The sequence below is a fragment of the Carettochelys insculpta genome, chromosome 30, assembly GCF_033958435.1.
Source record: "Carettochelys insculpta isolate YL-2023 chromosome 30, ASM3395843v1, whole genome shotgun sequence".
Classification (NCBI taxonomy): domain Eukaryota; kingdom Metazoa; phylum Chordata; order Testudines; family Carettochelyidae; genus Carettochelys; species Carettochelys insculpta.
This window is the reverse complement of record NC_134166.1, coordinates 15,330,329-15,387,500: the sequence shown is the minus strand read 5'-3', so window position 1 is coordinate 15,387,500 and position 57,172 is coordinate 15,330,329. Positions and strand designations below refer to the sequence as shown.

At 63.4% G+C, this 57,172-nt stretch overlaps 2 protein-coding genes across 2 annotated transcripts; both read left to right on the top strand.

Moving 5' to 3' along the window:
• The first annotated feature begins 17,011 nt into the window (after positions 1-17,011).
• On the top strand, positions 17,012-42,587 carry NECTIN2 (nectin cell adhesion molecule 2). Its single transcript, XM_074980624.1, has 9 exons — positions 17,012-17,159; positions 26,255-26,605; positions 27,720-28,013; positions 28,421-28,538; positions 29,647-29,795; positions 39,097-39,238; positions 39,762-39,825; positions 39,966-40,049; positions 40,416-42,587. Exons 1-9 carry the CDS (start codon positions 17,117-17,119, stop codon positions 40,596-40,598), a joined length of 1,428 nt encoding a protein of 475 aa, XP_074836725.1. The 5' UTR covers positions 17,012-17,116; the 3' UTR covers positions 40,599-42,587.
• A 3,009-nt stretch (positions 42,588-45,596) lies between these two features.
• Positions 45,597-50,738, top strand: TOMM40 (translocase of outer mitochondrial membrane 40). The gene is made up of 10 exons (XM_074980625.1): positions 45,597-45,611; positions 46,025-46,234; positions 46,948-47,015; positions 47,441-47,533; positions 47,773-47,874; positions 48,200-48,305; positions 48,464-48,586; positions 48,854-48,930; positions 49,165-49,267; positions 49,350-50,738. The coding sequence occupies exons 2-10, from the start codon at positions 46,033-46,035 to the stop codon at positions 49,487-49,489; spliced, it is 1,014 nt and encodes a 337-aa protein (XP_074836726.1). The 5' UTR covers positions 45,597-45,611; positions 46,025-46,032; the 3' UTR covers positions 49,490-50,738.
• The last annotated feature ends 6,434 nt before the right edge of the window (positions 50,739-57,172 follow it).

Sequence of the window (57,172 nt, the reverse complement as noted above, 5' to 3'; positions counted from 1 at the left end):
CTACATGTGCCCTACTTCGACGTTCAACTTCGAAGTAGGGCGCTATTCCCATCCCCTCATGGGGTTAGCAACTTCGACGTCTCGCCGCCTAACGTCGATGTTAACGTTGAAATAGCGCCCGACGCGTGTAGCCGTGGCGGGTGCTATTTCAAAGTTAGTGCCGCTACTTCGAAGTAGCGTGCACGTGTAGACATGGCTTCTGTGTGCAGCCTGGCCAAGCTGCCCCCGCCCCCTGTTAACCCTGCAGTCATGCAGACGCACACAGCCGCCTCCGTCACTGTACCTGCTAACCCTGTAGGACAGCACCTCCGGGCTTGCACTGGGGCTGAGCCACTGCAGGCCATTGGGGCTGACTGGAGCAGCAGGTGCCGGGAGAAACAGTAGTGATATTCAGTAAAGTTGGGGGGGGAGCCCCGCTTTCCAAGTCCCCCCACCTCCCTGGCACAGGCGCTGTCACCTCCCAGCTGTGCTGGGGCCTTTACTGTCAGTCTAGTTCTGCTGCACGACTTCCCCGCCGTGAGGGCGCTGGGGCTGCTCTCCGGCCGACCCAGCTGCTCTGCTCCTTCTGCTGGAGCTTGGGGATGGATTCATTGCATCTTCACTGGCACAATAGACCGATGCCCGGTGGGTCCCTCCCTCCCCGCGTGGTCGATCCCTGGCGAAGCGTGGGAGACCCGTGGGCTATTGAGCTGGGGAGACGCTGAGGGGTGCGTCTGTGAGGACCAGCAGGGGAGGGATTCTGGGAGCAGAAGCTCGGGAATGTCAGAGGCCATGGTGGAGCTGGGACCTGCAGCTAGAGAAGGTCAGGCTGGGAGTAAGGGGCTGCCCCTCCGTGAGAGGGGAAGAGCTTCCCCAAGGTGCAGCGATGAGGACCAAGGGACCAGCCTGCAACCTGGTGGTCTAGCAGGGACTGGAGCCTGCCAGGTTCCTGCACCAGGGGCACAAGAGGGGACCCAGAGTGTTGGGATCCGGCCCTGTCCAAATCCCTGAGAACAGAGGCGCTCCCCTGCTGCCCCACAGGAACCCCATGCCCTGCGGAGACCTGACCCCCAGCCTGCCTCTATCTCACTCTCCACTGACTGTGCTAGCGTGGAAGCAAACCAGATGGCGCCTCTCCAAGGTATCCACCTTTGTCTCGGGCTTGTCCGTCCCAGAACATCAGACTTCGGCCAGGTCCGCGCTAGGCTGGCGTGACGCTCTCAGATGCACCATTCCAGCTGGGATGGCGGTGTGGCCGGAGTTGGCGCAGCCTAGATCAGTTGTTCTGGCCATCCCCACAGTGGGAGCTCGATGGGAGAACCTCCCTTACTCCTCGGCACAGTGAGGAGCACCAGGCCGACGGCAGAGCCCTGAGGGTCCCGGTTAGCGTGTTGCCACTGGGGATGTGAAATCAAACCCTGGAAGGGCACCGTGAAGGAGCCGCTCTTCCGGTAAGCGCAGACAGACTGCAAGGCCGGGCGAGGGTTTAACGTGCTGCGGCTGTTCTGGAGTCACTGTGTGGTGGGAGCCGCTCAGAGCAGTCCTGGCGCAGTGGGAAATCCCGTCACACCTGGGTTCAGCTCCGGGGGTGGCCAGCAGTGAGGAGAGCAGCTCTGGGTGCGTGGCCCAGGACATGGTGGAAGCCACAGAGCGAGGGCAACCCAAGACTACAGTGCAATCCCTGGCTCTGCCCCTCCCTGCAGGCACAGAGCCTGCAGTGACCCAGTGCGGTTTGCTCACGTGAGTTTTACTGTCCTACACACTGCCACAGCGTGTGCCTCAGTTTCCCTGGGCACTGCACCAAGGCTGAGATGGCGATGGGAGGTGAGGGTGCGACTTCTGCTGAGGGAGGCTGCTCAGCTGCTGGTACCCTTCCTAACCTGAGCCCAGCCTGGGAAGGATCAGGGACATCTTTTGCCTGGGAAAGCAGACAAAGGTTGGGGCTGGAGCGTGGGACGGGGCTGGGCAGGGAGCTGGAAGGTGTGGCTGGCAGGTTTGAGACATGAGAAGTCATTCTTCTGCTCTAATCTGCTGGTTAGGCCTCAGCTGGAGTATTGTGTCCAGTTCTGGGCACCCCATTTCAAGAAAGTTGTGGAGAAATTGGAAAGGGTCCAGAAAAGAGCAACAAGAATGATCAAAGGTCTAGAGAACATGAGCTATGAAGAAAGGCTGAAAGAACTGGGCTTGTTTAGCTTGGAAAAAAGAAGATTAAGGGAGGGACATGATAACCGTTTTCAGGTATCTAAAAGGGCGTCATCAGGAGGAGGAAGAAAACTTGTTCTTCTTGGCCTCTGAGGATAGAACAAGAGGCAATGGGCTTAAACTGCTGCACGGGAGGTTCAGGTTGGACATTAGGAAAAAGTTCCCAACTGTCAGGGGTCAAACGCTGGAATGAGTTGCCAGGGGAGGTTGTGGAATCTCCATCGCTGGAGATATTTAAGAACAGGTTAGATGAATGTCTGTCAGGGATGGTCTAGACAGTACTTGGTCCTGCCATGAGGGCAGGGGGCTGGACTCAGGGACCTCTCGAGGTCCCTTCCCATCCTAGTGTTCTATGATTCTGTGGTTGGACGGGCTGGGGAAGGAAGAGGAGCCTGCGGGGCCCTGGCTCAGGGCTCCCCTCGACTTTACTGAATATTGCTACCAAGCTGTCTTCTCACTGCGCCCCCCCTCCACTAACGCATCGTTCACCCCTCTGGCCGAGCTCCTGCTGACTGCAGGGGACACTGATCCCCATCACCTCCCAGCACACACCCTTCCTGGGGGGTCCCCTCAGTTGTCCCCCCAACCCCCTCCCACGCCCCGGCAGCCTGCACCTGCCGCGTTCCCAGCACGGGTTCATCAAACGCCGGTGGGCCGCTCCGTTGCCGAAGCAGGGCCCTCCGCTGGGGAAACTGGTGCCACCTTCTCGGGTGAGATGGCACCTACGGCCGCTTTCCAGCAGCTGGGCTGCGGCGCTGGCCCTGTGCGACCACCCAGGGGAGAGGCTGGAGCCGCCCAGCTGCCGGGCAGAGGGGCCCCGGCCGGGCCGTGTGTTCCCACTGGTGGGGTGCGCGTTGTTCCCCGTGCGGCTGGAACGGCTCGGAGGGAGCTGGGCGGCCGGCACAGGCTGCACCAGGGCCACCGGCGATTCGGGCAGGAATGGAGCAGGGGGAGGGGGCCCAGCAACCCTCCCACGCAGGGTGGGGGATGGGAACTGCAGGTTCTTCTCCAGTCCTGCCGCTCCCCTGGCGCTGGGGCCCTCCAGGGAGAGAGTCCCAGGCATGCGGGGAATGCGCCATTGGAGCCTCCTCCACACGCGCCGCCCGCTGGGCAGTGGGCCCCGCTCTTGGCGGCCGTACGCCAGGTGCTGCACGTGCCCGGCTCTGGGCTGAGAGGGGACTCCCGCCGGGGGGCGCTGCACAGACACTCCCACACCCGAAGATCAGGGACCTCTCGTACCAGGTGCTGCACAAACCCCCGGGGGAAAGCCCCTCCCCCGCAGGGCCAGGTGCTGCAGACGCCCTGGTCAGTTGGGCCCATTTTCCCCCAAGCTGCAGAATCTGGCCCAGGGCCAGGGCTGCTGGCCAGCTCAGGGGTGTTAGGGAAGGACATGGGGTTCCCCCTGCCCAGTTCCTGAGCTGCCTCCCTGGAAGCAGGAATGGGCCAGTCTTCCTGAGACAAGCAGGGGCCAAGAACAGGTGAGACACAACCTGCCCCCTCCTACAACCCTCCCACACGCACACAGCTCCGGGCGCCCAGGTCCCCTTGTGCCTACAGCTGCCCCTGCCTGGGGGTGAGCCAGCGCCCCAGCTCCAGTCCCACGGAGGGGCACCCGGCTCAGAGACAGGCCATGGGGCTGGGACACAAGCCCGACTGACCCTGTTGCAGGGGGGAGCCCAGAGCCAGGGGTGGGGGCTGGGTCCAGTGTATGGGGAGCCCAGAGTCGGGGGTGGGGGCTGGGTCCAATGCAGGGGGAGCCCAGAGCTGAGGGGGGCTGGGTCCAGCGTAGGGGGGAGCCCAGAGCCAGGGTGGGGGCTGGGTCCAGCGCACGGGGAGCCCAGAGCTGTGGGGGGGGGGGCTGGGTCCAGTGTAGGGGGAGCCCAGAGTCGGGGGTGGGGGCTGGGTCCAATGCAGGGGGAGCCCAGAGCTGAGGGGGGCTGGGTCCAGTGTAGGGGGAGCCCAGAGCCGGGGTGGGGGCTGGGTCCAGTGTGGGGGGGAGCCCAGAGCTGGGGTGGGGGCTGGGTCCAGTGTAGGGGGAGCCCAGAGCTGGGGTGGGGGCTGGGTCCAGGATAGGGGGAGCCCAGAGTGGAGGTGGGGGCTGGGCCCAGTGTAGGGGGAGCCCAGAGCTGGGGTGGGGGCTGGGTCCAGGATAGGGGGAGCCCAGAGTGGGGGTGGGGGCTGGGTCCAGTGTAGGGGGGAGCCCAGAGTGGAAGTGGGGGCTGGGTCCAACACAGGGGAAACCCAGAGCCGGGGTGGGAGCTGGGTCCAGTGTAGGGGGAGCCCAGAGCTGGGGGGGGACTGGGTCCAGTGTAGGGGGAACCCAGAGCCAGGGTGGGGCCTGGACCTAGTTTAGGGGGAGCCCAGAGCCAGGTTGGGGGCTCGGTCCACTGTGGGGGGGAGCCCAGAGCTGGGGGGGGCTGGGTCCAGTTTAGGGGGAGCCCAGAGGGGGGGTGACGGCTGGGTCCGGTGTAGGGGGAGTCCAGAGCCGGGGGGGGTGCTGGGTTCAGTGTAGGGGGGAGCCCAGAGCCGGGGTGGGGGCTGGGTCCAGTGTAGGGGGAGCCCAGAGCCAGGGTGGGGGCTGGGTCCAGTGTAGGGGGGAGCCCAGAGCCGGGGTCGGGGCTGGGTCCAGTGTAGGGGGGAGCCCAGAGCCGGGGTGGGGGCTGCATCCAGTGTAGGGGGAGCCCAGAGTGGGGATGGGGGCTGGGTCCAGTGTATGGGGAGCCCAGAGCTGGGAGTGGGGGCTGGGTCCAGTGTAGAGGGGGGAGCCCAGAGCTGGGGTGGGGGCTGGGTCCAGTGTAGGGGGAGCCCATAGTGGGGGTGGGGGCTGGGTCGAGGGTAGGGGGAGCCCATAGTGGGGGTGGGGGCTGGGTCCAGTGCAGGGGGAGCCCAGAGCCCCAGGCATGGTGCTGGAGGCAGCTGGGGCCCCGTATGCAGAACCCCAGGTCTGGTGCACGTGGGGCCGGGATCAGAGCCAGAGGTGTAGGTAAATCTCTGCATTCAGCATCTTGACAGAACTTTGTAACATTTTCCTATAACTTTGTATTGAGTCTTTTCAGATAGACGCTGCCGTTCGCCGTGGATTGGATCTTTACGCCTTCTTTATAGGCCTGACCAAGGCCTCTGACACCACCAGCAGAGAAGCCCTGTGGATCATCCTGTCAAAATGCAGCTGCCCGGGAAGATTCGTTAACCTCATACGCCTGCTCCACGATGACACGACTGGCTTTGCCCTTTGGCATGGCGAGTCCTCAGATCCCTCAAGAAACCCACTGGCGTGAAGCAATGGGGAGTGCTGGTGTGATGGGGTTCAGGGGTCCCCCTGCACTGCACCCCGTCCGCTGGCAGGAGTGACTCTCACTCAGCAGGTATAACACAAGGTTTATTAGGCAACAGATGCCCAGTTTCTCACAGAAGCAACAGTACAGCAGCCAGAGACAGTCCTTCCAACCTGTCCTGGGGAGAGGAGCCCGAGGGGTGCCCCTCTGGGGTGTAGCTTTCCCCTCCTCCGGCTGGCTGCCTTCCAGATCTCCCTTTTCCTAGCCTCTAACTGCCGCCCCCGATTCAAAACCCAGCTCAGCTCCTCCCTCCTCTTTGTTCAGGCAGAGGTGTCACCTGCCAGTTGTAGCCACAGGGTCATCCTTAGCCACTGGGAGCTGCTGCTTGCCTCAGACATCCAGCCTGACTCACACATGCACTCCCCCCACTCCATCACATCTGGCCCCAGTGCCATTCAGCTTCTTGCTCACGTGCCTCCTCAGCCTCGCAGTCAGGGACCCGGACCGTGGAGTCTACGCAAAGTACAGGCTCGATGGGTCACTTTTAGACCTTCGTCGTCTGAATGCTAAAACCAAGACACTTGAGGGGCTCGTCCTTGAAGGCATTTTTCCTGATGACTGTGCACTTACGGCACACAAGGGATCTGATCTCCAGCTCATCGTCACAAGTTTGCTGAAGCCGCACGCCTCTTTGGTTTGAGCATCAGCCTAGGAAAGCCCGAGGCACTGTCTCAGCCTGCTCCAGCATCTGCTGCTCTCCCTGCTTCCATCTCTGTTCAAGTACCTCGGCAGCGTGATAGCCAACAATGGCTCCTTTGACAAAGAAATCAAGGCCAGGATCTGCCAGGCCAAATAGGCACGAGGACGTCTGAGAGCACGAGCGATGAATCAGCACAATAGCCGACAGTGCACTAAACTGAAAGTGTACAAGGCTGAGTGATGGAGTGGGGGATACCTGTGTGTGTGTGTGAGTGGCTCACAGAGGGTGGGGGCTCCTGCTGAGGGAACCTGGTCACCAGGTGACACCTTTGTACTGGAGACAAAGGGGGAGGTGGAGCCTGAGGGGTTTGAATTGGAACTGGGAGTTGGAAGCAGTGAGGCTGAGCTGGGAGAGAGCAAGAACAAGGAGGGGACAAGGCCCCGGCTCCGGGGGCCCTCGGGGCCTCCTCTCCCCAATATGGATGGGACTGGCTGTCTCTGCCGGCTGCACTGACTCCTCTGTACGATGCTGTGTCCTGTCGGCTAATAAACCCGCTGTTCTCCTGCTGAGTGAGAGTCACTCCTGCCTGCAGACGGGTGCAGAGCTTGGGGACCCCTGAACCCCATCACACTGGTGTCAAGAGTGGGATGTTCTGCACCCCAATGATGGAGCATACAGCAGTTAGTGATGGGGGCCCCGGAAGAAGAAGGGGGGCCAGCGACACCCAGGTGTGCTGACGGGCAGTGAGGTGCAGTTTCCCAAGGCAGAGGGGCCTGTGGCTGAACCCAAGCAACTGCGGTTGTGGTCCTCAAGAGGGGATGTCATGTCTGAGGAGGGGTTACTCCTGGGAGTCAGTTGGAGTCAGTCCCAGAAGGTGGAGGGGCCAAGGGCCCAACCCCCAGGAACAAGTGACCCATGAGGAGGCTGACACGCTGAATGAGTCCATCCCAAGACAGTGTGGTCGTGGTCCTTGAGAGCAGGTGTCCCAGGGAAGAAGGGGTTCCTCTGGGAGTCTGTTGGAGTTGGTCCCAGAGAGCGGAGGGGCCTACGGCCTCACCCTGGGGAGCTTGTGACCTGCAAGGAGTCTGGCACACTGAAGGGATTCTTCCAGGCATCGTGGGGTGTACAGGACATCAGCCTGAGAGCCTGCAACCACGCTCAGCAACTCTGCTGTGAAGTGGCAGCTCCTGGAAACCGAATCAAGATTAAAGGAGCTGGACAAGGCAGCGTGGATGTGCAGTGGCAGAGCTGGGGGTTAAGGAAACTCCTGCAGGGGTGAGCCCAGATCGGAGCAGGGAGCCCTGGCCTGCATGGAGCTCTGAACCGAGTGGCCTGCCACAGCTCAAGGAGGGAAGGAGCGATTCCAACCCATTGTCTACTAGTAGCCAAGACAGATCTGCGAAGAATTTCCTAGGCCTGGGCTGAGGAAGGTGCCTGTGTGTCTGTGCAGGAAAGTGGCTTGTCCACTGGGAATGGCAAGTTGTCTGTGAAAGAAGCTGCTTCCCCTTCTGGGTGTGTGTCCCAGGCCTGGGACAAAGGAGAGAGTGTCTCCCGTTGTCTGTCTGTGTTGAACAGCAGCAGCAGCCTGGGGAGAGAACAGAGCCTGCATTTAAAAAACAGCCACAGTCTATACCCCAGGAACACCAGTCCTGGAACCTTTCCCTGCAACAAAGCCCACTGCCAGCTTTGTCCACATATCTTCTCTGGAAATACCATCACTGGACCTAACCAGGTTACTCACAGAATCACAGGCACTTTCTCATGCTCCTCTACTAACATCATATATGCCATCATGTGCCAACAATGCCCAGATGCTTTGTATATTGGACAGACTTCTAACTCCCTTAGACAAAAGGTCAATGGGCACAAAACAGGCATCAAAACACTCCAGATCCACAAACCAGTTAGTCAACATTTTAATGGAATGGGGCATTCTGTCAATGACCTCAAGGTATGTGTGTTACTGAAAAGCAATGATTGCTCCTTTTTAGAAAGGGAAATGGACGAACTGACTTTTATATTCAAATTTGGCACATTAACACATGGTTTAAATAGTGATGGAAACTTTCTGAGTCACTACAGGGGCTCATCTGCATACTTGGCTCAATCTAATTCTTGATCTTCCCCCCCACCCCTCCACTCTCTGATTTGCTCACCTTGATTGTCTTTTTCTGATTTGTCCTCCTTGCTTACTGTTTTTGGTTCTCTGTGTCTTAAATATTGAGTCTGTTCTCGTCTGGCTACAGTCTGAAGCAGTGGGTCTGTCCCACGAAAGCTCACCTAATAAACTATTTTGCTAGTCTTTAAAGTGCTACTTGACTGCTTTTTGTTTTGCACTTAAAAAAGGTGCCAACGAGGAAACTAGCCCATTGTCTGAGGAAGACTCCCCCAGCCTGGGGTGGCTGGAGATGGAACCACCAGGAAAGAGCATTCCAGGTGTGACTCTGAACCCAGCCAGGGGGGCTGGAGCAGAGGGAATGGCTCTGGGATGGGCAGTGGTATCCCTGATAAGGACGCTGGTCCTTGGTGCAAGAAAGGGGCTTCTGTTTCTGGGGAACTGAATCCTTTGTCTGAGCCTGTGGGGGCTTAAGATGGGGCCAAGATCCCAGAGCTGGATGTGAGTGCAGCTGAAGCCCATATGGGAAGTGGGCCTACCTCTGTGTCTCTCAGGCCGTGTCTACACTAGCCCAAACTTCAAAATGGCTACGCAAATGGCCATTTCGAAGTTTACTAATGAAGCACTGAAATGCATATTCAGCGCTTCATTAGCATGCGGGCAGCCGCGGCACTTCAAAATTGACGCACCTCACCACTGCGCGTCTCATCCCAACGGGGCTCCTTTTTGAAAGGACCCCGCCTACTTCGAAGCTGATGGGAATAAGGGGACTTCAAAGTAGGTGGGGTCCTTTCGAAAAGGAGCACCGTTGGGACGAGATGCGCGGCTGCGAGGCGCGTCAATTTCGAAGTGCCACAGCCACCCGCATGCTAATGAAGTGCTGAATATGCATTTCAGCGCTTCATTAGTAAACTTCGAAATGGCCATTTGCGTGGCCATTTCGAAGTTTGGGGATAGTGTAGACGTAGCCTCAGGGAGGATGATGCTGTAACTCGGTCTGATCCAGTTAGTATCATTAGGGAATCCCAGAGACCAGATGATTCTGGTACTTGTTCTTTGCCCGATGCTGAGGTGTTACTGAGAGGGGTGAGAGGACTCTGTCCTACCAGAGTCATCCTTTAGCCAGGACACAGGAAGAGCAGACTGGCAATGGAGTTATGCTGGTTGATGAAGATAAAGAAGCTGGTGGCAGAAGGGAGGAAAGTGATCCTAACCTTCTGTCTGGTGATACTAGCTGTCTGCCTGGAGGGGGATTATGTAGGAATCTGCCTGATGCTCCAGAAGTGATCCTGGGCATAGATGAAACCCAGGAGCTGGTTGTGATTCAAGGGAGCAGTGCCCCTGTGGAGCCAAACAGGGGTGAGTTGTTGTTTGGTGGAGCTATTGAGGAAGAAAATTTCCCTGAAACTTTTCCTGACACGTCTGTGGGTACTGCAGAAAATGGGAGTGAGGTGAAGGAGAGTGAACAGGAAAGGTGCTTGTCTGTAAGAGCCAGAGCAGCCCTTTGCCTGTGGAGAAGTTTGTTTCAGCTCCTGATGGCCAGGACCTGCCTGAGAGTGAAACCACTGGCTGTGCTCTGCAAGGGTCCAGAGCAGGCAGGGCAAAGGTTTCTCAGGAACTGGAAGTTGGTCCAAGTAAAGTGAAGACTCTCAGGGAATGTGAGCAGCCCTGTGAGAACCAAGTAAAACAGCTGCACAGCCAGTCTCTGTAGGATGCAGGAGAGCACCAGCAATTTCCCATCTCCAGATGGTGGAAACACTTATATTCTCATACTGGACTCCACTTCTGATTCCATGGGGAAGCAGTAGTTGGAGGTGGAAGGACAGAGGAGCTTTGGGCTTGGTGGGCCAGTAAGGGATAAACAGGGATTCCTCCATGTGGATTCTGAGTCTGGGACTCACAAAACAACTTGTCTTAAATATTGAGTCTGTTCAGGTCTGGCTATGGTCTGAAGAAGTGGGTGTGTCCCACGAAAGCTCACCTAATAAACTATTTTGCTAGTCTTTAAGGTGCTACTGGACTGCTTTTTGTTTTGATAGTGTATAGACTAGCAGGGGTCCCTCTCTGTTACTTTTAGAAACCAGTTTGGTTTGCAAATTTCCAGACTGGCTGGGAGGGGGCCGTCTCCCTGAGATGGCCCAGCTCTTGTTAGAAGGGAGGGAACACCCAGAGAGATCAGATTTCCATCCCAGGGGACAAGAGAAGAGATTAGAACTTGATGGCGCAAAGAAAGGCCTCAGCCATTTAGCCTCAAAATACCAGATTCTCAAGGAGGTTACAGAAAGGTTGTGGTCTACCAAAGAGCAACGTAAATGTACAGTTGCAATGGGTTTTGTTCTTGTTACTCACGCTGACTGCTGTAACCAGTGGGTGCTGCTACCCAAAGCTGTAGAATTGTTTTGACATGCACTGAATGTTTGGAAAGAGCCATGTAACATGATGACATGGATGTATAAGCATGACTTGTATGTGGGAGGAGTTTGTAATTCTGAAATGTCACCGTTGTTCCCTGTAACTAGTCTTGCAACCTCTTACATAAGAAGGAACATTCCAAACCTATTGTGTGGCATGGAAGGGGAAACTGAGGCACAACCATTGTGGTGGTCTGGCTAAATGCCAAGGGGGGGAAACATTTGTACCTTCCTTTACTGGACTGTAACTGAACTCCAAACATTTGCTGGAGCAGCTGTATGGGCAGGTGGGCAGATGGGGCAGGGCCCAGACTAGAGATGAGCTCTTTGATCTGCTGGTGCTGCAGCAGCTGTATGGGCTCTGCCTGCCCAAGTTGAGAACGTGGCTGATGGACTGGAGACCAAAGCAGGGAGACCGACCAGCCTGAGGGAACCAACGGGACTTGCCCGGCTGCATCTCATAAAAGGGGCCAATGCCAAGCTCCTGAGTTGGAGCCTTCCCCAGCAGGATTATGACATAGAGGAGGTGCACATCAAGGGGAGCACCGTGGGTACAGCCAATGCCCTGTCATGAGGGGAGGGCCCCGAACTTCCCCAGGTCACCAGCTGAGTGACCCCGCTCAGTTCTGTCTGGAAGGGGGGAGAGATGTGATGGAGTGGGAGATACCTGTGTGTGTGTGAGTGGCTCACAGAAGGTGTGGATCTCCTGCTGAGGGTAACCTGGCAACCATGTGGCACCTTTGTACTGGAGACAAAGGGGTGGTGGAGCCTGAGGGGTTTGAATTGGAACTGGGAGTTGGAAGCAGTGAGTTTGGGCTGGGAGAGAGCAAGACCAAGGAGGGGGCCAGGCCCCGGCTCTGGGGGCCCCTTGGGGCCTCCTCTCCCCAACATGGATGGGACTGGCTGTCTCTTCCTGCTGCACTGACTTCTCTGTACAATGTTGTGCCCTGTCGGCTAATAAACCCGCTGTTCTCCTGCTGAGTGAGAGTCACTCCTGCGTGCAGATGGGGTGCAGAGCTTGGGGGATCCCAAACCCCATCACAGGCTGTGTCCTGGCCAGTGTCCTGTATGGCTGTGAAACCTGGACCTCGTGCAGAAAACATGCGAATCTGCTGGAGCACTTCCACACACGCAGCCTGAGGTCAGTACTGCACATTGGATGGCAGGACAGAGTTACAAACCTGGAAGTCCTGGACGGAGCAGGAACCACGAGCGTCGAAGCCATGGTTCCGAAAGCCCAGCTTCACTGGACAGGGCACGTCATACGATTGGAGGAGTCGAGAATCCCTAAGCAACTCCTCCATGGTGAGCTCTCCGAGGGCAAAAGGAATCAAGGCAGGCCTTGCAAGATCTGCCAGAGCAGCCTGCAGAAGGCCGAACAGGCTGGTGCGCTCTCGTACGACACACGTAGGACAACTTCGAAGAGCAGCGATGCGCACGGCTGGTTGATGCTCATTAGAGGAGAGAAACAGCAGGGGCGGCTGCAGCGACAGAGCCAGGACACTTCCCAGGCCCCCACTGCGAACGCCCAGGCCGTTCATGGCTTGGACTCCTCAGCCACAGGCGAGTTCACAACCGATGAGCCTGGGCAAACTCAAGACGTCATCGTCAGACACGACGGACCACTAGGAGACCACGAAGAATGGGACAGCCCCTAGGAAGAGTTGAGGCGAAGGAGCATGTCTTTGTACTCGACTGGATCTCTGCCGTTCGGCTCCATTGCCCCATTGAATGCCGGAGGTGTGAAGGGGAGGTGTGGAAGGGTAACACTTGGAACAGCTGCAATAGCTGGAGCCAAAGCCCAGGGCAGACACTGAAACCTGTCGTTAAGATCAGACCTGCTGACGGCCTCAGGAACCAGAGGCCAGAGCCTTCTTTAGCGGCCAATCCAAAGGCTCCCTCTAAAGCGGAGTGTGGCAGTGTGATGCGGTTCGGGGTCCCCAAGCTCTGCACCCCGGCCGCAGGCAGGAGTGACTCTCACTCAGCAGGTAGAACGGGAAGTTCATTCATTGACAGAGGCCCAGCTCAGTACAGAGGTGTCAGTGCAGCCGGCAGAGACAGTCACTCCAACCCCTGCTGGGGAGAGGAGCTGGAGGGGTGCCCCAGGTGGAGTCTAACCTCCCCTCTGCCCAGGCTGGCTGCCTTCCAGCTCTCTCTCTCCCAGCTTCTAACTTCCACCTCAAATTCAAAACCCAGCTCCACTCCTCCCTGCTCTTTGTTCAGGGCAGAGGTGTTACCTGCCCGCCCATGTTACAGCCCCAGGGGGTCAGCCCCAGCTGCTGGGAGCTGCTCTGCCTGACACATACATCCAGCCTGACTCTCACACACCCATCCCGCACTCCATCACAGCACTCAGACGCTAGCACGCAGAAGAGGCTGCCCAGATGACTGACTGCGGGTGCATGAGTGAAATCTGCTGAAGTGGGTCTTACCCACATAAGCACATCACCTGAGAAAGACGCTGCAGGACTGCTTGTCTTGTTTTGCACATGCATGTGGCGACACAGATTGTGCTTATGCCTGCGGTGGCTGCAGTAGATTTGTACGGGGGGGAAGCGGCTTTAAATCTACAGGGTCTTGCAGGACAACCCCAGGTTTTTTGTCAAGATGGGAGCATCCGTACGGACTGGCAGCTGCTCAGCTCCCTCCTCCCCTGCCCAGCTAACTCACCTGACCAGTGAACTTAAGCGGGAGCAACCAGTGGGTACCTGCAAAAGGAACTCGCAGGACACTCAGGCTACGTCTATACGTGCAGCCAACATCGAAATAGCTTATTTCGATGTTGCGACATCAAAATAGTCTATTTCGATGCATAACGTCTACACGTCCTCCAGGGCCAGCAACGTCGATGTTCAACTTCGACGTTGCTCAGCCCAACATCGAAATAGGCGCAGCGAGGGAACGTCTACACGTCAAAGTAGCACACATCGAAATAGGGATGCCAGGCACAGCTGCAGACAGGGTCACAGGGCGGACTCACAGCAAGCCGCTCCCTTAAAGGGCCCCTCCCAGACACAGTTGCACTAAACAACACAAGATCCACAGAGCTGACAACTGGTTGTAGACCGTGTGCCTGCAGCATAGATCCCCAGCTGCCGCAGAAGCAGCCAGAAGCCCTGGGCTAAGGGCTGCTGCCCACGGTGACCATAGAGCCCCGCAGGGGCTGGAGAAAGAGCATCTCTCAACCCCCCAGCTGATGGCCACCATGGAGGACCCGGCAATTTCGACGTTGCGGGACGCGGACCGTCTACACGGTCCCTACTTCGACGTTGAACGTCGAAGTAGGGCGCTATTCCTATCTCCTCATGAGGTTAGCGACTTCGACGTCTCGCTGCCTAACATCGAAGTTAACTTCGAAATAGCGCCTGACGCGTGTAGACGCGACGGACGCTATTTCGAAGTTGGTGCCGCTACTTCGAAGTAGCGTGCACGTGTAGACGCAGCTTCAGTAGCAGATTTAAAAGTAGCCGTCCTGCAACAAAAACACCTTCACAAACAGACTCCAAAGAGAAACCGCAGAGCTGTAATTCAGATGCAAGTTTGACATCATCAACCAACGATTGAACAGAGACAGGGAGCAGCTGGCCAACTACAAACACAGCTTCTCCTCTCTTGGGCTACGTCTACACTAGCCAAAAACTTCTAAATGGGCATGCAAATGGCCATTTCGAAGTTTACTAATGAAGCGCTGAAATACATATTCAGCGCCTCATTAGCATGTGGGCGGCCGTGGCACTTCGAAATTGATGCGGCTCACCGCCGCGCAGCTCGTCCAGACGGGGCTCCTTTTCGAAAGGACCCCGCCTACTTCAAAGTCCCCTTATTCCTATGAGCAGATGGGAATAAGGGGACTTTGAAGTAGGCAGGGTCCTTTCGAAAAGGAGCCCCGTCTGGACGAGCCGTGTGGCGGTGAGGTGCGTCAATTTTGAAGTGCCGCGGCTGCCCGCATGCTAATGAGGCGCTGAATATGTATTTCAGCCCTTCATTAGTAAACTTCGAAATGGCCATTTGCATGCCCATTTCGAAGTTTTTGGCTAGTGTAGACACGGCCTGGGTGTTCACCCCTCCACATCAGCTGCTGGAAATGTGACACATCCTGCCTCACTGAACTGACCCCGTCAACTCTGCCCTTCCTCTTGACTGGGACTCCCTCCTTTTCATGGGCCTGTATGTTTAGACCTGCTTCCAGTATCTCCACTACATGCAGCTGATGAGGTGGGTCTCTGCTCACGAAAGCTCCAAAATATCTGTTAGCCTATAAGGTGTGTGATGGGGTTCAGGGGTCCCCATGCACTGCACCCCGTCCGCAGGCAGGAGTGACTCTCACTTAGCAGGTAGAACCGGAAGTTTATTAGGTGACAGCGGCCCAGTTTCTCACAGACGCGTCAGTACAGCAGTCAGAGACAGTCATTCCAACCTGTCCTGGGGAGAGGAGCCCAAGGGGTGCCCCACTGGGGTGTAGTTGCCCCCCTCGCCAGGCTGGCTGCCTTCCAGCTCTCTCCCCCCGCTACACTGCATCTGACTGCTGCCTCTGATTCAAAAACCCCCACTTTGGCTCCTCCCTCCTCTTTGTTCAGGGCAGAGGTGTTACCTGCCAGCCTAGGTTATAGCCCCAGGGTCATCCTTAGCTGCTGGGAGCTGCTCTGCTTGTCTCAGGCATCCAGCCTGAGTCTCACACATGCACTCCCCCTCCCCCCCGCCCAACACAAGGTGCCACAGGACTTCCCATTGTTTTTGCAGATACTGATTAACACGGTTCCCCCTCTAATACAAAAAGAGTGTGTGTGTGTGTGTAATTACATCCTGTGCAAACGATACAGGGTTGATTGGTATCTGTGTTAGCAGCAAAGGTGGTGCTTTGCCTTATCCCTGGCTCCCAGCAGTACAGAGGTGGGTATGGCGGGTGCAGGGTGCACGTCCAGTGGTGGGTCCCTAGGAAGGCAGAGCCAGGACCCTGGGCACAGGGTGGCAGATGGGACCTGCAGTATCTCCCCTTCTTGTATCCACACCTATGGCCCTGAACAGCAGGGCGGGGGGTCAGGCCAGGGGTGGTAGGAAAACCTCTCCGGCAAAGGCCCAGAAGAGGGCTGGATGTTGTCCCAGGTGCTGGGGGCTGCCAGCTGCCAGGAGGATGGTGAGGGAAGTCAGGGCAGAGGCCCTGCAGGACCACGCTGTGGCACAAGGGGGCGTGCTGGGCACGGTGCCGTGTCACCCGCCGGGCGGGGGGGGGGGGGGGGGGGGCTCGTGTTGGCCAGTCACGGCACACGCCCCCGTGGAGCTGTGCCCCTTGTGCCCCTGGGGTTTGTACAGACCCCTGGGGAGCAGCACAGCTCAGACCCTGGCCCAGCTCAGGGCCCTGTTGGCCTGGGGGCTGTATGGACACCCAGGGAGCTGGTCCCAGCGTGGCAGAGCTCACAGGCACAGCCACCCTCCCCGGGAGATGGGCCTGTCCCAGCTGAGCTCCTGCCGTTCGATTCAGCGCCTAGTGGGGACGCAGGACTCCCACCCCCTCTGCTGGGGATGCCCAGCAGGCGCCCTGCGCCCAGACCTGCAGGGAGCCGAGTGGCCTTTAGCTGCACAGTTAACACAGCAGCAAGTGCAAACCTGGCCTGGCCTGGCCTGGCCTCCCCCTCTAGGGCAGCCCTGCCTGCTCTGCTGCCCCCGCAGACAGCTGGGTCCCAGGGCCTGGGGGGAATCGAACCCTTGGCTCAGCTGACCAGTTGGGGAATTACAGGCACTGCCCTGCCTGGGGCGGCTCCAGGGGGGTGTTCCCCCAGGCTGCCTGGTCTGGGCCCTGGGGAAGGGCTGTTGGCAGCTCAGGGCTGTAAGGAGGGGACATGGGGCTTTTCTCGACCCCCCCGCAGCCCCGAACTGCCCCGCAGGGATCCGGGATCGGGCAAGTCACCCCGAGCAGAGGCCTGGCTCAGCAGGCGCCTGATCTGGGGCAGGTGGAGACGTGGGACACTTGGGGGCCCCCCAAGAATGGCAGCCAGGCGCAGGGAGACCTGCAAGGGGAGGCCGGTCTGTGCTGTGGTGGGGACCACTGCCCCGCTGCAGGGGGGCACCAGGGCTCCGGGGTCCCTGCAGGGAGCAGGGGAGGGTGGAGTGGGGGCAGGGGGCACACAGGGCGGTCGCTGGGACTTTGCGGGGACTACGGGGGCGACCCCCAGGTGCGTCTGGCAGCGGCCCCGCTCCAGGTCCGGCCGGCGGCCCCGTGCGCGAGGCGGGGGTGCGGGGGGCTCGTCCCGGGGCCGGGGCGGGAGAGCCGGGCGGGGCCGGGGCCGGGGGCGGGGCCGGGGCGGGCGCAGGCCGTGGCTGGGCGCTGGAGAGCCGGGCGGCAGCGCGCAGCGTAGCCGGCTGGACAAAGAGACGTAGCTGGACCCGAGCCCGGATCGGGGGGGCGGCGGCGGAGCTGAAGCCCCGGCGGGGCCCCATGGCCGCCCCCCGCAGCCTGTTCTGCTGGTGCCTGCTGAGCGGTAAGGGCGGGCGAGCCCCGGCTCCCCTCTGCGCCCCCGATCCCCGGGTCCCCCCAGCTCCTCCCCGCGCCCCGATCCCGGGCTGGTAGCTGCGGGCGTTGCGCTCTTCCCTGCTCGGCCCCCGACCCCGGCCCGGCCCAGCCCAGCCCGGCCCGGCCGTGTACCCACCGCCCCAGGCTGTGGCGGGTCCCCCGGTTGTGCCGCCCCCCGCCTCGGCCGCGCTGGGCCGGGGCAGCCCCTGAAGTCCAGCCCCTCCACCGCTGCGTAAACTTTCTCCCTCCCCAAGATGGCGAAGTCGAGGGAACATGTTTCCCTGGCTGGTGGCCGCGGGCTGGGCGCGCATTGCCTTGGGGCTCCGCTTGGCTGAAGGGCGGTAGCTGCGGAGGCGGGGCTGGGGTCCTGCCCCCCCATTGCTGGGGGCGGTGGCCGCCGAGTGTGGGGTGTCTGGGGTTCCCCATTGCTGGGGGCGGTGGCCGCCGAGTGTGGGGTGTCTGGGGTTCCCCATTGCTGGGGGCGGTGGCCGCCGAGTGTGGGGTGTCTGTGGGGCGCGTAGCACTTCCCTTTGGAGGTGCTGTGACAAGCGGTTTAATCACAGTCTGAAAAGAGCCCGTGTGGCAGGACCCAGCTCAGCTCTGCCCCGGCCTGGAAGGTGAGCCCTGTGGGAACGGCCACCTGGAGCCCAGCCCAGCTCTGGGGCGTTGGCTGGACAGAAAGTGGTGACTTATGGCAGAAACTGACCCGAGTCCCAGGTGAACTCGGAGCTGGAGACCTCTGAAACTGAAACTGGCACAGCAGGGAAAGAGTCGGCTCCGTAAACCTGACAACAGCCCCTCCCTCCGGCCCAGAGCGCCAGCCTAGCAGGGCCGCCTGGGCACTGCCAGCCTGCCCGGTGCGAGCGACACAGGCCCTGTCCACACTAGGTTTGGCCTTAGTGCTGAGCCAGTCTGCTAATGGAGCAGCAGGATCTGCCTGGCCCTGCTCGGGGCGTTCGGCCTCTGTTGCGTGGAGGTCCCACATCCTCGGTAGGGCCCGAAGGGGATGTGGATCCCAGAGCTGGGGCCCAACCCCTCCCAGGCCCGCAGCTGCGTAGGTGCCCTGGGAGCTCAGTTATACCTGGTATTGCTGCTTCCTGTTGTGCAAAGCAAAACGTAGCTCCTGATCTAACTGTGCTCCCGGCTTGGCCTCCTCTGAGGATGGCGAGAACCTCAGGGGCGTCCGGCCTGACCCGCTGAGCTGGGCAGATTCGTACTGGGAATAAGAGAACATGATCGAGGGGAGGGAAGAACTAACCTGGGGCTGGAGCGATTTATCAGGGGCCTGGTGGGCTTTCGCGTGAAGGTGGGGTTAAAAAAGGGGTGTACGTCAATGGGAAGGGTTGTGGGACGGGTCTCTCTCTGCATGTGTCAGCCGGGAGTCGCACCTCACAGCCTCCTGGCCCTGGCACCTATTATACCGCTGGCTTCTAGTGGAGACCGGGGGGCAAACGTTTTACGTCAGGCCCTGCTTTCCATCCCTGTAATTAACAGCCCCCCCCATGTCATCCAAACTGTCGGGAATTTCAGTTACGTTCGTGTGAAGAACCCCCTCGTTGTGCAAGAGAATCAGCCTGTAGAGTGGAAAACCGTCCGTCTCTAAACGTGACTACGCAGGCGTAGGACCAGTCGCAGATCTCAACCTTTGTAATTGGATGGCTGAGCCCCGAGACCCAGCAGCCGATGGTGCTGCTCCCCCGTTAGGAGATTTCACGCCCCCCACTTTGGGCACCCCGGTGCCACTCAGGTCTGGGAAGGGGTGACGAGGACCCAGGAGCAGCCATGGGGGTCAGACCAGAGGCTTCTCTCCTCCCCCTCTGATCAGCTTCTCCTCATTCCCCATCTGAATCTGACCAGCTCAGTGGTCACCCAACCTTTCCAAGGGCCCTCGCTGCCCTGGGACCTGAGCTTGGCTGGGCCGGACGCGTCTGCTCTCTCGCTGCTGTTGGAGGCGAGGTCTGCCCTGGCAGGAGACGTCCGCAGTCTCCATTGTACGCACTGGCCCTATGTGTACAGAAGCTCTGTGACTGGCAGCTGGGCACACCCCACCCTGGACAGACCCTTCCTGGTCGTGGGGCAGGCCACTGCGGGGGGCCCCTGGGGCTGCTGGCTCTCGGGATAGGCTCAGGGGTGCTAGGTGTACCGTGCCATGGGCACAGGCCATACCTGTGTGCACAGCCATCCTCTGGGGGTGCGGGCGGTGCCGCAGGGGGTGGCACGGGGGTGTTGGTGCCGGCTGTGCTGCGGGGTGGCCTGTGGGCCTGTCTGGGGCAGGAAGCCCAGTGCACTCTGCCCCCATGTGCCCCACTCCTGCTGCTGTGCTCCCCTTTGGAGTTCGCTGTCCCACAAAGGCCTCCCTTCGCCTGGGGGGGGACACGGCCCTTGAGTGGGGGGCCCCCTCCCCCACACGCTCCCTGGGCAAGAGCGGGTCCTCTAAGGGCTGGGCCCCACTGCCGGCTAGACCCAGCTGCAGCGCTGCCTGGCCTGGCACCACAGTGCTGTGCCCGGACCCTCCTTGGAAGGCTCCAGCCCCCTGCCCGGCCCACCGCCAAGCCAGACACCAGGCCCATGTTTGCATGAGAAAGATGGGCGCAGCCTGGGAACATGAACCTGGGCCTGGGAACCCCCGGGCGCTCTGGGAGACTGGAGCCCATGAGAAGGCCTGGCCTGTTCCTCTGGGCCTGCGACAGCGCCATGAACCCTGCCCCCCAGCGGCCCTGGGGCGAACCCCACACGTAGGGGCCGCAGACAGCAAACCCGGGCGGAGGCTGACGCGCTCCCTCAAGGAGCACTGGGCTCTTGGCTGGCGATGGGGTCGGCTGGGGGCTTCCAGGGCTCTGTGTCACTCCGTGGCCACCAGCAGTCGAGGGGAATTGGCCCAAGCCCGTCCCTTCCAACACCACCCAAGGGAGCCTTTGGCATCTGCTCTAGAGCAGCGGGAAGGTGCTCTGGCCCTGGGCCAGGCGGGGTCAGGCTCCCCAGCCCTGCACCTGTGGGTGCTGGAGCAGAGGCTGGTGTGTTCAGCCTGCCCATAGAGAGGGTCTGGGCCACCAGCTGGGACCTGAACCTGGAGCAGCCACTGGCTTGTGGACTCGCTCTCCCCCCCCCACTGGCCTCTGCCCCAGAGTACAGTGCAGGTGGCCCCAGTGGGGCTTTGCCCCTTGGCCTGGGGTGGGGGTGGAGCTGGGACTGGGGCCTGGCCCAGAGCGGACCCACAGGCAGAGGCCAGACACCCAGGAGAGCCCTGGAGGGGCCGTCTGCAGGCACTGGGCCGCTGCTCCTTGGACTTGCCCGGTGGGGAGAGGCTGTAGGGGACATCTTCCCTCTGGAGTGCTGTGTGCACCCCCCTTCAGCTGCTGCTCCCTGAACCCCCACCCTGCCCTAATCCCAGCTCCGCCCTCCCATTGTCTAGGGCATCAGCATTCCTGAGCGGGGGCTGGGAGCTGGACTCCTGGGTTCTCCTGGTTCCCGGCTGGGGCCTAGCAGGGTGGGTGTGGGGATGAGCAGGTCTCCTGGATTCTATGCCTGGCTCTGAGAGGGGGTGGGGCTAGTGCGTTAGAGCCGGTGGGGAGTGTTGGGAGCCCAGACTCCTGGATTCTGGTCTGGTTTTGGGGGGCAGGGGGAGTGGTGCCTAGTGGTTGCAGCAGGAGCAGTGGGAGCCCGGACTCCTGGGTTCTCACTGGCTATGGGCTGGGGGGTGGGCAGAGTGGTGCATGGGGGTTACAGCAGGAGCACTGGGAGCCTGGACTCCTGGGATCTCCTGGGGTTGGTGGGTGGAGCTGGGTGAGCTGTGGCCGTTTGCTGGGGCTGGCACCGATGTGCACACAGGCCCGGCGGGCGGGTGGGGGAAAGGAGCTGAAGAGATGAGCTGTGAAGCGCTGTCTCTGCTGGTTGAGCTCTCCTGGCACGGTGGCGTCCCCTTGGGCCCCGCGGGACGGAGAGCGTAATCCTGGTGGACGGAGAGCGTAATCCTGGTGGACGTGTGATCCCCACCTGCTGCCTTCCTGGATGTGACTGGGGCAGAGACGATACTGCCCCATGGGGAGAGAGACCGCTGTGCCCTCAGATCCCGGACTCCTGGGTTCAGCCCACAGCCTGGTGCCCCGTAACCCCGGGGCCTTCCCACCTGTCCTTGGGTGTCCGGCCTGTGCCATGGGGATTCTCGCCCGCCATCCAGCACCTCTCGGGAGGAAGGGGAGAGCTGTGTCTCTCTGAACCCCAGCGCGGGCTGGGCCGGGCTTGGGGCAGCGTGCAGGGCTCCCCGTCAGCGGCTCTGTCAGGGTCTCCCGTGCCCCCTGCTGAGTGGTGGCAGTACCGCCACAGAAATCACCCTGCTCGCCGGCCTGGCTACGTGAAGCGGCCCTCATGGCTTGGCTGCGCCTGCACCCCCACCCAGGCAGCTCCCTGGTGGGTGACCTATTTCTACCTCCGCCAGCATTTGCATGTATTTAAAAAATCTGAGTCAAAATCCCCATCCCCCTCGCCTGCCCGAGGGGCCGCCTGCGCTGTCTTGACTTCTTCTGGGTTATATTTTATGAAGCTGCGCTGATCGGCCAGGCCCCTTGCCCCAAGCTCCCCAGGGCTGCAGCCTCTCTGCCGGTCACACCCTTTGTGGCTTCACTCCCAGCTCTGGGAGGGGAGTTGGGCCTAGTGATTAGGGCAGGGGAAACTGGGGCTGCTGGGTGGCTGTCCCCAGCTGTGCGAGTAGGGGAGCCGGGGAGCGAGGTCTGGGGGTGCATGCGGCCCAGCTGATGCAGGGGCATAGGAGAGCCGCAGAGCTGGGAGCGGGAAAGGCTCCTCTCAGCACCCCGGGCTGCTCCCTGGTTGCTGCAGTGTGGCGGCAGGAGAGCCAGAGGTCCCATGGGCTGGTCCCAGGGCTGCAGACGCCCCGCTGCGGAGGCCGAGGTGCTGGGTATTGCTCCCTGGCTGGGTTAGTCGGTGATCGTCCGAGCTGGAGGGGACAGCTGGGGTGTCTCGTGTGACCTGCTGCACGAGGCCGGCTGGGGGCAAAGAGGTTAACGGTGCCTCTCCACTCCATCCGTTCTCGTATCTGGAGCGCTCGCAGACCCTGCTCTTCCAAGGGCTGGGAGAGAACCCAGGAGTCCGGGCCCTAGAGCCTCTCCACCGTTCACGCCTGGGACTTCGGCAGTGTCTCTCCACGGCTTGCGCCCCTCGGACTCCTGTCCCAGCACCCCTGCCTCACACTCAGCACCAGTCGCATGTGGGGCACAAACCTCTTATACCTAACCTGCCCCTTCCTGCTGCTGGAGTGCCACCCCCCAGCCATGCCCCTGCTGCTAGCTCAGCCAGCGCTGTTCCCAGCACCTCTCCTAGTGCTGGGGCCTTGTCGGGGTGCAGGGCTCATGGGGACTCCTGGCAGCTTCCAGGCTGGTCCAGCTTTAGACCGGCTGCTGCTGTCTGGTCCCGCTGGCTCAGCTGCAAAGCCTGTCCCGCTTCTTTGGTCTCTGCCCCCAACTCTTCCCGCTGAGGAGTGGGAGCCTCTTAGCTTCACAGCCTCCGCGTAGAGGTGGCAAAGTCCAGCACTTGTTTCACCCCCATGCTGAGATGCGGCTGGTGCTGGGGTGGGGACGGGCTGCTCACACAGAGCTGCCTGGCCTGGCTCTGGTTTAATAGCAAGACAACAGAGCTGGTTTGCAATGGAGTTTTGAGAGAGGGCCTTATCATTGCAAAGCCAGGAGGAGGGGGTAAGCAGACCCCCTGGGCAGGTTGCGAGGGCTGCAGCATAGGAGTTACCCTCCGCCGCCTGCTTTTTGGGGTCAGCCTTTTGCTTTTCCCCTCATGCAGAAGGGAATTTTTAATGCTCCCGCCTCGTGCTCGGTCTGGTCCCTTTTCGAGCGAGGGGCTGCTTCATTCACGCTCTGGAATTGCACTGACTCAGCCGCCCGGCTCGAGACGGCTCTGTCGCTTCCCATTACGGTGGGGGGGCTGCCTGCTCGGCTCCCCGGGGGGATTGTCCTGGCAGAGGGACGAGAGGGCTTGGGCGCGGGAGCAGAGCTGGGGCTGGGGGCGGGGGGGGGGGTGCCAGCGAGTCCCTCCATGGCCTGGCTATTTTTAAAAGGGAGTGTCTGTGTGTCTGTCCTTGGCGTGTCTCTGGCGTCTCTCTCCCTTCGCCGTCTGGCAACCAAACAGCAAAGCCCTTTTGTTCTGCAGCAAAATCCGCCGGCAACAATTCGTCCTGGAGCTTTTTTCCAGCTGTGCCCTGAACTGATCTAAGTGGATGGCGGAGATGGGCAGCTCGGGCGGGTTTGTTACTAGGACGAGGGGCCCGGCCCCCCCGTCGTGCCAGGTGCTGCGCAGCCTTTGGCCTCCACGTGAAACGGGGGCCAGGGCCTGGCTGTGCTGGGTGCGCGTGTGGGATGCTGTACTGGCTCCCCCAGGCTGAGGTCGGAAAGCCCCCCCCACCCCGTGCTGTCCTGCCCCCTCGGCCGAGATCCAGGACCCGTCAGGCTCCGTGCTGCGCGGGTGCAGAGTGAGGGGCTGTCCCCATCCGAGCAGCCAAAGAACAGACCGTCTCCCTGCTCTGGCTGGGAGGTCCGGTCCTGTGCAAGGCCAGGCCTGGCCCCGGTCAGAAGGGACCCGGCAGCAGAGCTGGGGGGTGAACCCAGGTGTCCTGAGCCCTGGCTCACAAGGCAGATTTTCTTGGGAGGGGCTGAGGGGGGTCCAGAAGGTGCAGCAGAGCTAGGGGGGGGACGGCCAAGAGGGAAAGTCAGGGGTCCTGCAGCGCCCTGAGCCAGGCCCTGGGAGGGGAGTGGGGCCAGGTGGGAGAGCATGAGGGGCCTGGAAACCAAGAGTCCTGGGTTCTAGCCCAGCTCTGGGAGGGTCAGGTGTTGCAATGGGGGGTGGGGGAGAGCCCAGCCCCTGGGGGGTCTCTCCAGCCCTGCGGGGGAGCAGCGGGTGGTGGTGGGGGGGTCTCTCCAGCCCTGCGGGGGAGCAGCAGGTGGTGGTGGGGGGGTCTCTCCAGCCCTGCGGGGGAGCAGCGGGTGGTGGCGGGGGAGCCCAGCCCCCGGGGGTCTCTCCAGCCCTGCGGGGGAGCAGTGTGTGGCTGGGACCAGCACTCCGAGCTTCCGCCCTGTCTCTGGGGGCAGGGGCCTGGTTCCTGGGGCGTGACCGGGAGCAGGACCCCCTAAAGCCCAGGAGTCCTGCTGTGCTGATTCTGGCCAGCCCAGTCCTCCAGGAGCTGCCAGTTCTCTGCAGGCCCCGGCTGGGCTGTGGGAGCTGCTCCCGGCTTGGTTCTTTCCCTTGTGTGGGGCGTGGGGGGTGCTGTGGCCGCCCAGCCGGAAGGCAGCTGCGCCCGGGACTGTCTGTGGGGAGGGGAGGCAGCTCCTTTCCCAGCCCCTGGAAATGCTGCCAGAGCTGGACTGGGTACCTGTTCACAGCTCCCTGCTCGGGGCTGGCGGTGGAGCAAGGACACCCGAGTCCCCTTCCTAGCTCTGGCTGGGCGGCTGTGCTGAGTCATTTGCCAGCTGAGCCAGTGAGTAAGAGGGATTTCCTGGGCTGGGAGGTGTGACGCCTGGATTAGCAACTAGGGTAAACAAGGAGTCGGTGGCACTGCCGACTGGCACAGGGCTGCAGGACAGCTTCCCGGAGCTGGGGGCTGGGTCGGGGTGGAGCTGCAGGCTGGCCGTGGGTGTCAGACCAAGGGGGTCACCCCGCCTGGGAGCAGCAGCCTTGTGGGGGATGGGACGGGGCCCTTTCCCCTCCCCAGGGGTTGGATGTGGGGCTGGCTCTTACCCACGTCAGTGGAGGCTGGCAGCTCTGGGCGTGTGGCATGTGTTCCCCGGCTGGGGGGCCTGAACTGGGGCCCTGTTGGCGCACACCAGCGAAGCTGGGTCGGGGCAGTGGGTCTGCCAGCAAGTCCGAACCAGGAAGGCTTCAGCCACATGCTTGTGCTGCTGCTATCATGTGTCCAGAGCTACCTAAAGCCCCAGCTCCCCGAGTCCCGTGATTATTTGTGGGACTCGCCACTTCCCTTTGGAAAAAGGGCAGTCTGGCGTTCCCTGCGAGGGAGGGACCAGCGCACGGAGCAAGCGGAAGCTGCGGGGGTCGGGGGTTTAAGAACCAAACCCACTGGGCTCAGGACCATTTCAGACTGGTGCCGGCAGGGTGAGGAGGAACCTGCAGGGTCTGCAGTGAGATACAGCGGTGCGTGCCGGCCGCCCAGCTGGCCAAGGGAGGCTCCAAGGCCACGTGGCAGCACCGGCCTGAACAAGTGGGGTGCTGGGGGGCTGTTAGCTGGGGTGCAGTGGTCAGCACCTAAAGCATTCCCGTCCTTCTCTGCTGGCCGTGCCTGACCTCCGCTCCCTTTCCCTTCGGGGGGGTGTTTTAACCTCCCCTCCCATCGCTCCCGCCCAGTTCCTGGTGGTGGGTCAGAGGAACTCTTCAGCAGGTGCAGTCTGGGAAGGCTGAGTCAAGCGCCCCATTGCCCCCCAGCAAGGGGACCCCTGCCCAGCGTTGGGGCTCCCCCCTTCCTTTGGGGGAGCCAGTTCCCCAGCTGGAGCCCTCTCCGGCGTGAAGCGTTTCCATGGTATGCGGCTGGTCTGTCCCTGGGCCCGTCTCGACGCACAGCTGCACCTCTGTGGGCTCTGGCTTTACAGGGCTCGCGGGCGGCCCCCAGGGACCTGCTTGCACACATGGTTGGATCAGTTACAGAGCTGCCCCAGCAGTTCTGCTGGTGCGTCCCTTGCCCGGACATTGGTACTTGGGCATGACCCTGGGACGGGGCACCCTAGGGTACCCCACACCCACCGAGTGACCCCAGGAGGCAGAGAGGCTTGTTCTGCTCAGCCTCCTGCAAGCGTTGCGCCCATTGCTACGTATGGCACCAAGGAGTCCTGCTCCCCTGACCCCTTCCTGCCTCTAACCACAAGGTTCCCCCGGGAGACCCCAGGAGCCCGGCTCCCAGTGGCTCTGCAGCACCTCTCTGCCTCCTGGTCTCGCTAGTGCCTAGTGGTTAGGGCTGGGGCAGGTCGGGGGAAGGGCTCAGGGCTTGGGGGGTCGGAGCCCCGGGGCGACGCTCCGCTAACCGGCCGTTTCTCCACGCAGTGGGGCTGAGCCAGCGGGTGAAGGTGCGCAATGAAGTCACCGGCTATGTGGGCGAGGAAGCCGTGCTGCAGTGCCTCTTCCCCCCCGCCGGCCCCGAGGTCAAGGTCAACCAGGTCACCTGGATGAAGGACACGGGCGACAAGAAGCAGAACCTGGCTGTCTACGTGCCCAACCACGAGCCCCACTTCCCCGTGGCCACCGGCGGCCGCCTGCGGTTCCTGAACGCCTCCCTGCAGGACGCCACGCTGGTCATCCACCCCCTGCGCGTGAGCGACGAGGGGACCTACATCTGCGAGTTCGCCACCTACCCCCATGGCAACGAGGACGGGATTACCACCCTCCGCATCCTGGGTGAGGGGCCGCCCGGGCTGGGCCCGGCACAGGTCTCCCCTCCCCCCCGCCCAGGGCTGGGCCCGGCACAGGCACCAGTGCTAACTGGGGGGGTGGGAACGTCACATGGGCCTTGCTATGCAGTTCACCTCCCTGTGCCAGAGTGGGGCTGCCGCTCCCTGCCTGCCCCCCCCGCACCCTGCACCCCCAGCCCATCCTGGCAGCAGCTGCTGCCACCCCCCCAGCTCCCATTGGTGGGGAATGGGGGAACTGTGGCCAATGGGAGCGGAGGGGGCGGTGCTGACAGTGAGTGGCAGCACAGAAACTTGTGTGCCCCGCCCCCACCATTGGGAGCCATGGGGTGCACTGGCCCCTTCCATGGTAACTGGTGCCCAGTGGGAGGCTGCACCCCAGCCCCCTCCTGGAGCCTGTACCCAGTACTCCCCCTGCACCCCAAACCCTTCCCTCAGCGCCCTCCCAGAGCTAGCACCCCCCCCCGTCCACCTCAGCCTGATGAGTGCGAGTGGGGGAGGGCTAGTGATGGGGGGCAATGGGTGTGGCCTTGGAGAGGGGCAGGGCTTGGGGAAAGGGACATGGCCCCGAGGTGGGGCTGGGCTTGGGGAAAGGGGCATGGCCCGAGGTGGGGCGGGGCTTGGGGAAAGGGGCGTGGCCCCAAGGTGGGACAGGTGCTGGGTTGCCCTGTAGCTCAGGAAGTGAGTTTGGGCACAAGGAGGGAGGAGACCCTGCTCTAGGGGCCTGTGGGGCTGTTGCTTGGGAGGTGGGTCCCCTTGCCTGGGGGGATGCTCTGGGGGCTCCCCAGGCCGAGGTGCAGCCTGGGCAGCGGAAGGGGGAAGTCCGTGCCTCTGACGTGGGGCCTGCCTGTGCTAATAGCTGTAGCTCCCCGGGGGGAGTCCTGGTTACACGCGGCTCCTGCGTGGCGCAGGGAGAAGGTCTGCTGGGCGGCAGCTGGCAGAGGGGCTTTCAGCACTGGTGTTGCTGTAGCCTGGGGGCTCCCAGTGGGTCCTGGTCCTGCTCCCGCGGAGCTAGGGCACCCGCCCCCGGTGCAAAGGGGTCCTGCTTGGCTGGGGGAGTGGGGACACTGCCAGCTAACCCTGTCCTCCGGTGCCACCCGCAGCCAGACCCACCAACATGGCGGAGGCACGGAAGGTGCAGGCGGGCAACGCTGCTGTTCCGGTGGCCGTCTGCACCTCCGCCAATGGCAAACCCCCCGCCAACATCACCTGGCGCTCCTCCCTGCCTGGCAACGCCAGCGCCTCCGAGGTGACCAACGGCGATGGCACAGTCACCGTCACCAGCCACTTCAACATGGTCCCCATGGCCGCGGCCGACCAGCAGCAGATCACCTGCGTGGTCACTCAGAGGACGCTGCCTGAACCAGAGAACCTTCCCGTCACACTGGCTGTGCTGTGTGAGTGAGGGCCAGGGCTCCTGGGCAGCTGGGGGAGTGCAGGCGAGTGGTTAGAGCGGGTCTGGGGGCCAGGTCCTCACCCTGTCCCTGGTACAGGAGTGGGGGAAGGGACAGGGGCAGGACTCCGGGGTTCTCTCCCTGCCCCTGGTACAGGAGTGGGGGGGGGCGGGGGGCAGGACTCCAGGGTTCTCTCCCTGCCCCTGGTACAGGAGTGGGGGAAGGGCCAGGGGCAGGACTCCGGGGTTCTCTCCCTGCCCCGGTACAGGAGTGGGGGAGGGGAGGGGGGCAGGACTCCCGGGTTCTCTCCCTGCCCCTGGTACAGGAGCGGGGGAGGGGCAGGGGGCAGGGCTGGCTCTGGGGTGGGGACAGTCTGCAGGGTCTGACCCCTCCCCATGTGCTCTCCGCAGACCCCCCCGAAGTCACCATTGACGGCTATGACGACAATTGGTACCTGAGCCGCAATGAGGCCACGCTGAGGTGTGTGGCCAAGGGGAACCCCCCGCCCACCAACTACTCCTGGAGCACGTGAGTCCCAGCAGAGGGCCGGGGGAGGGGACATGGCTGTTACCTGCCCCCCCACATAACACACCGGCTGGCTGCTATGGTGGGGCTAATGGGTTAGAGCACAGGGGCCAGGACCCTGGGTTCTGGCCCTGGGAGGGCAGTGGGGGCTGGTGGTTAGAGCAGGGGGCTGGGAGCCAGTACTCCTGGGCTCTGCTCCTAGCAGCGCTGGAAGGAGGCGCGGCAGGTGCAGGGTCACGCTGCTCCCATGGGAGGAGGAAATGAAAACAAACCCGCTTGCAAACCTGTTTTTCCAGGCCGTGCGGGGCCTCGGGTCCAGTCCTGCTAAGCAGCAGGGCCCCAAACCCTGCAGCACCCGCTAGAGAGGGGCCCTGGGTGTAGCTGGGTCCCACCCAGGCTGGCCTGGCCTTGGGGGAATCCCGGCTGGCTGGGAGGGAGCTGTGTCTGTCCTGGCTTCCACAGGGGCCCAGGGGGGCAGAAATGGCTTGGTAGTGGTGCAGCTGACCTGCCTGCGGAGGGAATGCTCCACTGCACCCCAGAGCTCTGCTGGGAGCAGGGGCCTGGCTGCTGGGGGCCTGCAGCTGTGGAAGCAGGGGGCAGTGGGGCCAGCTGCATCCAGGCCTGCTTTGGGCATCAGAAGTTAGCTGGGGGGCTCCGCCCAGCCCTTGGCACAGAGCTTGGAACTGTCGTGCCAGCGCCCCCACCGCCTGGGCTTCTCCCTCGGCCCCCCCACCCCGTCGCTGAGCTGGAGTTATCAGCCTTGGGGTGCGTCCGGGTAGGGGTTAGTAGGGGAAGCTGGGAGCCGGGACTCCTGGGGTCTCACTGTGGGGGGAATCTTGTAGTTAGAGGCAGGGAGGGGTCAGAGGGTGGGACTCCTGGGTCCCATATGTAGCTCGGGGAGGGGAGTGGTGTCTAGTGGTTAGAGCTGGGAGCCAGGGCCCGAGAGGCAGGACTTCTGGGTTCTCTCCTGGGTCTGGGAGCCGAGCGGGGTCTAGTGGGAGCAGAGGGGGGGCTGGAAGGCAGGAGTAACCCCAGATGTGTGAGGGGCCTGGGGTGGGTGTGGTGAGTCCATCCCCCCGCCCAGGTCCTCACCAGTCTCTCTTGTCCCCAGCCCCAGTGGGCCGCTGCCCTCCACGGTGCATGTGCAGAACGACCAGCTGGTGGTGCAGTCGGTGGATGTGGCAGTGAACACCACCTTCATCTGCCAGGTCAGCAATAGCGTGGGGACGACGCGGGTGGAACAGATTGTCCTGGTGCGAGGTGAGCGTGCAAAGGGCGTGTGTTCTGGGCACGGGGCGGGGAGTGGGGCTCGGCCATGTACGGGGCAGGGGGAGGGATAGGGATGTCTTCCCTAGTGGGGACTCCCCAGGGGTGGGGCTCCTGGGGTGTGGGAAGGGGGCTTGTTGAGACCTGGAAGGCAAAGGGTGATGTCCTGGGGGGGACCCCAGCCCCTCTCCCCAGGGTGTTGCTCCGGTTCCTTCCGGAGCTGAGGGGCAGCGGCAGCGTTGGTGTGGCCTGGGGGGGTCACTGCTCGGTGGATGTGTTACACTTTTTGCCCCACTCCCGACGGAAGCAGCCCCCTCCCCCCCACAACTCGCCTGGGTCCCCCAGCGTCAGGTTCTCCCAGTGAGCTGGAGCTGGGCTGGCCTCAGGACTCCTGGGTTCTCTCCCTGCCTCTTGGGGTGGAAGTGGGGTCTAGTGGTTAGAGCGGGGGCTGGGCGGCAGGGCTGCGGCTCTGGCGGTGATCGCCCAGCGTCGTGGGCTGGGGGACGGCTCTGCCACGTGATCAGACCTCGCAGCTCGTGTGAGCATTGCTGGGGCGGGGGGCGTGGACCAGTGCACTGTGGGAAGGCAGGAGAAACATGGTGCCGTGAGAGGGAGGAGTATGTGTGGCATAAATCAACCAGGTGCACTGTGGGGTAGGAAGGGGTGGGGCTTGTGCCAATAGCCAGGTGCATTGTGAGGGTGAAGTGCGTGCCCAGGGCCAAGTGCATTGTGGGGATGGAACACACGGCCACAGCCAGGTGCATTGTGGGGATGGGGCTTGTGTCAATAGCCAGGTGCATTGTGGGGATGGGATGCGTGTCCAGGGCCAGGTGCATTGTGGGGGTGAGGTGTGTATCAGTAGCCAGGTGCATTGTGGGGATGGGATGCGTGTCCAGGGCCAGGTGCATTGTGGGGATGGGGCTTGTGTCAATAGCCAGGTGCATTGTGGGGATGGGATGTGTGTCCAGGGCCAGGTGCATTGTGGGGGTGAGGTGTGTATCAGTAGCCAGGTGCATTGTGGGGATGGGATGCGTGTCCAGGGCCAGGTGCATTGTGGGGGGTGAGGTGCGTGTCCAGGGCCAGGTGCATTGTGGGGGTGAGGTGTGTATCAGTAGTCAGGTGCATTGTGGGGATGGGATGCGTGTCCAGGGCCAGGTGCATTGTGGGGGTGAGGTGTGTATCAGTAGCCAGGTGCATTGTGGGGATGGGATGCGTGTCCAGGGCCAGGTGCATTGTGGGGGGTGAGGTGCGTGTCCAGGGCCAGGTGCATTGTGGGGAGAAGGACAGTGTGTGCCCATAGCAGGTATCTTTGCAGCCATGGGCATGCAGAGGCCCAGGTGCATTGTGGGAGTGGGTTGTGTGCCATCAGGCTGGTGCATGGCAGGGAGCGGGCGGGTCGTGGCCCTGGTGTGCGGCAGGGAGGCACGGCATGAGGTGGGGATTACTGGGGGGCAGGGGACCCCCGTCTCAGTCCCGGTTCCGCACAGAAGCGTTGCCTCCAATGACGAAGTGGGGGCTGTGACCCGGCCCCCTGCTCAGCTGCATCCATGGCTCTCCGCCCCATGGCAGGAAGCATGCAGCGCCCCCCCCGCCCCCGGCCGTCCCCCTCGGTGCCTGGAGAGTGACCCCTGCCCCTCATCTTTTCTCCACTCCAGAGCACCCCATGAGGCTGCCAAGCAGCGCTGGAGCCGTGGCTGGGGGCCTCGTCGGGGGTGTCCTGGCCCTGGCCCTACTGGGGGCTCTGGTGTTTTTCCTGCTCCGGCGACGCCGTGCCCAGCCCGCTACCAAGGGCTCCTATGACACCACCACCCGCGTCTTTGGCAACGGGGCTGCCCCGCCCCACAGCTTCACTTACCGCCCCGACTCGCAGCTGGACCGGCCCCTCAGTGTCATGCCGGGGGAGGGGGCCCCCGGGGAGCAGCCTGGCCCCTATGGCTCTCCCAACCCGCAGTGCGAGGAGGAAGAGGAGGATGAGGAGCGGCTTGATGAGGTGGGGCCCATGCTGCCGCCCCACGGACACCTCGGGCACAGCGATGCCAGGAGCTACGAAGAAGATGACATGGAGTCTCAGCACGACGGCTCCATCATCTCCAAGACGCCTGTTTACGTGTGACTGCCTGGCCCGGGGACGGGCCCAGATGCCGGGGTGCACAGATGGATTAACTCAGGAGCTGCAGAACTCTGGGACGGGAGTCTCGGGAGGGACACCGAGCTCCTCCCTCGTCCTCCAGCCCCCAGCTCTCGCTGCCTGGCCGGGGGCGGGGCGGGGAGGCTCCAGTGACTCCTGCTTGCCGGGACGGGACCCAGCACCGCCAAGACCGTCCCCGATCGGCGTCTGTCCAGCCTGCGCTTCAGTGTCTCTCGCAGAGGAGATTCCACAGCCTCCCTCGGCCGCTTGTCCCAGCGCTTCACCCCCGGGGTAGCTTTGTATGTGTGGGTGAGCGCGTGGAGAGAGGACACCCCCACCCAGCAGGGGTGGGGCACAGGCTGTACTTTTGGTGCAACAGAGAAGTTTGCAAGACAGGGTCATCCTCAGGGGCAGGGCAGGGCGGGGGCAGAGGAGCCTTTCCTGGGGGGCCCTGCGGTGCCCCCCCCGGCTGGAGATGGGGGAACAAAGGCAGCGTCCCCTGGAAGGGGAGCACAGGGGGGCGGCCCAGCTGACTAGCAGAGCATCCGCAGCCGGCTTGTGCACGTCCGCACACAACACAATCTGTTCTACACGCGGCTGGAACATGGTAGAGGGACCCTGGACACAGCCCCCCCGACCCCCAGGATTCAAGCTGTGATTTGCCTGATTCTGCCCCCCGGGACCTCCCCCAGCTGGAGGTGTTCTCGGGGGCTCACCCTGCCTGGGGCACACTCCTTCTCGCTCCCCAGCTTGGGGGGCCTGGCTTGGGGTGCTCCCTGTCTGAGCCTCCCACGTTGGGGTGCACCCTGTCTGTTCCCAAGCTTTGGGGGGTGTCCCCAGGAGCACCCAGTTGTCTGCCCCAGGGGATGCTCACTTCCCCCCCCCAGCACTGTTCTCAGGCCCCCCCACGGTGCTAGCTCCCATCCCATGTAAATATCACAGGCTCCTGCACGCCCCCCGGGGCTGTTTGCACAGGGCATTGGCTGCTGTGGCACCGCCTGTCTCCCTAATAAAGTCTCCTTGGAGCCCAGCGACCGGCCTGTCTCAGCTCCGTGGGGGTGCAGAACTGCTGGGGTGAGGGGGTGTTGGGGGAGGCGTGTGCATGGAGCTGGGGGGGGCTTGGGGAGGGGAGCAGCTGGAGGGGGGGCTAAGGACAGTGTGGGGGGGAGGCGTGGCACTTGGGGGGCACGGCGTGGAGGAGGGGTGCTGGGGGGGGCAGGGCGCCAAGGAAGGCATGAGGGGGACAGGCCAAGGAGAGTGTGGGGGAGGGGGTGGGAGCCTGGCCCGGAAGAGGGGCACTGAGTGGGTGTGGGGTGCCAAGCGGGATGTGCTGCGGGAGGAAGGCTGAGGCGGGTGGGGCACCGAGGGAGACGAGGTGGGGAACCTGGGGGGAGCCCAGGAGAGCTTGTGTCAGGGAAGGCCAAAAAAGAGTGTGGGGGGGCTGCAGGGTGCATGTGGGGGCGGCACCGAGGAGGTTGTGGGGGGGTGGCACTGGGGAGGTGCTGCAGGGCACATGCACCAGCAGCAAGTGGGGGCACCGGGCTGAGGGCATCTCTGGGCAGCGGGGCGCTGTCTTCCTGGCACTGCCGGGCGCCAGCCTTGTGGGCAGGAAATTCCCGTGTTCCCACCAGCCAGGCTGGGGCTTCTCCCTGGCCACCAGCGAATTCCCAGAAGTTTCCACTCCCCCCCGCGGAGGAGCAGCCAGTGGCTGCGGGGTCTGTGCTGCTCCCCGGGCCGTTGGCTGAACCCAGCTGGCGCCAGGGAACCCAGCGGGCTCCCTGCAGGTGTCTGCGGTTTGGGGCCCTCGCCACCAGTGAGTGGCATCCGCTCAGGTGTGACGTGTGGGTTACGGGTCAGAGAGGCCCAGGCCGGAGGGGGTGGGGGGCGTTCAGGGGCCCCACGCTGATGTGCTCCCTTGGGCTTTGGTGTGGGGCTTCCCCCCAGCCCCTGTGAGGGTCCCTCCTTGATTCTCTCTGTGCTCCCCTGCCCTGTATCCCCCCTTCCAGAACCCTCCCCCAGGGCGCCCCCCTGCTGGGATCCCTCCCCCCCCACACTGCTGGGATCCCTCCACCCCTCCCCCTGCACTGCCCCTCCCCACCACTGCTGGGATTCCTCCCCTTCTCCCTGCTGCTGGACTCCCCCTGCCCCACCCCTCCCGCTGCTGGGCTCCCCCCAATTCTTGCTGCCCCCCAGCTGGGGGGAGACCGTGGCTTATCCCCCAGAGCTGCTGCAGCACTGTGGGCCCCATGGTGGGGGGGGCGTGGGGGGCACAAGGGCCATCGGTCCTCAGCACCGCCCTGACCCCGAGCCCAGGGAGTGGTGGGCCCGAGCCCCAGCAGTTCAAAGGGGCCCGGCTGGCGGCCCGGGCCTGGCCTGGGACAGCTCCCGTCCCTTGGAAGCAGAGGGTCAGTGCAGCCGTCTGAGCCGGCCTGGCCCTCAGTGCCCAGCTGGGAGGTGCTCCCTGCTGCTGGGGGGCAGCAGCTGCCCTGGGGCCATTTACCTGCCACACGAGTGCCCCCCACCCCCAGCCACCCAGCACAGCAGGAAGCCGCCTGAGCTAAAAATAGCCCCTGCCTCTCTCCCAGCCCTAGGCCCCTCTGCATTGGGGGCAGAGGTGGGGTGAGGGGCGCTCTGCGGGCAGAGGGCATGTGTGTTAGGCGGGGGCTTGGGGGGGTGCAGCCTAGGCAGGGGGTGCTGTGAGGGGGGAGGAGCAGGCTTGGCATGGAGCTTTGTGGGGTGGGGTAGGATGGGGGTGCTGTAGGGAGTGAGTGCCAGGCAGGGGTTGGGGGGTACACATGGGGCAAGGAGTGCTGTGGGGGGCACAGGCCAGGCAGGGGGTGCCATGGGGGATGCAGATGGTGCCATGAGGGCACAGGCCAGGCAAAGGTGCTGTGGCGTGTGTGTGCCAAGTACGGGCTGCTGTGGGGGCTGCAGATGAGGGAGGGGTGCTGTGGGGGGCATGAGCCAGGCAGGGGTGCTGTGGGGTGTGTGGACTAAGCAGGGGGATGCAGATGAAGGTGGGGGAGCCATGGGGGATGCAGAGGAGGGAGGGGGAGCCATGGGGCAGGCAGGGGTGCCGTGGGGGATGCGGACGAGGGAGGGGGTGCCGTGTGGGGCGTGGGCCAGGCAGGGGTGCCATGGGGGATGCGGACGAGGGAGGGGGTGCCGTGGGGCAGGCAGGGGTGCCGTGGGGGATGCGGACGAGGGAGGGGGTGCCGTGGGGCAGGCAGAGGTGCCGTGGGGGATGCAGACGAGAGAGGGGGTGCCGTGGGGGGTGTGGGCCAGGCGGGGGTGCCGTGGGGGATGCGGACGAGGGAAGGGGTGCCATGTGGGGCGTGGGCCAGGCAGGGGTGCCGTGGGGGATGTGGACGAGGGAGGGGGTGCCATGGGGGGCGTGGGCCAGGCAGGGGTGCCATGGGGGATGCGGACGAGGGAGGGAGTGCCATGGGGGGCGTGGGCCAGGCAGGGGTGCCGTGGGGGATGCGGACGAGGGAGGGGGTGCCGTGGGCCAGGCAGGGGTGCCATGGGGGATGCGGACGAGGGAGGGGGTGCCATGGGGGGCATGGGCCAGGCAGAGGTGCTGTGGGGGATGCAGAGGAGGGAGGGGGTGCCGTGGGCCAGGCAGGGGTGCCGTGGAGGATGCGGACGAGGGAGGGGGTGCCGTGGGCCAGGCAGGGGTGCCGTGGAGGATGCGGACGAGGGAGGGGGTGCCGTGGGCCAGGCAGGAGTGCCGTGGAGGATGCGGACGAGGGAGGGGGTGCCGTGGGCCAGGCAGGGGTGCCGTGGAGGATGCGGACGAGGGAGGGGGTGCCGTGGGCCAGGCAGGGGTGCCATGGGGGATGCGGACGAGGGAGGGGGTGCCGTGGGCCAGGCAGGGGTGCCATGGGGGATGCGGACGAGGGAGGGGGTGCCGTGGGCCAGGCAGGGGTGCCATGGGGGATGCGGACGAGGGAGGGGGTGCCGTGGGCCAGGCAGGGGTGCCGTGGGGGATGCGGAGGAGGGAGGGGGTGCCGTGGGCCAGGCAGGGGTGCCGTGGGGGATGCAGAGGAGGGAGGGGGTGCCGTGGGCCAGGCAGGGGTGCCGTGGAGGATGCGGACGAGGGAGGGGGTGCCATGGGCCAGGCAGGGGTGCCGTGGGGGATGCGGACGAGGGAGGGGGTGCCGTGGGCCAGGCAGGAGTGCCCTTAGGGCGGGAGGGTTGCCATTGGGCAAAGTGTTGGTGCTCAGCCCCACACTTGAGGCTCGCTGCAGCCCCAGGGAAGTCCCCAGGCCAGCGTGCTTGTTCCTGGAAGGCCGGTGCCGGGCCCCGGGGCTGGCCCTGTGACCTGTGACGTGGTGCGCAGGGGGTGCGGGCGCCTGCGAGGGAAGTGCGCTGCAGGGGGAAGCTGGGATATCCCCAGAGCCATCGCAGCTGTGGCTGGGGCGGCCGGAGGTTGGTGACGTGTTGCTCAGGTGGTTGTGCAGCGCCAGGCAGGGGGCTGTGGCGCCCGGCTGAGCCCCTTGGGGCCAGGCTCTGTATCGTGGGGCTCTTCTCCCCACGGCCAGCCCCAGCTCCGCCTTTCTGTGCATGGCAGCATGAGCCCAGGCCCTGGGGAGCGTAGGGCACACCCCACCCAGGGAAGTGCCCCCACCTCAGGCCATCTCTCTGAGGGGCTGTGCCCTAGGCGGGGACCCAGCTGGGATGCAGTGGGGGTTACGTCGGGGGGCTCACAGAGGGTGTAGGGCTGCTGCTGAGGGTAACCTGGTGACCAGCTGACACCTCTGGGCTGCAGACAAAGGGGGAGGTGGAGCCTGAGGGGTGTGAATGGGAACTGGGAGTTGGAAGCAGTGAGGCTGGGCTGGCAGAGAGCAAGACAAAGGGGGGACAAGGCCCCAGCTCTGGGGGCCCCTCGGGGCCTCCTCTCCCCAGCGTGGATGGGACTGGCTGTCTCTGCCGGCTGCACTGACTCCTCTGTACGACGCTGTGTCCTGTTGCTAATAAACCTGCTGTTCTGCTGGGTCAGAGTCACTCCTGCCTGCAGGTGGGGGGCAGAGCCTGGGACCTCGAGCCCCGGACAGCACCGTGCAGCTGGGTCAGTCAGGCGTGGGCCCTGTGGCCTGGCGGGGGGGCAGAGTGCTGCCACTGGGGTCAAACACTGTCCACGGCCCTGCTGGGGTCATTGCAGCCATTCCTAAGGGAACGCATGGAACCCCGGCCCCCAACTTCGGGCTGTTCCCTGCCAAGGGCTGGGGGGTTGTGGGTCACCAGTAAAACCCAACGAACCCCAGCCCAGTTGCAGCAGCGCAGGGCCTGCCGGTGCCGGGGGTTGGGGCTGGCTGTAGGTTGGGGGGAGGGACAGGGCTGGTTGCAGGAGTGGTGGGGGGCAGGCCTGGCCAGAGGCAGGGGGTGGAGGGGGCAGGGCTGGTTGTAGGTGGGGGGGGGAGGGGCAGGGCTGGCTGTAAGTGTGGGGGAGGGACAGGGCTTGTTGCAGGCGTGGTGGGGGGCAGGCCTGGCCAGAGGCGTGGGGGCGGGTAGGGGTGCAGGGCTGGCCAGTGGCAGGCTGGGCGGACTTTGTTCCCAGGGGTGGAGGAGTGATAAGATAAGGGGGCAGCTGCTTTCCCAGCCCTGGGCCTGGAGGAGGCGAGGGGGGGTTCGGGGGGCTGTGTGAATGTTTCATTGTTTTGGTATTTCACCTCCAGAACTGGCTCCAATTTCCTCCGGCCGGCCGGGCCCATCCCGTGGGGGGAGACCTGAGCCAGAGCTGCCTTCACAGCAGCACCCTGTCCCCCAGCAGCCCGGCAGAGGCCCGGCTGGGCCTTCAGGCGTGGGGCTAGTGGCCAGAGGCTGAGGCTGGGAGCCAGGACACCTGGGTTCCCCGGACACACCAGCTCAGGCTGCCAGAGGGAACTGACAGGCAGCAGGTTGAAACCAGAGAAGCCGCTCTCCATGCAGCGCCCAGCCAGCCTGCCGAGCTCCCTGCCCAACGGCCACGTCCGGCCCAGGGCTCAAAGACCCCGGGAGGTTGTTGGAGACAAGATGGGCAGGGCTGGCGTCCTGGGTTTGCCAGTCAGGGCCGGGGTTGGGCGACGGGAGGCATCGCCCGCTGGGCACCTCCTGCGTTCGTTCCCTTGGGGCTCCTGGCTTCGGCGCTGTCAGGAGACACGGCCCATGGGTCCAACCCAGCGTGGCCGCTTGTCTTCTCTGCTGGGTCGGGGAGGTGGGACTCGGTGCCAGGGGCTGGGAGGGGAGAGGGGCTCAGTCTGCGGCACGTGCCGGGGGCCCCTTTGCAGGGGGTCGCAGGGTTAGCAGTCCACCAGTGACACCTGGACGGGGCTGTTTCAGCGAGGGCAGGGGAGGTGCTGCAGGGGGCTGGGAAGGGCCCTCAGCTGGCGTGGGCCCTGCACCCAGCTGAGAGGCAGGCGGTCGGCTGTGCTGCTCTGGGCAGGGCAGACAGCCCCATTGCTTGGCTGGGAAGTGGCCGGAGATTGCCTGGGGGTCCGTGACTGCTGGGACCAGACCCAGGACTCCAGAGACCCAGCCCTGGCCCTCGCGGTCTGTACCCCCTGGCCTGGCCTAGGCCGAGACCCACAGCCGGGAGCCTGCAGCTGCTATCACGGGGGCGTTAACCCCTCTGCTTTGGGCCGGGGAGAATGGGGGGCATTGGGGACCCCCATGCATGCAAGGGGTGGCTGAGTGCTGGTGCACAGGGCGTGGGGCTGTGTGCAGCTGGGGGGCGGGCTAGGGCCATGCCCCCGTACCGCAGGGCTCCATCGCCAGGGCAGGACGATGCTCCAGAGCTGGAGCCTTTCCGCACCCCCAGGCCTCGTGCTCGGGACCAGAACCCAGGAGTACGGGCAACCGGCCCGCCCAACCCGGGAGTCCTGCCTGGCCCTCCTTCCCGGGCCCTGGTGCTGCTTCCCAGCCGGCTGGAGCAGACAGGGGTTCGGGGGGGTGGGGAGTGGAGCCGGGCTGGCTGAGTGGGGTTCTGTCCCGCTGCCACAGCGCCACCTGCTGGGCCAGCATGAGCCGCATGGGGCCCAACCGAAGTGTGGGGGGGGCTCCCAGATGGGTGAGCGTGGGGCGGGGCAGGGACAGATGCAGACCCACGGCCTGGTTCCTCTGGACCCCGGGGCGTCCCAGCTGGGGGGAGACAGCACCACCCCTCATGCCGCTCCTCTTCTCTCCCAGCTGGGCCCAACATGGCTGGCGCGGGCACCACCGGGGGCATCATTGGGGGCATCATTGCTGCCATCGTAGCTGTGGCCGTGGTGGCCACCGGGGTCCTGATCTTCCGCCAGCAGCAGAAGAATCGCACAGAGCAGGATGATGAGTGAGCGACTCAGGAGGCTCTGGGTCTGCGGGGCTGGGCGGCGCCCGGGGGGGGCGGGGGGCAGGGAGTAGGGTGGTGCCTGGGGAGCCCAGGGTTTGGGGAGCACGATGGTGCCTGGGGGGGTCGCACAGTTTGGGGGGCAGGGTGGTGCCTGAGGGGGCCCCAGGGTTTGGGGAGTGGGGCGGTGCCCAGGGGGGCCCAGGTGTTGGAGGAGTCTGGGGGGGCCCAGGGGTCAGGGAGCAGGGTGGTGCCCCGGGGGCCCCATAGTTTGGGGAGGGGGGCAGTACCCAGGGGGGTTCAGTGGTCAGGGAGTGGGGTGGTGCCTGGGGAGCTCCGGGGGCGGGGGCAGGATTCAAAGGTCAGGGTCACAGTGTCCTTCAGCGAGAGCTGGGACCGGAACGTGGGGGAGAGTCTGAGAGTGAGCGCAGGGCTCGGGGTGAGGGCAGAGAAGTGGGGCAGGTTGGGGGTCAGGGCTCAGGGACACTCCCTGCCCCCACCACATTAACCTTTCTGCCCCCTGCAGCCTGGACGGGCCCCCAGCCTACAAGCCGCCCCCGCCCCAGAAGAAGACTGAGGAGCCTGAGCTGGTAGGTGGCAGGCCACTGCTACGTGCCGGGGGCCGGCTCTGGCGAGAGGCCAGGACTCCTGGCTCCTCTCTCTGGTGCCCACAGACAGCCCCCCACCTTGCTGGCTCTGGCCTGTGTTCAGCACGTCTGGTTCCTTCCAGGACTCACACCCCCCCGTGGCAGAGAACATCCCCCTGAAGGCTTCCTACTTCGAGCCCAGCCTGGCTGGGGATCCCCCAGAGCCGGTAAGAACCGGGGGTGGGGGGGGGCGGGGGGCTCAGATGCCCAATCCCGTCCACCAGGATTCGTCCCAAGAACCTCCAGGTTGGCTCAGAAACTGCTCCGGGGAGCTCTGCTCTGCTGTCCCCAAAGAGCCCCCTCCCCTCACCAAGCTGGGGACAGAACCCAGCCCCCTCGCGGCACCCCACTGTCCCCCCAAGGGCCTGGTCAGAACCCCATGCTCCACCCACCCCCAAGGTTGGGGAGAGAACCCAGGAGTCCTCCCTTCCTCCCCTCCCCCCTCTAACCATAGCACCCCACTCCCTGGCCCATGAGCCCTGTGGGGTCGGTGACCTGCTGCCCACCCCACGGGTCCATCCGACTCCCTTCAGGACCTGCCCCGGTACCACGAACTGCCGACGCTGGAGGACAAGGAGCCAGCAGCAGCCACGGGGCCCAGCCCGGAGGACGAATACCTGGACCAGATCAATCCCATCTACGACGCCCTCTCCGTTGCCTCTGGGGAGCATGCCCAGGAGCAGGGCTTCATTATGTCCCCCGCCCTGTACGTCTGACAGCCTGGCAGAGATGGACACACGGCTCCCTGGACAGACAAACACAGCTGCTGCTCCACAGCCCCGGATGTGAGCCCCAGACCCAGGCGCCCCAGGGCTTCCCTGGCCTGTTGCGCGGGAGACCAGCAGAGGAGCCATCGGGCCTTCTGGGCCTGGAGTCTGTCTGTCCCCACCCACCGCTCCGGGATCCCCTGGCTCCCTGTCCTGCCCCACCCCCACTTCCTGGGATCCCCCGGCTCCCTGCCCCACCCCCACTCCACCATTCCTTGGGATCCCCCGGCTCCCTGTCCTGCCCCACCCCCACTTCCTGGGATCACCCGGCTCCCTGCCCCACCCTGACTCCACTGTTCCTTGGGATTCCCTGGCTGCCTGCCGCACCCCACCCCCACTTCCTGGGATCCCCGGCTCCCTGCCCCACCCCCACTCCACCATTCCTTGGGATCCCCCGGCTCCCTGTCCTGCCCCACCCCCACTTCCTGGGATCCCCCGGCTCCCTGCCCCACCCCGACTCCACCATTCCTTGGGATCCCCTGGCTCCCTGTCCTGCCCCACCCCCACTTCCTGGGATCACCCGGCTCCCTGCCCCACCCTGACTCCACTGTTCCTTGGGATTCCCTGGCTGCCTGCCGCACCCCACCCCCACTTCCTGGGATCCCCGGCTCCCTGCCCCACCCCGACTCCACCATTCCTTGGGATCCCCTGGCTCCCTGTCCTGCCCCACCCCTACTTCCTGGGATCTCCTGGCTCCCCGCCCCTCCACCATTCCTTGGGATCCCTCGGCTCCCTGTCCTGCCCCACCCCCACTTCCTGGGATCCCCGGCTCCCTGCCCCACCCCCACTCCACCATTCCTTGGGATCCCCCGGCTCCCTGTCCTGCCCCACCCCCACTTCCTGGGATCCCCCGGCTCCCTGCCCCACCCCGACTCCACCATTCCTTGGGATCCCCTGGCTCCCTGTCCTGCCCCACCCCCACTTCCTGGGATCACCCGGCTCCCTGCCCCACCCTGACTCCACTGTTCCTTGGGATTCCCTGGCTGCCTGCCGCACCCCACCCCCACTTCCTGGGATCCCCGGCTCCCTGCCCCACCCCGACTCCACCATTCCTTGGGATCCCCTGGCTCCCTGTCCTGCCCCACCCCTACTTCCTGGGATCTCCTGGCTCCCCGCCCCTCCACCATTCCTTGGGATCCCTCGGCTCCCTGTCCTGCCCCACCCCCACTTCCTGGGATCCCCCAGCTCCCTGCCCCACCCCCACCCCCACCATTCCTTGGGATCCCCTGTCTCCCTGCCCCACCCCCACTTGTCCCTTGCACGTATGTCTAACAGTGCCCACATCCACCAAGACAGACACAGGGGACCAGAGACCCCTGGCTCTGCCACAACTCCCTGGACTGACACTGGTGCCGGGCTCTCCCCCACGAACTGGGCTCCTCTCCTGCCTACTCACAATGGGGTAAATGGGGCTACAGCCCTCTGGGGGGCCAGCCCCAAGGGAGGAGCTGGTGTCAGGCACTGGGGGTGGGTTTGGGGGCCTCAGTGCCTGCAGCCTGGATTTCCCAAAGGGCAGAATTCCCCCCATGCCAGTGTCTGAGCCAAGACTGGGGCAGGAAGTGGCATCTCCACCTGGCTGGGAATTAGGGGGTGCAGCTCCCTCCTGCTGCCACTTGAGTGGGCTGGGTCCCCGTCCCCGTACTGGTGCCTTACTTCCCTCAGGTGTCAGCCCATTCACTGCTGCAAGGAGCAAAGGAGGGGAGGCTGCAGCTGCTGCAGGGTCCAAGTCTCCCAAGCCACTCCACATTCCTCACTTGAATGTCCCCACTGGGCTTAGCAGCTCCCCAGCCCAGCTGGTTCAGGGGCTCTGCCTTCAGGCCCCCACAGGACAGCCCAGAAGCGGGAGGGTTCCTCAGGTTACTAAAGTGATTGTTCTCTAAATAAATCAACTGCTGCTGCTAATTCCTCGCCTGCCCTTGCCCCCGGGGGTGGGGGGGAGGCATTTAGGGATGGAGGTGTGGGGCGGGGCGGGGCGGGGCGGGGGATAGGCTATTTTTTGTGCCTTTGCAGACCCCTCTCCTCACCTGGACTAGGGCCTTCAGTACCACTACTGAGTCACGGGCATTTTGCTGCTGCTCTGGTGCCTTCAGACTCCCTACTGAGCGACTGGGGCTGGTGCCCTGGTGCCTGTGGGATCACTACAGAGGTGCTGGGGCTCTTGCTGTTGCCTTGGGAATCACTACTGAGGGAGAGGGTTTGCATTGGGGGGTTTGGATTTGCTCTTTCTTAAAATAAATTTTACTAACCCTGTGTGGATGGTATTTCTCTTTGGGGCTGGAAGGAACCAGGAGCACTGCTGCCATGGGAGGGGGAGAGGGCCTTGAAATGGCCCTCCAGGGAAGTGGGGAGCCAGGGGGAATAGGGAGAGTGTGTGTGTGGGGGGGGGGGGGGGGCTCACAGAGGGTGTGGGGCTCCTGCTGAGGGTAACCTTGATGACCAGGTAACACCTTTGTACTGCAGACAAAGGAGGAGGTGGAGCCTCAGGGGTTTGAATTGGAACTGGGAGTTGGAAGCAGTTAGTCTGGGCTGGGAGAGAGAGACAAAGGAGGGGGCAAGGCCCCAGCTCTGGGGGCCCCTCGGGGCCTCCTCTCCCCAACATGGATTGGACTGGCTGTCTCTGCCTGCTGTACTGACTGCTCTGTACAATGCTGTGTCCTGTCGGCTAATAAACCCGCTGTTCTCCTGCTGAGTGAGAGACTCTCCTGCCTGCAAACAGGGTGCAGAGCTTGGGGGACCCCAGAACCCCATCACAGAGAGATGCACCAGGGATCAGCCTAAAATCCTGTGTCTGTCTCAAGGATCCCCTGTGTCTGTTGCGTGGAGGAGCTGGACGTCGACATTTTCTGGTTTTTGCTGCACTTTAGGGCCGAGCTGTTACCTGAACAAAATTCCCTGTGGGCCACTCCCGTTACCTATTCCTAGGGCTTTGTCGTAACCTGCTCAGAATGGGCACCCGCCCTCGGCCATTCCAAGGGCTCGGGTGTAACCTTGTCTTGTACGGATCTGCAAATGTCTTACCGCTGAGGAAGCCTCGCCCAGAAGTATCCCGCATAACCGCTACTGCCTGCCAACCCCCCCCGCACAGAGCCGGCGCTCGGCACTCGCCGTAAGACGGATCTCAGAGCGGCAGTCGTGTTGGTCTGTGTGTCTGCAGCCGTGTTGGTCTGTACGTCTGAAAACAAGGGCAAGTCCTGGGGCACCTCACGGACTCACCGATACTTTGGAGCATCGGCTTTCGTGCACGAAAGCCGATGCTCCAAAGTACCGGTGAGTCCGTGAGGTGCCCCAGGACTTGCCCTTGTTTTCCTAGGACGGATGAACTTTTCTCGAGCGCTGGGGGGGATCAGCTCCCCCCGGGGTGCTCCCGGGGCCGGCGGCAGGGTGCTGCGGTCGGGCTGCTCCAATCTCGGGGCGGCGGCGTCCTGGAGTTGGGGCCCCGGGGCCCCGTAGGCAGGTGGTGCTGTAACTGGACCGGGACAGTGAGGCGTTATTGGCCAGGGCCGGACAGCCCTGTGGCGGCGGCGGTGGGGGAGCCCGGGGACACACCGAGGGACGGGCCCAGCCGGTATCACCGCCCAGCCAGCGCCGGCCCCCGGCACGCGACGGACGGACGGACGGGCCTGGCGCCTCCACCAGCTTCAGGCTGTCTGTGGGCACCGGAAAACACCGTCCCCCCCCAGGGGAGCCTGCTGGGGGTGGGGGCGGCTGGACCAGCCATTCACATTGGAGGGACCAGACCCCACCATTCCCTGGGAAGGGGGGAGCCAGGCCTGGACCAGCCATTCACATTGGAGGGACCAGACCCCACCATTCCCTGGGAAGGGGGGAGCCAGGCCTGGACCAGCCATTCACATTGGGGGGACCAGACCCCACCATTCCCTGGGGAGGGGGGAGCCAGGCCTGGACCAGCCATTCACATTGGGGGGACCAGACCCCACCATTCCCTGGGGAGGGGGGAGCCAGGCCTGGATCAGCCATTCACATTGTGGGGGGGGACCAGACCCCACCATTCCCTGGGGAGGGGGGGAGCCAGGCCTGGACCAGCCATTCACATCGGGGGGACCAGACCCCACCATTCCCTGGGGAGGGGGGAGCCAGGCCTGGATCAGCCATTCACATTGTGGGGGGGGACCAGACCCCACCATTCCCTGGGGAGGGGGGAGCCGGGCCTGGACCAGCCATTCACACTGGGGCAGCCTGGATCCCACCATTCCGGCGGGGGAGGCCTGGACTTGAGGTTCCCTTTGGCAGAGGCTGGCCCCTACCATTCCCGGGAGAGGGGGGCATAGGGCCTGGACCCTGCCATTATCTGGGCGATGGGCGGTTCCACTCCCTGGCGGGGGGCAGGCCCGGCTGGCGTTCCACTCCCGCCAGGTTCTCAGGGGCGGGGCTCGCGCGGATCCTGGCTGGCCGCAGTGCATGCCGGGACCCTGCCGGCGCCCTGACCTTGCAGCCGCGCGGCGCCACCGAACGTGCTGCCCTCAGCCCGCCTCTCCTGCGTCGCTAATCGGAGCGGGTCCCCGTCCGGCCCCATCACCTGGCCTCGGACCAATCGGAGTGCCGCAGGATAGGGGCGAGACCGGGAGGCACAGTGGCCAATGGAGAGGCGGTATCGCGGAGTGGCCGGGGCATACCTTGCTCTGACCAATAGAAATGGCTACAGAGGCGGGTCCTTGTCGGCTCTGGCCAATGGCGACCACATCAAGGGCAGAAACAGGCGGGATGCGGAGGGCCTCAGAAAAGTGACGGTTTACCAGGAAGTAGGCGGAGCGTTCCTCTCTCAACCAATGAGAATGCGCGATGGCAGCAGGAGGCTGGCCTGAGACCGGATCCGCCAATGGCGGCCTGCAGGGGGCGTGGTTGCGACAGCGGCGCCGCAGGCGGGTTCGGGTGTCTCCCGGCTCCTGCTCCTGTGCTCGCCTCGTGAGTTGGGTCTGGGCGGGAGCAGCGTCCGTGGGCCAGGTGGGGGGACCGTCGCGATAGGTGGGGCCTGGCGGCGTACACGGGGTGTACGTGTACCCCACCCTGTGGGTGTGGGGTGGCTGTCGCGACAGGGGTCTGCCCGACGGGGCAGTGCTGTGACTGTCGCGACCGGGCGCTGGTGGCGGCCGCAGCCGGTCTCGGCAGAGGGGGCGGGGGACTGTTGGCGGGATGGGCCCCCTTGGGCGATGGGGGCTGTGGGGAGCGAGTACGAGGGCGGGGGTCGTGGCAGGTGCCTTGGAGCTGGGGGTACTGCGGGCAGGCGGACCCAGTTGGGGGGGCTGGGAGAGGGGTTGGGTTGGGGTGTAAATGGGTCAGGTGGGGCGTAATGACTGTGGGGTCTGGGGGCTCCTGACCCCTTCTCACCACTGCTCTCTGCTCTGCTCTCTCCGCAGCCCCCGCCATGGGTAACATCTTTGCTGCTAGCTCCCCCCCGCCCGCCCCCACCATCCCGAGTCCTGGCGCCGGCCTGGTGTCTATGCCCCCCGGCTTCACCATGCCCCCTGTCAGTGGGCTGGGCCCCCCCGCGCAGGAGCAGCCGGAGGAGAAGGGGGGCCAGCTGCCCAACCCCGGCACTTTCGAAGAATGTCACCGCAAGTGTAAAGGTGAAAGCCTGGTACTGACCGTGCACACACGCTCACCCCGCTTCCCGTGGGCAGCCCCTCGCCACGGCAGGCTGTGAAGGCCACAGATTTAATGGGCTCAGAGAAGAGCTAGCTAGACCCAGCCTCAGTGAATGTATCAGTAGCTATTGATCCTGGCCTCTGTTTGCCAGAAGCTAGGACTGGGCGACTGGGGATGGGTCAGTTGCTCTGTTTGCTCCCTCTGGGGCACCTGCTATTGGCCACTGTCGACAGACAATACGCTGGAATACAGGGACATTTGGTTCGTGGCTGTTCTTGTGATCAAGGAAGGCCCCCTCAGGTGTGGCACTTGGAGCAGAGCATAGGGACTCCAGCCCAAAGCCAGGCGACAGGTCCTAGGGAGATACGCCTCTCATGGAGCTGGAAGGGACCTCAGGAGGTCACCGAGTCTGGTCCCCTGCTCTCTCGGCAGGGCAAAGCACCATCCCTGTCAGATGTTCTTTTTTTAAAATCTATTTGGCTCAGACCCCTAAATGGCCTCCTCAGGGATTGAACACAGTCCTGGGTTTAGCGGGTCAGTGCCCAAGCCACCAAGCTATCCCTCCTGCAGCAGAGCCTGCAGGGGCGTGATTTGGGGGAGGAAGTTCCCAGCAGGCTGAGGGGGCCGGGGTCGGGGGGTGAAGCCATGTTGATCTGGCTGGGCTTGGTGCTCACTGTTGCTGCTTCTTTCCCAGAATTATTTCCCGTGCAGATGGAGGGTGTGAAGCTGACAGTGAATAAAGGTCTTAGCAACCATTTCCAGGTGAGGCCTGTGTCCTCGGTGGGGTGGCGAGTCGGGTAGAGCCGGGTTGCAGGTTCAGGGCAGCCGGCTTCAGCAGTGTAATTGGCATTGCCAAGCTAAGCAGGAAATGCAGGGCAGGGCTGCGTCATGTCCTGAATTTCCTGCTCCTGCGTGTGGCCTGTGGAGCTGAGTGAGGCTGTGGCTGAGGCCCTGCTGTCTGAGGGCCCAGTGCCCATCACCTCTGTGTCTGACTGCTGGCAGTCTAGTGGGAGCTGGGAGCCTTGGTCCGGAGAAGCGTGGGGGTTTTAGAGAGACCTGGGCCCGAGTCCTGGGCTGCTCTAGGCCTCTGGCTTCTGGGCTGGAACCCGGTGGCTGGAAGGGGCATGTGGTGTAACCCTGGCCAAGGTGCCGGCCTTGCTGGTGCCTGATCGCTCTGCTCTCCCCAGGTGAATCACAGCGTGGCCCTCAGCACCGTCGGCGACTCCAGCTACCACTTCGGGGTCACCTATGTTGGTACAAAGCAGCTCAGCCCCACCGAGGTGAGTGTGGGGGTCGGCCGTGCTGGCCGGTAGCGGGTACTGAAGAGCCAGCTTGGGGGTGGGTGTGTAGGGAGAATGGCTGGTCGGCACCCTGGGGCTGGGGGGGGAGTCCATTCAGACAGTGGGGCAGTTTGGGGCGGAGCCATCCTGCTCGGAGCTGGGGAGGGGCAGCAGATGGCCATTGCCCTGGTGCGGGGGCTTTTCCTCGGCTGCATTTCTCCCCCTCGTGCCCTTCCCAGGCCTTCCCAGTGCTGGTAGGCGATATGGACAATAGCGGCAGCCTCAATGCACAGATCATCCACCAGCTCTCGGCCCGACTGCGCTCCAAGGTGGCTTTCCAGGTGCGTTGTGCTCCAGGGTCGGTCTGGCCTGTCCCTCGCGCGTCAGAGCACCTGCCTGGGTCCCCTGGGGTCCAGCTCAGCTCGATCCCTCACCGGGTGGGTGGGTGGGTGCTCCTGTGTCATACCAGCCCCTTCGCCGGGTGGGTGTACGTGTACCCCTCCCCCGGGTCCGTCTCAGCCCTGGCGGGGGCGGGGAAACACGTCACAGGCAGACCAGAGCGTCCCCGTGCCGCGCTCTCCCACCCGGCGCAGGGATGGGCGTTACCTGCTGAAGGGGGTGGGGGGGGCGCCCCCATCTCCCCAGCTTCCCTCGCTCTCGTTCCAGACGCAGCAGTCCAAGTTCGTGAACTGGCAGGTAGACGGGGAGTATCGGGGGCAGGACTTCACAGCAGCCATGACGCTGGGCAATCCCGACATCCTGGTGGGGTCAGGTATGAGCCTGTCCTCCCCCACCCCCAGAATCTCCTGCCCTGAAATTCCCCCCTGCCTCTGGAGTCCCCTGCCGGCTTGGAACCTGGCACCTCCACCTACCCTCCCCCAGTCTGAGCCCTGCCCCGGGCAGCTCCGGCTGACCAGTCACTCTTTGCAGGGATCCTGGTAGCCCATTATCTTCAGAGCATCACGCCGTGCCTGGCACTGGGCGGCGAGCTGGTCTATCACCGCCGGCCAGGAGATGAGGGCACCGTCGTGTCTCTGGCTGGGAAATATACAGGTACTTAGAGGACTTGGGAGCACAGGGCTAGCAACCAGGATTCCTGGGTTCTCACCCAACTGTGGGAGAGCAGTGGGGGCTAATGGTTACAGCAGGTGGGGCCGGGAGCCAGGACTCCTGGGTTCTCACCCAGCTCTGGGAGGGAACTGTGGTTGGTGGGTTAGAGCCCGGGGCTGGGAGCCAGGACTCCTGGGTTCTCTTTCCCAGCTGGGGACTGGGATGGAGGCCCCCATGTGACATTCACCCACTTTTTCCTTTCCCCGCCAGCACCCAGCTGGATTGGGACCCTGACGGTGGGGCAAGCCGGGGCCCATGCAACCTACTACCACAAAGCCAATGACCAGGTATGTGGTGCCCCGAGGCCCCGTTCTCCTCTGGCTCCCCCTGCCCTGGGGCTGGGGGCTTCACGCCGAGGCTGGGAGCGTGGAGGAGCTCTTGCGGGCAGGCAGGGGTGGGGTGTCCCGGAGCTGGGCCTGGGGAGCGTTTGGAGGGGTGGCAGGGGCGCTGCAGGGTGGTGATCAGCTGGGCTCCCCCCGGGCCATCGGTAGCTCTGCTTACCAGCCAACCCCCTCCCCCAGCTGCAGGTGGGGGTGGAGTTCGAGGCCAGCACCCGCATGCAGGACACAAGCGTCTCCTTCGGCTACCAGCTGGACCTGCCCAAGGCCAACCTGCTCTTCAAAGGTACGGAGCCCAGGCTGCCCTCCCCCCAGCTCCGCCCGGCCCTGCTGACCTGGCTGTCTGTCTGTCTGTCTGTCTGCCGCAGGCTCCGTGGACAGTAACTGGATCGTGGGCGCCGTGCTGGAGAAGAAGCTGCTGCCGCTGCCTCTGACGCTTGCCATGGGGGCCTTCCTGAACCACCGCAAGAACAAGTTCCAGTGCGGCTTCGGCCTCACCATCGGCTAGAGCTGCTCCTCCTCCCCTCCCCAGCCCAGCCTGCTGCGCCCTGTGAGCCACCGAGAGCCTTTGCTGCACCCCCGGGCGGAGCTGCCCAGTGACACCGGGGAGCGTGAGGCTCCAGCCCCTCCCCTGGGCTGCTGTCCATGTGCTCTGGGCCCTCTGCACAGGCCAGGCCCAGGTCCTGCTGGCTGCTCTGGTGCTGTCCCGCTTCCAGTCACTCTGCCCCTCCAGGCAGGTTGAGGGTGGCCGCTGAGCTCCAACCCAGGGCCAGCCCTGTGCCCCAGAGGCAGCAGGGAGCTTAGCCGGCCCCTTTCTCTGCTGATCCTGGGGGAGAAGAGCCAGGGCCCCTGCTGCCTGGGCTGGGATGTGGGGCGGGGAGAAGACGGGTGAGCCGGCGCCCAGGGTGGGGGTGTAGCCAGCACTGCCATCCCTACGCACCGGTGGGCACTGTGGCCTCAGCAGCTGCCCTTCCCTGGGAACAACGGAGGAGGGGAGGCAGTGGGTGGGGGTGGTCCCTGGCCCCCTGTGCTGAGCAGCGTTTGACCGATGCCCCCAGCTCTGCGGGGAGGGCCTGGATCCCTCCCCTGCCTTTCTGCCCTCTCCTTGCAGTCACTGGGGTTCCCTCGCCACCACCTTTGGGGCACTGCACTGCCTGGGTGCTCTCACCTTGTACCCCAAGGACTGCGGGGCGCAGTCCTGGGCTGATGGGGTCCCACCCCAGGCCCCTGCTCAGCTCCCTCCCGCCCCTCCCCTCCTCTCCTGATTCCAAGAGACATGAGGGACCTAGTGGGTGCTCTTGGCACACACTACAAATTGGGGTCTGATGTGCCCCCCAAGACTGGAGAAGCAGGGCCTGGGGGGGGACTGCTTGCATCCCATCCCTACCCAGCAGCACTGTGAGGAAGACTGTTTTAAGAGCAGCATCTGTGAGCTCCCCAAGCACTGCTAAGAGGAGCAGTGGGTCAGGGGATCCCCCAACAGCATCCAGAGGAGCAACGGTTTGGGGGATCCCCCCCCAGCAGCAGCTGGAGGAGCAGCGGTTCTGGGGATCCCCCCCAGGAGCAGCGGTTCGGGGGTCCTCCTGCAGCAGCCGGAGGAGCAGGGGACTGGGGGTCCCTCCTGCTGCAGTTTGGAACTCTGTGTAAATCATGTTTCTAAGTTATGGGACCTGAAGGATCTTTTACAGAGACCCTGACAATCCCCCGCGCCTGTGAGGTTGGCAATGGCCTGTCTGAATAAACCTCCTGGCACTGGACTTCGGGGCACGAGTTGTGCTGTTCACAGCCGGCATCCTCCCTCCAGGGGTGGGGCTGGCGAGTCCTGTGCGTCAGCCTCTGCCCCCTGTGCCCCTTGAGAAGAGGGTCCCTGGGGCCCAGGGAGCAGCACTCAGACAAGGGGAGGGCAGCAGGGGCCTAGGGTGGGGGTGGGAGGCTGCGGGTGCTGAGATCCAGGGCCCACTAGTTGAAGCCACCCAAGGGCCAGGGCCCGGCTCTGGTGCTCGGTGGAGGTCTAAGGGCTGCCATTTCTGGTCCCATTGTCCCAGGCCAAGGATCCTCCAGCCAAACCAGCTGCTGGCATAGCCCAGCTCTGGCTAACCACAGGCACAGGCCTGGTGTGCGGCAGAGCATCAGTGGGGCTGGCTGCCCCGGCCGGCTCTGGCCCTCACTGCCTGCAGCGTGGGGCTGAAGCAGAGCCACCCCAAATCAGCACGGCTGCGGCCACCAGCGCTGACCAGCCTGCTGGCCCTGACGGAGGGGCTAGAGCCAGGTGCAGGCCGCCAGCTTGGCCCTCCGGTGGGAGCAGGGCCAGCCAGCTGGGATCGGCCCAGTGCTGGCGGGGTCCTGCATGGGGTTCTTGCACTGGTGGGCCTATGGGGGCCAGCTGGTGTACAAGGAGGGCTGGGGGACACGGGCTGCTGACCGGGAGGGACCAAAGGCTCAGCAGGATGAGGCCTGCTGCCCTCTGGCAGGGCGAGTGATTTGCCTACTGCTAGGCAGTGAAGAGCTGCCCCATGGCTCCAGTGGGGCAGGTGGGAGCCCCCCTCGGGCAGGAGGCCCATGCGTTTCCCTGGCAGCCTCGCCCACACCCAGCACAGGGCTCGCGTCTGTCTCCTGGGCTGGCGCAGTGCCTCACAGACCAGCCTGTGCCGCCCCTAGAGCGCTAAGGCTGGGCCGGAGCAGGGCCAGAGCTGCAGGGGGGATGGGGGGACAGTCTGGTAGTGCTGGGGGACAGGGACGGGGCTGGTGTTGAGGGCAGAGGAGTGAAGCACATGGAGATCAGGGACCCAGCATCCCAGGCCTGGCTGTTTTTACTACCCAGCCCCTTCTCTTGTCTCTGGTGGTGCCAATGCTTGGGGGCTGGTGGGGGCTCCTGGCTCCCTGGCACTTCCCGGCTGGAGCCATAAGCGTCCGGGCTTTGGCATGTGACCAGTGCTGATGCCTGGCCTAGCCCTCGCTGTCACCCCACAAGGTGAGGCTGGGCGTGGGCCTCCCAGGATCGTGGCAGTGGGGCATGAAGACAAACTGTGCGTGAGAGAGAGATTGGCCCTGACAAATCCCAAAGGCCCTGTGCTGCTCTCCTGGCATGGTGCCCAGGCAGGGTCTGAGCAGACCCCTGCGGCCAGGCAGCAGTGAGCGCCTGGGGTGGAGGGTGGCTGGGCCCGGCAGTGATGGCAGAGCCAGGACTCGGCTGAATGGGGGTTAGGGCTTTTTACTGGGCTGCAGAAAAACAATTTTTTTAAGTAGGGAGATACACATCTCATGGAGCTGGACAGGACCCCAGAGCCGCAGTCCAGTCCCCACAGCAGGGCCAGGCACCATCCAGAGGGATTTTTTTTTTTTAAATTTATGTGCCCCAGACCCCTAAATCATCTCCTCAATGATTGAGCTCATATCCCTCGGTTCAACAGGCTCGTGCTCAAACCACCGAGCTCTCCAGGGCCCAGCTGGTGCACCAGAGGCACTGGGACCAGAGGAGGGTGAGAAGGCCCTGCTAGAAAGCTGTGCGATACCCCAAGGCAGCCAGTGGCCCCCTAACTTCCCATCCCGTGGTGGAGTAAGCATTGTCCTGCGCAGCTGTGTGCCACCAACAGTGACATTCTGCCGTCTGGGGGTGCGCTGCTGCTCTGGGGGTGGGCAGGGGTAGCCAGGGGCTGAGTGTGGGCAGGCAGTAAGGGGTACAGGCAGGGGTCGCTCCAGGTGTAGGCAGGAGGTAGCCGGAGCTGGTGATAGGTAGTGCATAGTTCTGGGTACAGACAGAGGGTAGCTAGGGGTTGGGTGCAAGCAGGGGGTAGCTCTGGGTGAAGGCAGGAAGCAGCCAGGGGTTGGGTGTGGACAGGCGGTATCGATGGGTGTAAACAGGTGGTAGCCAGGGGTTGGGTGTAAACAGGCAGTATCTCTGGGTGTAGGCAGGTGGTAGCCAGGGGTTGGGTGTGGACAGGTGGTTTCTCCTGGTGTAGGCAGATGGTAGCCAGGAGCTGGGTGCAAGCAGGGGGGTAGCTCTGCATGAAGGCAGGAAGTAGCTCGGGGTTGGGTGTGGGCAGGAGGTAGCTCCAGGTGGACACAGGGGTAGCTCTGGGTACAGGCAGGCGGTAGCCAGGTCTGGGTGCAGAAAGCGGGTAGCTCTGGGTGTAGACATGAGGTAGCCAGGGTGTGGGTGTAGGCAGAGGGTAGCTCTGGCTGTAGGTAGGCAGTACCCAAGGGGTGGATCCAGGCAGGGGCTAGCTCTCGGTATGGGCAGGTAGTAGCTGGGGGCTGGGTTCTGGCAGATGGTGGCTGGGTGTGGGCAGAGGGTAGCCAGGGGCTGGGTGTGGCCGGCAGCAGCTGGGGTCTGGGGGCAGGCAGGGAGATAGCCCAGGGGCAGGCAGGAGTAGCTGAGGGGCTGTGTGCCAGGCGGGTGCCCCTGGGGACCCTGTGCCTGAGGGTTCTGCCAGCCACGGAGCCAACCCCCCACCCCACCCAACCCCTCTGGCCTTTACTGGCTGGGTGAGCAAAGGGGCCTTCCTGCCCTGCAGCTGCTGCGGAGCCGACAGTAGCACCTCCTGCTGGGGGCATCAGCCCTGTGGCTCTGGCCTGGCCCCTCACCCAGCTGGTGGCTGTGGTTCTGTCCCCGGCCCAGCGCTGCCCTGGTAGAGAGCCCTGCAGGGAGCATGGGCCATGCAGGGCCCAGCTGAGCCCCAGCACTGCTGGCTGGGGGGTGGGGGAGGCGGGGATGGGGCGCTAGTGGGCTTTGTGTGCTGGACAGTCGTGGGCCCCATGGGTCAGGGCTTCAGCCGGGGGCGTGTTGGGTGTTGTGCGTAGGAGGGGCTATGGGCAGTTGCCATTTGCTGGGGATCGTGGCCTGACTGGGCTGGCAGACTCCCAGCCCCCGCGAGAAACTCCACTCTAGGTTTCCCGTGGGGATGACTGGCACCCCTGTGCTGCACCTACCCTCCATCCCCCACCCGCTGCCTCTCCAGCCACTGCCTTCCTGGCTGCCGGCCTCTGGGCCCTGCTGAGAGCAACGCCTGCCCTGTGCTCCCCTGCCAGCCACCCGCAGACGCTCGTGCAGCTGCACTGACCCGGAGTGAGCAGAAGGGGGAGCGTCAGGGCCAAAAAAAGGGACAATTTGGCTGTTTGAAAAAAAAAGTTGGGACACCCGCAGGAGGCTAAGGGCCAGAACCGATAAACCGGGCCAGAACTGTTAAAGCAGGATGGAACCATTAAACCGGGACAGACCAATTAAGCTGAGACGGAACCATTAAACTGGGACAGACCAATTAAACTGGGACGGAACCATTAACCTGGGACAGACCTGTTAAACCGGGATGGAACTGTTAACTTGGGACAGAACCATTAAACCAGGCTGGAACCGTTAACTTGGGACAGAACCGTTAATCCAGGCTGGAACTATTAACCTGGACAGAACTGTTAAACTGGGATGGAGCCGTTAACCTGGACTGGAACCGTTAAACCAGGACGGAACTGTTATACTAGGACAGAACTGTTAACCTGGGCTGGAACCGTTAAAGCAGGATGGAACCGTTAACTCGGGACAGAACCGTTAAACCGGGCCAGCAGGTCACCCTCTGTGTGCATTCTGGTTAGCAATTGTTAACCAAGGGTACTTCTGTGCCAGGCACTTTCCCTGGTGAGTCCTGCCGGAGGTAACACCTGGCACCCTGGGACCTGAGGGGAGGGAGCCCAGGAGTGGGGCAGTGACCGGATGTTGGGGAGGTGACTAGGCCTCCCAGAAGGCTGTTTGCTTTCCTGCGTGTGTTCCACCGCTGACCCGCTCTCACCCCGAGGTCCCTCTCTGCAGCACTTCCCACTTTCAGTTCCCACTTTGTTTCTGTGCAGCTGATTGTCCCTTCCTCACTGGGGTTTTTATGTTTGTCCTCCGGCTTGTCTGGAGCATTTTGAATGTTCATCCCACCCTGCAAAGCACAGGAACCTCTCCCAGCTCGACTCATCCATCACATTAATAACTGTACTGCTACTTCACCCTTGTTCTCCAGCAGAGTGCAGCTCACCTGTGCCTCTCCCCCACTTCACTTAGGCTCGGGACAACATGTCTAGCTGCCTCCAGGAGTGCCCCAGTCACTGTCCTTCAGCCTCAGTAGATCTCTGCATTGGCCACAGTCCTCCTCTTTAGCGTTTTCCTTGTAAGTTCCAGGTGAGAGCTGGAGGGACGACACCGGGTTATGGTTTCTGAGAGTGTGGCCTGGCCATCCCCACTCTCTTCCCTTGATTTCAATGTCAATTGGTTCTTGTCCTGCTCTGTTCCAAAGCTCCTCATGTGTGACCAGGTCTTGCCATTTGATGGGAAGGCTCTACCCCAGGCGTCTGTTTGTCAATGTCTGCAGCTTGTGATTTCAAGACTTTGTAGCACGCCGGGTCTCGCATCCTTACAAGAGCAAACTCTGCACATTTGGGTTGTAGACCCACAGTGTTATCTTCGCAGATGTTATTTGTGAATTCCATATGGGCTGGAGCGTCTTGAATGCAGACGTCAGGACCGGTAATGTACAGAAGCCTGTGGGGGACACGTCAATCTCCCTGGACGCTCAGGAGCAGATTTAGGGGTGACAGTCCTGAAACAAAGAAATTTCGAAAATCAAATGGAGAGAGAAATCTCTGAGCTGCAATTTATTTGCAAATTTGACTCCATTAACTGAGGATTAACCAGAGACTGGGAGTGGCTGGCCCCTTACAAAAGCAGCTTCTCTGCCCTGGGTGTCAATATCTCCCCATTAGACTCTGACAATGGGCTCACCTCCCCCCGTCTGATCGGACTTGTTTTTTCCTCTTTTGATAAGTACTGTTGTGATGGGGTTCAGGGGTCCCCCTGCACTGCACCCCGTCCGCTGGCAGGAGTGACTCTCACTCAGCAGGTACAACAGCAGGTTTATTAGGCAACAGATGTCCAGTTTCTCACAGAAGCAACAGCATAGCAGCCAGAGACAGTCCTTCCAACCTGTCCTGGGGAGAAGACCCCGAGGGGTGCCCCTCTGGGGTGTAGCTTCCCCCTCCTCAAGCTGGCTGCCTTCCAGCTCTCCCTTTCCCTAGCCTCTAACTGCCACCCCCGATTCAAAACCCCCTCTCAGCTCCTCCCTCCTCTTTGTTCAGGCAGAGGTGTTACCTGCCAGTTGTAGCCCCAGGGTCATCCTTAGCCACTGGGAGCTGCTGCTTGCCTCTCACATCCAGCCTGACTCACACATGCACTCCCCCCACTCCATCACATCTCTCCCCCCTTCCAGACCAAACTGAGCGGGGTCACTTAGCCAGTGACCTGGGGAAGTTCGGGGCCCTCCCTGCGTGACAGGGCATCGGCTATGGTGTTGTTGTTCCCCTTGACGTGGACCACCTCCATGTCGTAGTCCTGCAGGAGCAGACTCCACCGCAGGAGCTTGGCGTTGGCCCCTTTCATGTGGTGCAGCCAGGTCAGGGGTGAGTGATCGGTGTACACGGTGAAACGCCGTCCAAACAGGTACGGCTGCAGCTTCCCCAGTGCCCACACCATGGCCAGACATTCCTTCTCTATGGCTGCGTAGTTCTGCTCCCGGGGCAGCAGCTTCTTACTCAGGTACACGATGGGGTGTTTCTCCCCTTTGTCATTCACTTGCATTAGCACCGCTCCCAGCCCCACGTCTGAGGCATCGGTGAACACCAGGAAGGGCTTGTTGAAGTCTGGATTTGCCAGCACTGGGGCCCTGACCAGAGCCTCCTTCAGCGCGCAGAGGGCCTCTTGGCACTGCTCGGTCCAGACCACCTTGTCAGGCTTTCCCTTTTTACACAGCTCCGTGAGGGGGGCTGCGATGGAGCTAAAGTGGGGCACAAACCTCCGGTAGTACCCCGCCATCCCAATGAAGGCCTGGACCTGCCTCTTAGTCTGGGGTGTTGGCCAATCTCTGACAGCCTCCACTTTAGCTGGCTCTGGCTTTAAGCAGCCGCTGCCCACCTTGTGGCCCAGGTAGGTCACCTCAGCCATTCCCACCTTGCACTTCCCTGCCTTGATAGTCAGACCGGCCTTCTGGAGTTGGTCCAGCACCTGCTTGAGTTGGGACACATGGTCCTCCCACGTCTGGCTGAAGATGCAAATGTCGTCCATGTAAGCCAGGGCAAAGCTCTCCATCCCTTTCAGTAGCTGGTCCACCAGACACTGGAAGGTAGCGGGTGCCCCCTTGAGGCCAAAGGGCAGGACCAGGAACTC

Coding starts and splice junctions, on each gene's coding strand:
- NECTIN2 (XM_074980624.1), top strand. CDS start 17,117: ATGGCCGCCCCCCGCAGCCTGTTCTGCTGGTGCCTGCTGAGCG. Junction 39,826..39,965: donor AGACTGAGGAGCCTGAGCTG/GTAGGTGGCAGG, acceptor GGTTCCTTCCAG/GACTCACACCCCCCCGTGGC. Junction 40,050..40,415: donor CTGGGGATCCCCCAGAGCCG/GTAAGAACCGGG, acceptor GACTCCCTTCAG/GACCTGCCCCGGTACCACGA.
- TOMM40 (XM_074980625.1), top strand. CDS start 46,033: ATGGGTAACATCTTTGCTGCTAGCTCCCCCCCGCCCGCCCCCACCATC. Junction 48,306..48,463: donor CGACATCCTGGTGGGGTCAG/GTATGAGCCTGT, acceptor CACTCTTTGCAG/GGATCCTGGTAGCCCATTAT. Junction 48,587..48,853: donor TCTGGCTGGGAAATATACAG/GTACTTAGAGGA, acceptor TTTCCCCGCCAG/CACCCAGCTGGATTGGGACC.